Source organism: Humulus lupulus, chromosome 4 (assembly GCF_963169125.1).
Source record: "Humulus lupulus chromosome 4, drHumLupu1.1, whole genome shotgun sequence".
NCBI lineage: Eukaryota > Viridiplantae > Streptophyta > Magnoliopsida > Rosales > Cannabaceae > Humulus > Humulus lupulus.
Window position 1 is genome coordinate 3,584,739 of NC_084796.1, and position 72,089 is coordinate 3,656,827.

Consider the following 72,089-nt stretch of genomic DNA (forward strand, 5'->3'; position numbering starts at 1 on the left):
ATGCAAGACCATTTATAAAAAAAATTAGGCAGGTCATTTATGTCAAATATGAGAGATTTTTTTGACATTTATTTTTATATTGTAACATATTTAAAAAAATTAGTCTTTCTTTTATTAAAGAAAAAAGAAAAAAAAACAAAAAAACTTTACAGGGTCGGGTCTAACCTGCTCCATCACATCCAGGGCGGGTTTGACCCGACCCGCATCAAATGCCTTAACGGAGCAGGTCGAGTCGGGGCATAAACTTAGCGGGTCGGGGCGGATCTTCGCCCCATTTACATCCCTACTATATATAGGTGTTGTGATAGTCATTTCAATAGAGAGTGACAATTGTGTAAACTCTAGAGAGAGAGAGAGAGAGTAAGCTTTGTATTTGAGGTTTTATCCTTCAAGAAAAAGAGAAAACATGTTTAGTCATAAGTAAGAGAAAGCTTCAAGAAAGGAAGAAAGCTTGGTCAAGTTTAGTGTACAATGTATTTTGTACGGTCACTTATTATGTGTTCTTCTCAATAGTGAAAAAGGATAGTTCTACAAAACTATTAGAAAATATTGATCAATAGAGCTTGTGGCGGTGCTCAACTGGAGGTAGGACAAATTGTTCGAACCAGTATAAATCTTGATATTTTGTCTTCCATGTTATTATTTCTTTATTGTTTGTGTTTGAGATTTCTTTCAAATGCTCTGCTGGTATGTTGTGCTAATTGTTTGCTTTTCACAACTTAATAACTTTGATTTCTAGTAGTGTATTTTTCCGATGTGGTACTTTCTTGAATATTTCATGTGAATCTTATTGTTGCAATTTCAAGCCAACAAAAACTTTACTAAACTCAATCCACATACACTCGCATATAACCTAACGAACTAGTAGTTTACATTGTTCTAAAAAAAAATTATACAATAATGTTACTAGTGAAGCCCAATATTTATACTGGTTTGGCAAATTTGCCTATGTCCAGTCCAGTTGAAATTTTCCTTAATATATAATCAATTATTAATAAAAAGAATTAGTTGGTGAAAGTTACCATATACTAAATTAAAAAAATGATCCCCACAGTGATGTTAAATCATGTTGCTAAAATTGACACATCCATCTGTTTTTTACTGGAAGATTATTCATGAAAAAGTGTAGAATCAATAACTTGATTGATATAAAAGAATTACTCAAAGTAGAAGAGAATTAAAAAACAACAACAATGTAGATTATGATTGATTCTAATAATTGCAGCAGTCAGGTATTCTACAATGGAAGGAATAATTTTTTTTATTATTATTTTTTATATTAGCTAACTTCCTTGTTGAGCTGATGCTGAATATGTTAGTTTTCTGATTCATTTGAATAGGATTCCCAATTTTCTTACTAAAAAAAAGAAGAAAAAGGACCTAACTATAAGAACCATGACAAAAATAATTGTTTTGATTTATACAGGTATATCATGATCATAAGATAATCATATGCTGAAAAAAAACCCCAACCCAGTTATCCATATATTCATCAAACTAATTAATAACAAAATAACCGAGTATCATAATAGGAGTGTTGCTATTTGGCACCTTAAGGTGCCCAAAACCACACGAGGTAACATCTCATAATTGGTTAGCGATACTCTATAATACTTTTTAAATTCAAATATGTGAGACTCGAAATTAAATTACACCAATAGCGATACGCCACCTCTTGTAGTGTTGGACACTACTGATGCCCCTTAGCGATTCTCGTCATACCTGCTAGGAAAATTGGGTTCCTAAACCCAAATGATTCATGAGCAACCAAGTGAAAGTCAAAAGCTCTCCACCTCTACTAGGCTGCTGCGCATGAGTGGCTGGGCTGCAATTAATGGCTGCAAAACACATCAACTCTATCCACAGCTGGGACATCACCTTCCACTGCAGCTCCTTCAGATCTTGAAGCTCTTTGGCGAGAATGCAGCCATCGAACAACAGAGATTTGCTCTGCGATCCCTTCACAGCAGCCGGTCTCTGAGGTGTTCTTACAGAAAACAGCTTGTTACACGCCTGTCTATGATGTGAAATTGAGTGCTTTGTAAAAAAGTTCTTTGCCTCTGCTTGAGTATCTTGGAGGACTATGGATAAGTTCCCCATTTCTTGGGACAACATTGTTGGCTGCGCGACTAGCAGATAAAACATGTAGTTTGAGATGAACTTGCAAAACCGAACTTCGTTTTTGCAAGAGTCGTCGAAATCTAGATTTTGATAGCACAGCTCGGTAGCTATGTGCCAGAGAAGAAGGCTATCCAAGTATTCGAATTCTTCGATACTCCATCTAAGATTGGTTTCTGGCAAAAGCTGTGAAAGCGACCAAATGCCTCTTTGTGAACATGCTTCCTTGGCTGCTCTTAAATCATTTGCGTTCGAAGACTTCATCTTGAGCTCTTCGAAAATGGATTCTTTCACGTGATTGGGGATTTCCGTTAATGGTGAATACCAGATTTCTCTCAGAGTCTCAGTGAATCCCGTTGAGTTAAATAAGTAACCAGCCAACGTATAGAATTGTTGAGACCAACGTTGATCAAGGCAGTACCGGAAAATGTTATACTGGAAGAAAGCGTTAGACCATCGTTGTCTTTTCAAAATAGTTGCTTGAGTTAGAGGTCTCAGCCTCGGACTTCTAATGAAGCACCATTCAGAAAAGATGAGATGAATAAGAGATATGATATCAAAGAAAATGGTTTCCACGAGCAAGGCACCAGTGAGGCAGACATCGAATATAGTATATCTAGTAATATCAGAAAGGAAAAACAATATGGTTGCCGCTAAAACAGAAGAGAAACAAATAAATCTACGAATGTATCCAAGTGTGTTGAGCAACACAGCCGTTTTGGTGTGCATAAGATCGTGCAAGAGGCTGAGTTCGTACTCGACCAATTTAAAAGCGTCTGAATGACAACGTCGAAGAAAGTTGTCACGGCTTCGGTCTCGACTTTCTAAGCTTAAAAGAGAGCCTGTGAAGAGTACCTTAAAGTCTTCAAAGAAAGAATGAGCAGCACAGAGTAATCTAATGTCTTCATGATCATAAACTTCTCTCAGATCATCATGTTCGGAATGGACAATTGGCCTTTCCTCAACCTGGACACTCCTTGATCTTGGTCTGTCTGTCGACACAGCATCTTCATAGTCAGGTCCGGGATTTGGTTCTGGCAAGAGAGTTTCTCCTAAACGATCAAAGCTTGCTTTGATTAGAGTCTTTACCTTCTCATAAGACCTGATAAGTCCAACGGAGAACACTAGGATTGTAGGGATCCATAGCTTGTTCTTCTTGGCTAGTGCAAGTAGAACGAAGCTAAAGATGGTGGCAACAACTTGACAAAGGAATCGTATAAGTGTCGACAACCAGACTCCACTATCCCCAGGTGACAAAGAAGTAATGCTGTCAGGGCCTGCAAGATGCAGCAGAAGAAACTGTGCCCAAAATAGATTGAGTTCACTACTTTTGTTGGGATCATTTATGTCATCACCTGGTCTTATTTGGACGATTTGGCCGAGAGCATAAGCGGCAATCCAGTCTGCTAGCAAGTAGGCTGACCAGAACCACAGGTGAAACAAGTTGGACTTGCTTCGTTTCCTCTTCGAAGCATAAACAACCAGAACAAATTGTAGGAAAAGGCTCAACACAATACAAACCCGAAGATTCCATATGTACCATAGCTTGTTCACATCGTTGGCCAAGGTTAGCACTTGTGCGTGTTCCATCTTTCTCTTGCTCTTTAGATTTTTGATTGGTTTAATCTGCTCAAGAAAGCTTCAGTGTTAAAAAAAACATAGTTGATTTTAGTCCCACTAATGTGTAGAGAAAGAGAGAAAGAGATAGTTTACCAGAAACAGAGCTAGTGTTAGGGAATTTACCTTCCTTACACCAGCTTCATCTACAAACACAAAAGTAACAAACCAATAGACACAACATACACAAATTCAATAGAAAAAATCAGCAAGAAAAACAATAAAATGAACACCAAGAATTATAGAGGTTCAGCCCAAATAACTTGAGGCCACATCCTCTTTGAACTCCCCTTGGGATGTTCTTCTCTGCACTATGAAACAGCAATGAAGATTACAACTTGTCACCACTAGAGAACTTCTACACTTGATGGATTACAATGCCTTGAACCCAAACAAAACCCCAAGTACTCTTTACCATGTACAAAGAAATCTCTCACCCAAGACCCAAGTGTTTCTCTCTCAAGCTCTCTCTCTTTCTCTCTCTGAAAAAACTCCTATTTTTCAAAATGAAAACTGTTCTCGTATCACCTCTAAACAACTGAGATAACAAGACTTATTTATAGGGGGTTTTTTTACAACTGTCATCTAACTTAAAAATACCAGAAATAAACGCAGACTCATCTGGAGAAATGGTAGACAAGACTGGAAGAAAAACGTAACTTTGCTGATGTGTTCAGATGTTTAATGCAGACCAAAAATTCTAACAAATTTCCACCTTGGTCTTCATTAAACATAGATTGCAGAGATAAACATAACTTCCCAAGGATCCCAGTTCAGCCATCAACTATCATCCATGATCAATTCCGAGCAAGCTTAGGCAGTAGTTAAACTTGCTCAATGGCAATATCTTAGTTCCAGCATCAGCGGGATTCTCTTCTGTGGGGACTTTTTCAACATTGATTACACCTTCAGTGACCTTGTCACGAATAAAGTGATACTTGATCTCCACATGCTTAGTCCGGTCATGAAATACTGGATTCTTACACAAATGTATGGCACTTTGACTATCTGAAAAAATTGTAGCTTTTCCTTTGAACACTTGTAACTCTTTTAGAAGACCTTGAATCCAAATACCTTCTTTGATTGCTTCAGTAGCAGCCATGTACTCAGCTTCAGTAGTTGAAAGTGCAACCACAGATTGTAGTTGAGACTTCCAACTCACACAATTCCCACTTACTAGAAAGTAGTAGGCTGTAGTAGACTTTCTAGTGTCTCGGTCTCCAGCATAATCTGAGTCTACAAACCCACTGATTTCCACCTGATTAAGATGCCGCTTGAACACCAACCCATGTCTAGTAGTATTAATCAAATAACGTAGCAACCACTTCATAGCATCCCAATGAATTCTTCCGGGATTTGCCATGTATCTACTTAGAGCACTAATCGAGTGAGATAAATCAGGCCTAGTGCAAATCATTAGATACATTATAGCTCCAACAGCATTAGAATAAGGTACCTTGGCCATATCTTCCCTTTCAAACTCAGTTTTAGGACAATCAGCATTTGTAAGCTGATATTGACTTGTCAATGGTTGTTTGACAGCTTTAGCACCCTTCATAGAAAACCTTTTTAGAACCTTTTCAACATAAGACTTTTGACTGATGAAGATGGTATGTTGATCCCTATTTCTCTTGATCTCCATACCTAAAATCTTTGTAGCCATGCCCAAATCCTTCATTTCAAATTCTGTTTTGAGAAGAGCCTTCAATTTATTCAGCTTGTCCCTTTTGTCACTAATCAGCAACATATCATCCACATACAACAGTAGATACTCAATATCTTTGAATTGTTGTCCTTTGAAGTAGAGGCAAGGATCATAGTAGCTTCTTTGAAAACCATGCTTTATCATGAACCCATCAAAACGTTTATACCACTGCCGAGGTGATTGCTTGAGGCCATACAACGAACTCTTGAGCAAACAAACTTTATCTTGCCCTTTGAACATCTCAAACCCATTTGGTTGCTCCATGTAAATAGTCTCTTCTAAGTCACCATGTAAAAATGCAGTTTTTACATCCATCTGGTCAAGTTCCAGATTGAACTGGGCAACCAAAGATAACATGATTCTTATGGTTTTATATTTAATGACTGGTGAGAAAATCTCTGTAAAATCCACTCCTTCCTTTTGAGTGAAGCCCTTAGCAACCAACCTTGCTTTGTATCTCACTGGTTCCTGATCATTCATACCTTCTTTAACTTTGAACAACCATCTACATGCTACTACATTCTTGTCTTTGGGTCTATTAACCAGCGTCCAAGTATCATTCTTGTACAAAGACCTCATTTCCTCCTTCATAGCATCAATCAAATGCTTTGAATCTGAACCTTTTACCGCCTCTTCATATGAGTTGGGTTCTGAATTAGCTGACTCAAGTGCAGACATCAGTGCATAAGCTATCATGTCATCCCACGCTGTAAGTGTAAGCTTCTAGACTGGTTTTGGTTCTCTCCTGACTCTGTCTCTTGCAAGCTGATATGACGTAGTCGGATCTGCATGAATTTCAGATGCATCTACACTTTGTTCTGGTTGCATTTCAGCTGGAGTTTGAGTTGGGGTCTGAATCTTATTTTCTTCCACCTGATTTGTGTTGGGTGCTCTTGTTTCCATCTGAACTAAAGTCTCTACTGTACCTGCATTGTTAGTACTATTTTGTTCTTGACCTGCAGGAATGTTAGTTTGAGATAAACAAGGAAAACAATCTTCTTTAAATATAACATCACGACTGATTATAAGTTTGTAACCTTTGTTTTCTTTAACCCATAATTTGTAACCTTTAGTTCCCTGTGGGTAACCCAAAAATACACACTTAACTGCTCTAGGATCTAATTTACCCTCTCTTTGATGTGCATAAGCAGCACACCCAAATACTCTTAAGTAAGACAAGTTTGGTGGTTTATTGGACCATTTTTCTTCAGGTGTCTTAAACTCTATAGTTGTATTAGGACATCTATTTACTAGATATGCAGCTGTCATTATAGCTTCCCCCCAAAATCCCTTGGGTATACCTGAACTAATCATCATACATCTAGTTTTATCAAGTAGTGTTCGGTTCATTCTTTCAGCCACCCCATTTTGTTGAGGAGTTAATCTCACAGTCCTATGTCTTTGAATACCATTCTCTCTACAATATGAATAAAAAATCTCATTGCAAAATTCTAATCCATTATCGGTCCTCAATATTTTAATCTTCCTATTTGTTTGATTTTCCATAAGAATTTTCCAATTTTTAAAAGCCTCAAATGCATCATTTTTATGTTTCAATAAATGCACCCATACTTTTCTAGAAAAATCATCTACAATAGAAAGAAAGTAATTGTTACCTCCAATTGTTGGAGTCTTTTCTGGACCCCATAAGTCTGCATGTAGGTATTCAAGTATGCCCCTTGAATTGTGTTGCCCAACTTTGAAAGCCAATCTGTGATGTTTGCCCAAGACACAATTCTCACAAAAATCTACCTTGCTCACCTTATCCTTTCCAAGTAAGCTTTGTTGCTTTAACACTTGCAAGCCTTTATCACTTATGTGACCAAGCCTCCTATGCCATAGGATTGCCTTGTGATCTTCTGGTGCCTCAGCTAAAGTATTGCTGCCAGTTACTGTTTCACCAATTAGGTAGTATAGAGAGTCCTTCTTAATTCCCTTAAGAACTACCATTGAACCTCTACAAATCTTCATGGTTCCATGCTCTATTTTTACTGTATAATCTGCATCATCAAGCACGCTTAGTGAAACCAAATTTCTAGACAGATTAGGAACATACCTGACATTCTTCAATGTTCGAATGACACCATCAAACATTTTTATGTTGATTGAGCCTATTCCAGTTACTTGGCAAGATTGATTATTCCCCATAATAACCTTACCACCATTCAACTCTCTGAAATCTTGAAGCCATTCTTTATTGAAAGTCATATGGTATGAACACCCAGAGTCCAAGATCCAATCTTTTTCGTTTTCTCCTGTTGCTGCAATTAAAGTTTCAACATCATTGCAAGCTTTTCCAATATTTGCTGAATCCGTATGTTCAGATTTTCCCTCGTAGATGGATCTAGCACTTTCACAGACGGAACTCCTGCCCTTTTGTTTTCTCAGCCAGAGATAACAATCTCTCTTCATGTGACCAAGCTTGCCACAATGAAAACACGCCCTTGAATTGTTTGGACCTCTGGAACCAGATCTACCTCTGCTCTTGCTGTGTCTTTTACCATGATAGCCATTTGAGTTTTTGTGTGGTGATCGACCCCTTGCGTAGTTGCTTTCTCCAAGGTTTGATGAAGAAGATCTCTCTGATTTTAATTCTAAATCCTTTGATTTCAATGCTGAAATTACTTCTTCTAAAGTAATTGATGTACGACCATACTTGATAGCACTTTTGACCTCCTTAAACGATCCAGGCAGAGAATTTAAAATGATAATTGCTTGGTTTTCATCACTTAAAGCTTCTCCTTCTCCTGAGTTAGCCAACTCAATGTTCATCCTTAGAAACTCATCCAAATTCTGCTCCAAACTCTTGCTACTGCTCATCTTAAATCCAAAGATTCTTTCCTTAAGAAAGATTTTGTTGGTGAGAGTCTTTTGCTGAAATAACTCATCTAGTTTCTTCCAAATCTTGGATGGAGTGTCTTCTTTATCAACCATTCGAATGATGGAGTCCGACAAATGAAAAATCATAATCCCAATGGCTGATTCGAGCATTTCTTCTTTTTGATCTTTTGTAGTACCTTCAGGCCATGAAATGGGATCTTCAAGAACACGCAATAATTTTTGAGAAGCCAACATTCCTTTAATCTTCCTTCTCCAAATTCTAAAATCTCCATTACCATCAAACCTCTCTATTTCAAGCTTCATATTACTCATATTGTTGCAATAACTCCAATCCAAGAGACTTTGAACAGATTCTTGAACCTTCGAACTCGATTCTTGGACTTCTTTCTTGACTGAAACTTTTTCTGTGTCACTTTCTGATGAAGAACTTGATTCAGCCAGTTCTTCCCTTCTTTGTCACCTTTGATCTTGAAGCTAAACTTTGCCAATCAACCTGGCTCTGATACCACTGTTAGGGAATTTACCTTCCTTACACCAGCTTCATCTACAAACACAAAAGTAACAAACCAATAGACACAACATACACAAATTCAATAGAAAAAATCAGCAAGAAAAACAATAAAATGAACACCAAGAATTATAGAGGTTCAGCCCAAATAACTTGAGGCCACATCCTCTTTGAACTCCCCTTGGGATGTTCTTCTCTGCACTATGAAACAGCAATGAAGATTACAACTTGTCACCACTAGAGAACTTCTACACTTGATGGATTACAATGCCTTGAACCCAAACAAAACCCCAAGTACTCTTTACCATGTACAAAGAAATCTCTCACCCAAGACCCAAGTGTTTCTCTCTCAAGCTCTCTCTCTTTCTCTCTCTGAAAAAACTCCTATTTTTCAAAATGAAAACTGTTCTCGTATCACCTCTAAACAACTGAGATAACAAGACTTATTTATAGGGGGTTTTTTTACAACTGTCATCTAACTTAAAAATACCAGAAATAAACGCAGACTCATTTGGAGAAATGGTAGACAAGACTGGAAGAAAAACGTAATTTTGCTGATGTGTTCAGATGTTTAATGCAGACCAAAAATTCTAACAGCTAGCAACCAGTTGTCTTCAAGTGTTGAAGTCAACCACTAATCAACTTTGACATCCTGTCCAGGCCAGAGTTAGAGAAATTTAACAGAAACAGTGATCTAGTAAAACTCATCTCAATGGAGGCCGAGGTTTGGATGTTATTACATATATATTATATATATATATATGTATATATGTAAGGTAAACCCTTTGGTACAAATATTGGCGACCGAGAAATTAATAGACAACTGGCTGTAATTTATATTATTATAAGAAGACTTAAGCTGACTACAATATTTAAACTAATTCTCTAAAAACTTTGGTCTTATAAATGGCATTAGTACTATAATATTTCCCTTTCAAATTGGATCAAGAAGACTTTATTATTATTATTATTTTATTATTATTATGCATAGTTTTAAGTTGTGCTTCAACAACTCAAAATGACTTTTAAGTCCGAATAGTGTTACAATCAAATTCATATTAGATCTAATGCTTGCTAAAACGATTGAAATAATGTCAAGACTCGTGCATAGGACATTATTTGGGGAATATAGGGGGAAAATATTATTTTGGCTCTTGTATTTTTTTCGAATACGTGATTGGGTCCTGTTTTCTTAAATGATAATTCGGACCATGTGTTTTATAAAATTGATCAAAATAGTACCATAAACTTAATTTTTGTCAAAATATTTTCAATAGTAAGATCAATTCTCAGGTCGTTAGTGATGCAATAAGTTCAGAGAAGTAAAGAAAGTGGTCGAAGAGCTGAGAATGAAATATTATATTTGAATTTTTTTTTTACCTAAATTGGGTATAAGATAAGGTACTATTTTGACTCATTTTGTAAAACACATGGTCTGAATTGTTATTTAACAAAACACATAGACCGATCGCGTAATTAGAAAAAATACGGGGCCACACTGGTATTTGGTGAATTCTTCATTTAGCATTGGTGTTATATATTCCAGCAAAAGAAAATGGACTTTGCTTAGATTATTTCAATAATTCATTATAAGGATGTCATGCCATGGCATCTCAACCAAAATCCTTGAAATTGTAGGGGTTTTGGAATTGTAGGGGTTTTAGAGACTTAACAAACTCATTATCTAGTGCTAACAGAAATAACGGTTAACTCAGCAATACTTAAGCTCTATAAATAGATGAAGTTTGGAAGAGGCTAAGGCATGAGATGATTTGAAGAGTTTTAGTTTACTATTTTGTAAAAGGAGAGTTTAGAAGTCAGAAAATTTTTCTCTCTGTTTTGAGTTTTGGAGCAAGACTCCTCTGAATACTTTGTATTCACTTGGAAGTGTTGATGTACTAGTTCAGAATCAATAAAGAAGCTAAGCCTATTGGGCTGTTCTCTTCCGTGGAGTAGGTATCCTTGTTATACTGAACCACGTAAATTAGTGTCTCTTATTTTCTCACTGTTTGTATAATTCTTCATACATATATCTTGTGTTTATCTTGATTTTATTCTTTGTTACACATTATTGAATATATAAGCTGATATATATAAATATATATATATTACTAATTATTTCTTGTTTAGACTGTTTTACAACATTATTGTATTACAATTTGGTATAAATGTAATAGTCACCCTCAGACTAAATTTGAGCTGAGATCATTTTCATTTACCCTATTTTTTACAAAAGGAAATTTGACTTTTTATGCTTAATAGTGGGGTGTAATACAAAACAATGCTAGGCATTTTTAACATTACAAAATAATGCCAAAATTTTTGCTAGTACCCAAAATGCCCCTGTCACAATTCCCCCCAATCCCACTTTTGATTCTCCCTCTCTCTCTCAAACTCTCGGTGTAGAGTCCAAGAACTTTACTTAGCTAGTTAGATAGTAGTATTATAGTATTTATAGCATTATCTTTGTAACTGTGGATTTTTGGTTCAGACCGGGAATTATTTGGACACTCATAGTAGTACTTATAGATTTTCTAAGTTTAACCTATAGTTTAAGAATATTAATGTTAACCTAAGGTTTAATTATATGACTGATATTAAGGATAATATTTATTATACTATAAGGTTTAGATAAGGACCAATAGGATTTTAAGCACATGTTATGTATGGATGATTAAGGATTAAGTATTTTGAGGATTTAATTTAATAAGGGTAAAAGTTTGAATGCTATAAGGTCAGTCAGCAGCTTTGAATACGTTGAGGGCTTAGTCAAAGCTGTTTACTCCATTCAAACTTAGCTAAAAATGTAGCACCCACATTATTTTGATATAATATAGCCAATAATCACATGATTGCATTGCATTACATATCATACAATATGTATAATTTGAGCATATGCATATTCTTATAAGTGTTTTCATGTATAAGTATAAAAGTTGTGTATGTGATGTCTATATGTATGCTCAATATTATTAACCTTGTGGCATTTGAGTTGTCTTTTATGGGTGTTTGATGTGCTCAAGATATAAGAAAGTATGAAAAATATGGACAAGGCATGGAATTAAGTGATGAAAGTGAGATATAGAAGGCAAAATAGGTTAAGTATGAAAAATAGTACAATGTCGATTACTAGTATTTCGATGTAAAATTGAGTATTTATGGATTTACCAAATGTAATCGAGGTATGATTAAGGTCTCATTGATGATGTAAAAATGGTTTTAGAACCATTAGATAAATTCTTGATGGGAGGTATACATAATCAATGGTATTGATGCAAAGTCAAAACGAGCTTAGCATAAGTGCGCTACGCTCGATCGGGTAAGCATAACTATTGGGTATGAAGTCATGTGGACCTAAGGTTTGGTGTGAGTGTTTTAAACATAAGGATAATAGGCCTAGCAGATGATTAAGTCGAAATTATTGAAGTGATAAGGTTATCATAAGTCAAAAGGTGAAATGATGAGATGAAAGGTGTCAAATTTTGATACAATAAGGCTAAATCATTGAAAATAAGGAATTTTCATCAAACCTTATCACTTTGCACGACCATTATTCTGAAAAACAGAGAGAAAAGAAAACCAAAAACCATTTCTTGGCTGGTTTGAAGAAATTATAAGGAGATCCAAGTGAAAGCAAAGCCAAAGAAGTAGATTAAGCTTAGTTCTAGCCTTTTTATGGTAAGTTCTTGTACTTGGAAGTTAAACTATGTTTTTGAATTTTTCTGAGAGCTTATATATGGTGTTTTATCCTTTTTAAGATATTTCTTGGGGTTTCCAAGTGGTTTGAGGTTTAGAAAAGCTTGAAGAGATTGTCTTCGCCGAAAAGTTGCTCGGTAAGTGAAATTTTGTGTTTTATGAGGTTTTTGGGGTTCTTGGAGTACAAGATGATTTTTGGTTATTTGATTGAGTTTATAAGAGAGCATATATGTTTATAAATGTTTGAATATATTTGGAGACTCATTTAATTTGGGTGATGATCTAGGAGATAAGAATTTTATCAAAATCGGTATATGATAACATTATGATGAATCATGTTGGTATTTGGGATATATGGTTATGGCAGGTTATTTGATGTTGATTATTGGTTGATTTGGATATTTGAGGATAGCTAAAATTAAGGGGAAACTCTGTCAAAATTTCTCCAAATGTCTAAGATAAATCTAATGCTCGATCTAGGTAGTTTAAGGCATTTTAGGCATGTTTTGGGTTTGAAATTTGATATGATGTTTTATGGATATTTTTAAATGAGAGTTCAATGTCTTACTGCCCTCATTATGATGAGAAATCCATGCCATTGTCAGGATAAGCACATCAATACCTAAGACACCACTTGTTACACGGTGAACTATATTTTGGACAAAAGGTAAGTAAAGTACTCAACTGCAACACAAGAATTATGTGTTATGTGAAAGTATGCATTATATGAATATTTTGTGAGTAAGTGGTATTAACATACAGTGACACTTCATCATAAATTTGTATGCATGGCATAATAGTGATATGGTAAATTATTATATGATATAAGACCATGCATGATATTATGATGATTAATTATATGATGCCTTTGCAAGTTTTGTGCAACATAAAAGAAAGTTGTTATAAGAAGTTTAAGTTCAGTGCCACTGTTTTGAAAAGGCAAATGAAAGTGTTAATAAGTGTAAACGGAGGCCTATAGTAGGCTTATAGTGGCTGCCCAATAATTTGGGCTAGGTTTTAGTGAACCAATTATATTGTTTGCCATGTTTCCGTTTTTATTTCTCCTCCATATGAGTTATTGTTATATGTATTGACACCACAGTGTGTGGCCGCCTTAACTCTTGAGCCCGACGGGGCAACGATGGAATAAAGTTTTTAATGTGCCCTACTGTGGTGAAGGCTAGCCGGAGGAGAACCCATGGGATTTTGTATTATATGTGTAACAAGCCCTGCAGGCATTGACCAATTCAAACAGTGTGCACAATATTAAGGGGCCCAAAATTTAAAAAGAAGTTGTATATGTCCATTGATATTGGGTAATCATTAGCATTGCATGCATTACTTTGCTTACTGAGTTTTAGGCTCACAGTTGTCTTGTGTTGCAGGTAGAGAAAGAAATGTGTGAATGACATGAGGAGAACTGAAGCATGGTCCTGACCCTGATTTGTACATATGAACATATCGACCTTTTTGTGGGTTATTTCAGTTATCAGTGAGATGTTTGTAATAAAGTGTGAAGTTATGTTTTGAAAACAAATTGGGTTATCTAATACTTATGTATAATATGTTTGAGACCCACTTTATGTTTAATGTAAATAATGTGAAATAAGTTTTCAAGTTTAAAAAAAAAAATGTCCAGACTTTTGCAGTAATAAATTATGATATAGTTTTAAAATGTAACACCTCAAATATGGTTTTAACTAAAATAAGTGAGGGTGTTACAAGTTGGTATCAGAGCGCTATGGTTAAAATGTTCTTGTAGACCGTTCATATGTACACATTGAGGAAAGGATAATGCTCAGTTCATCTGTAAGTTTTATGTGTGCATTTATTATGTGCTGGTTGCATGCATCATGTGCTTTATTGGCTAAATGACATAAGTTATGGACATTTTGTCTTAAAAGATATATAATAACACAGATGGATCATGAACATGGAATGGGGGCTACTGAAGGCTCTTGCAACAATAAATATGAACAAGAAATGGCTCAACTTCGAGCGGTAGTGAATAGACAGGCTGAACAAATTGAGAAGTTGTTAGCAGAACAACGACAAAGGCAAGCACCAACACCACCTATTGAAACTCCAACACCTCCACAAGCTCCACCTGTAGTGCACCCCATGGAACCATTATATGAACGGTTCCGAAAACAACGCCCACCAGTATTTGAAGGTAGCACTGACCCACTTGACGCACAAGACTGGAAGAGTTCTTTAGAAGACATCTTTGAGTTCATGCAACTAAGTGACAGGGAAAAAGTTTCTTGTGCTGCACATACACTTAAAAAGGATGCTAAGATCTGGTGGGAAGTGGTTAAGCAGACTAGAGAAGTGAATCAGATGACTTGGGCAGAATTTGAACTGGTCTTCAACGAAAAGTTTTATAATGAAGCTATGTTGACTGCTAAAGTAAGTGAGTTCACTAGATTGCAACAGGGGAATCTTTCAGTGGCTGAGTACGCCAGGACATTTGACCGGTTAGCCAAGTTTGCACCAGACTTGGTTAACACTGAAACTAGTAGAGTGAATCGCTTCCTGGAGGGTCTACAACCAGAATTGGCTAGAGATGTAGATATGGGACGTACAGGGCCTCTTTCTTATGCTCAGGCTGTGGAGAAAGCTTTGAGAGCTGAACACAGAGAAGAAAAGATAACAAAAGCTAAAGCTGCTACTAGCATGCCTCGTAGAGACACTCCATTCAACAAAGAACAAAGCCGCTTTCACAATGACAACAAAAGAGGGGCCCAGAATTTCCAATTTAGACAAGGACAGAATAAGAAATTTAAAGGAGGTCAGCAAAACAGGCAATCTGGATTCCAACAAATGCCACGATGTCAAACTTGTGGAAAGAATCATTTCGGGGAGTGCAGGCTTTTAACTAAAAGCTGCTTCAAATGTGGCAAGGGGGATCATTTTATCAAAGATTGTCCATTGATGAAGAACCAACAAATGAAGGATGAACCTCAAAGGACAAATGCTAGGGTGTTCACGATTACTCAGGCTGATGCTGATACCAACAACTCTGTTGTGTCAGGTGATATTTTTGCATCTGGTATTCTCACTCATGCATTAATAGATTCAGGTGCCACACATTCATTTGCATCATTGACATATGCAAAAAGGTGGAGATCGAATAAAATTCTTAAAATAAGCTCATTATAAAATTAAAAATAGTATTTTTATTATTTATTTTTAGAAAATTAATGACTATGGTTTTCCAAAAAAAAAATTAAACAGATTAAAATTTTTAAAACCAAAGTCCTATAATTTCTTATTAATTCTAAAGTGTCACATTGAAACAAATTCAATTAATTTAGAATTAATTTATTGTTAATCAATATTTAGGTTTAACTAATATAATTAACATATACAATTAAGTCCAACTCAGGTAAATGGGCCTTAACAATTGGGCTTGTATGGAGGAGGGCTAGGTCCAGTATGTCGTTCCCACTACAAATGCCCCCTATCTTCCATACAAGGTCCAAAAGACAGGAATTTAAACCTTGGTTTTATTAATTGTTATTAATTGATTAGGCTCATTATAGTTATGCAAAGCAAATGGGCCTTCACAAGTGGAATCACCCACAAGAGAGGAATTTAAACTTTACATTTTCTAATGGGCCCAAATAAAACCTATCATTTTATGAATATTTTATTTGGCAAAATACCATATATCTAACAAACATATGGGTCACTATATGCATCTAAGCCTAATTGCAAAAATACCACATATAGTGCAAACAGACATGTTATAATTGGATTGGCCTAATCATGTTACTATATGAGCAATTCTATGAATTTATGCAAAAATACCACAATTTATTTCATTTGCAAAAATACCACAATTAATTATCTAGAATTTATCAAAAAAATTCAAATTAACTAAATTTTTACAAAAATAAGTCAATTTAAATGAAATTTATCAACAATTAACATTAGTTAATTTAAATTTCATTTATCAACAATCAACTTGGTTTTAGGTTAATTTTGAAAAAAAAATATTAATATAATTTAAATAGGATTTATCAAGAATTAACCAAAGTTAATTTAAATCCCATTTATAAAAAAATATTTTATTAATTGGCTGAAAAAAATGATATTTTTCAAAATTTAACCAATTTTAAATTTTAAAATCAATATCTAAACTATTTTCCAAAAATATCTTGTGTTGTTCCAACTATTATCTAATATTTTAACCATTTAAAAATAATAAAATACAAATAGCTATAACAAGCCTAAAATATCTCAAATAGTTAAACAAATTCAAATATCCATAAAAATATCTAACTAACAATATTAAATTTCAAATAATTTAAATATTAAAAACTATAGAATAAAAAGATATTTATATTTTCAAATAAAGATTTAATAAAAATATCAAGAATTTAAATGAAAATATCTTAAATATATGATATCATAATTCTAATATTTTAATATATTAAAAGATTTAAAATTAAGTTGTTAGTCTAATTTTAAATTTGAATTTGAATCTTTGTAGAAAATATCTAATTATTTAAATCTCTACTAACCAAAATATCTTATTTTAAAAAATTTAAATGATAAAACAAAAAAGATATTTTAGGTTTTGATTATACATAATAAATTTCTACAATTTTAATTTTATTTATTTATTTTTTAAATCTGGATGAACAGTACCCGTATCGGGTACTGTTCACCCGAGTGCTGTGGCTGTTGGTGGCGCGCGCGCAGGGCTGGGGTGCGCGCTGGTGTGCGCGGCTGCAGGGGCGTGCGCGCGGGTGGCGCGCGCGGTGCGTGGGTGGGGCGCGCGCGCGCATGGCAGCCAGAACAAAAAAATTCGAAAAAATTTTTTGTGCAATTTTTTCAACCAAAACCATTTTCTAATTAATTTTTAACATGTTTTACACAAAATAAAGCATATATAAAAATTAATAGCATAGAAAACACAACAAAATAACCTAAAAATTGCTAAAATTCACATAAAATCAATATGCTCATAAAACACATGAAAACCATCCAATTATTCAAACATATCAAATAATCCAATTTTAAACATGTTCATGCATGAAAATAAAGATTACCAAAGGCTTGAGGCCAGTTGTTGGATTAGCTTATACATGATCTTTATTTATTTTCATGTATATCTAATATTAAACAAATTAATACGAGATAGCCTAAAACATGTTTCTAAAATTGAATTCAAAGAGAAACAAAAATAGAATACTTACAGTATACGCAGCGGAATTAAGAGTCCTTCCTTCAGTTTCTCTAACTCTTGTATCCTCTCTGTCGCAGAGTATTATCAAGAAACTGAACCGATCTTCTATTTTCTTCACAATCTTCCAATGTATCCTTAGAACCACCTAGACTAGTGTGGGAAATTCTCAACACATGAGAAAGATATAGAGAGAAGAAGAGAAAATAACAAAGTGGCTTAGAAAAGGATTTGTGTTTAGAGAGAATATAAAACTATCAGAAAATCTGACTTGTGACTTATCTGTCGTCTCAGAAATCTTCTCTCTAAGCACTCCTTTTATAGACTCAATTAGGCCATTTAATTTAATTAAAAAATCAATAAAATAACAGCCATTTTGAAGCCCTAGGTCGAAATTATCATGGGCTATAGGCCCGTGAAATTTCCCATTTGATTATAAGCCCATTGGACTTAAAATCAAGGCCTGTATTATTTTCTATTGATTTAATTAAATAAATAATTATTTAAATCCTTTATCAAATTAATTATTTATAATTTGAACCTTGATTTAAATTTATTTATTAATTTAGATACCAATTTATCTTAATTAATAAATCTGCCATAATTTCTCTTTTCTTCTCAAAATTACACAACTCTGTGAAACTATCCAAAATTGACCTGATCAACTTTGATAATTCTAATTGATGATTAAATCAATTAATTGAGACTATCTAGATGATTTTATCCAAGGTACAATGGGGACCATGGGCCTATGAAATCAAGCTCCAATAAGTTATCATAAATTTAACAAATAAATTTACTAACTTATTAATTCCTCGTGACTCCACTATAGACTTGGAATTGCACTCTTGAATTCATAGAACGCTCTATAACAAATATAGATACGCTATTAATTATCCATTGTTACAACCATAATTGTCACTCAATCTTCTATAGACGGTCTACAATGAGATAGGACTAAAATACCGTTTTACCCCTCATTGTATTTTATCCTTAAAACACTTAGTTCCTTGTAAATGATATTTCAGTAAACTAATTTAATTACTGAAATGAGATCTCTATCATTTAATACCTTGAACCAAACTAAAAGGAAACCATCATTTCACTTCTTCATCAGAAGCTATAGATGTTCATATCTATGATTAACACTCCCACTCAATTATACTACCGAGTTCCCAAGATCTAAGTATGGGCTAGTCCGTAGGGTAAGCTGGTAATGAACAAGTCAAAGAACTCAAATAATACAATCAGTTAGAATACTAACCACTCAGAATTGAGATTGAATTGACCTATGGTCAACTATATGATATGACTAGAATAGATAATAACGGTATGTTTACTTATCTTATCAACTGTCAATATCGGTCCTGTCCGATGTAACAAATACATCCGATCTTATCTACTTTGCTAATGTTCTGGAAAGAACATAACACTGTAATGTGTAAGTAGATCATATCGTAGATTGGCAAGTCAGTGTAAATCCGGTGCACTGACTAATCTTAGGACTAACTTATTTTGAACATATAATCATATTTATATTCCACTGTGATTACGTCACTATAAATAATATTAGCTATATGCTCGGGATTTAATAGAAATTTATATTAAACAAATAATCATGAAAATAAAACATGTGAGCAAAGTGATTGACCAAGTCAAAAAATGATTTCTATTCTTTTATTGATAATAAAATGAGATTACAAAGAATTTGGGTTTTAATTAGGGCATAAAACCCCAACACGAACATCCATCGAGCATGAATGAAATAGTGATAATGCACATTACCATCGAGTAGGTATCGAGTACCCATCGAGTACCCATCGAGTACAACATGCAATGTAAAAAATGATGTGCCATCGAGCTTGCATCGAGCAAGCATCGAACATCCATCGAGCATGAATAAAATAGTGATAATGCACATTACCATCGAGTACCCATCGAGTACAACATGCAACGTAAAAAATGATGTGCCATCGAGCTTGCATCGAGCATCTATCGAGCATGCATGAAATAGTGAGAATGCACATTACCATCGAGTATCCATCGAGTAGGTATCGAGTACCCATCGAGCAGAACATGCAACCCTAAAATTGATGTGTCATCGAGCCTGCATCGAGCAGGCATCGAGCACAACACAATCCCAGAAAACGCAGATCGACAAAAAACCAGAAAAAACCCAAAAAAATGTACAAATATTGCTCAGATCTATTTGAAATACTCAAAAAGTTTAAAGGAAACATCACTAATCCAAGTATTTAAGAAAAAATTGCTTACCCATTAAAATGTTCTCCAAGATTTCTCAACCTTACTTTGGTCTTGATCCCCCTCTACAAATGGCTTTCTTAGTGGCGGTCCCAAGCTCGATGGGGTTCTACCGTGATGCTCTTAGTGGTGGTGTGAGGTGAGGTGAGGTGAGTGAGAGTGAGGAAGAAGGAAGAGAGGAGGAAGGAAGAGAGGGGGAGGGAAGAGAGGAGATAGTTGTTTTTAGGGATTTTGGGTACTAGCAAAACTTTTGGCATTATTTTGTAATGTTAAAAATGCCTAGCATTATTTTGTATTACACCATACTATTAAGCATAAAAAGTCAAATTTCCCTTTACAAATTCAATATATATATGCTTACATTACACATAATAATTTACGAGTTTACATTATATACGCTGTGTTACTTCAATCAACGTTCATACATCGTTTTTGTTAAACCATAAAAAACATGCATGCCGTGCAAGTTCACAATAATATATATATGTATATATGTGTGTGTGTGTGAGACATGCATATCTAATTCTCATTCAAATGATTGTAACCATTTTTGTTCCAGCTTGCTGTTCCTGCTCGGCGAATTGGGTGCCCAAGCCCAAATGGTTCATTAGCAACCATGTGAAAGTCAAGAGCTCTCCTCCCTTGCTTAGTTGCTGTGTATTAAGTAAAAGACTATCAAAGAAACTGAATTGTATTTTCTCATTAACAAATGAAAAGGAGTACAGAGTATTTATATTCAGTAAGGCTAACGAGAATTAGCCTTTGATAACAGAGAAGGTTGTTGAGTAACAACCTATAACAGCTATAACAAAATACAAGTAGAGAACTAACTGACTATTAACTAACTACTTAACAAACTCCTTAACAGGCCCCCTCAAACTGAGTGTGGTGAGAAACCACAGACAGTTTGTCTCTAAGATCAGCAAATATGGAGTTAGAAATTGGTTTTGTAAGACAATCAGCTAACTGGCCAGAAGCAGGAACATGTTGAACTTGTATCTGTTTTGAAAGCACCTTGTCTCTAACGAAATAGAGGTCTATTTCTATATGTTTTGTACGAGCATGAAGAATGGGATTTGCTGCAAGCTGAACCGAACTTAGATTGTCACACCAGATACAAGGAATATTAGTTGACTTGAAGTGCAACTCACTCAGCAAAGATTGAACCCAAGTGACTTCCGAAACAACATTTGCCAGACTACGAAACTCTGCTTCTGTAGAGGACCGGGAGATGGTGCTTTGCTTCTTGGATTTCCAGGCAATGAGATTTTCACCTAAGAAAATACAAAAACCAGTTGTAGACCTCCTGTCATCAGGATCCGAGGCCCAGTCTGCATCACAATAGGCTGTCAGATTGAAGGAGGAGACTGGTTTCAGGTGAAGGCCGTAGTCGAGAGTTCCTGCAAGATATCGAATGATGCGCTTAACTGCAACCCAGTGAGACTGTAAGGGATTATGCATGAACTGACAGACCTTATTAACACTAAAGGTGATGTCAGGGCGAGTGATTGTTGCATATTGTAAGGCTCCCACAAGTGATCTGTACATGGTGGAGTCTTCAACTGGATCACTACCAAAGCTGGTTAAGCGGAGTCCACCATTCATTGGTGTGCTTTGAGTCTTGGCCCCCTGAAGTTGTGCCTTGCAAACTAGATCTTGTAAATATTTCTTCTGAGAGAGAAGAACTCCATCTGGGGTATTGAGAACTTGAATGCCTAAGAAATAGGTGACAATGCCGAGATCCTTTAAGGAAAAAGTGGTACTTAACTGAGAAATAAGAGCTGAAACATCATCATCATGGCTGCCTATGACTAAAATGTCATCCACGTAGACCAATATGTAAATGCAGCTGTCGGGTTGAGCTCTAACAAATAGAGAATGATCTGTTTTGGCCGAGACAAAGCCAAAAGAAAATAAGGCATTGGACAGTTTTTCAAACCAAGCTCGTGGGGCTTGTTTGAGTCCATAGAGTGCTTTCTTGAGCTTGCACACCTTGTTAGGAAACTCACTGTCAATGAATCCGGGTGGTTGTACCATATATATCTCTTCATGCAAATCCCCATTTAAAAAGGCATTATCAACATCCAGTTGCCTTATTTTCCACCCTTTTGTAAGAGCAAGTGTGAGAATAACTCTGATAGTTAGTGGCTTAACCACTGGACTGAAGGTCTCATGAAAATCGAATCCAGCTTGTTGATGATATCCCTTGGCAACCAATCTTGCTTTGTATCTTGAAACTGAACCATCAGGATGTTCTTTGACACGAAATACCCATTTGCATCCTATAGGAGACCGACTGTCAGGGAGATCAACCAATGACCAAGTGTCATTCTTTTTCAAAGCATCATGCTCAGATTGCATAGCATCAAACCAGTGAGAGACCTTTAATGCTTCTTTAACAGAGGAAGGTGTAAGCGATGCAGTGAGGACCTTAGGCTTGCGAATTCCAGATTTTGCTCTTGTTTGCATAGCATGACTATTGGCAGGGACAGTGGGAGGCAAATTTGGTACCTATAACACATCAACACCAATGGAAAAAGTAGTCTGTATATTAGAAATACCAGTATATTGATTTTGAGAAGGAGGTACAATATTGTTTGCCATATCCGAGAGTTGAGGAGAAATGGGAGGAAGAGACGAAATTTCTGGAGGAGAAAAAGGAGGTGATAAGTCAGGTGGGACAGGATGAGAACATGAAGGAACTGATTGTGTGGAGACTAACCGAGAGGATGGAAATGGATCGAGTGGAGGAGCATGTGGAGCACCAGACTGTGATACTTGGTGAAGTATTGGAGGAGCAGCAGAAGGGAGAGAAGGTGGAGGAGAAATATGAAAAGATGATGGACTTGTCATATCTGAATAAGGAAAAATATGTTCATCAAATAAAACATCTCTGGAAATATAGAGCCTACCATCCTTTGCAAGACATTTGTAGCCTTTGTGTGAAAGGCTATAACCAAGAAACACACAAGGTTGAGACCTGTATTGAAGTTTGAATCTATTATAGGGTCTTAGGTTAGGATAACACAAGCAACCAAACACTCTAAGGGATTTGTAGTCGGGTTTGGTGTTGAATAACAGCTCAAGTGGGGACAAGAAGTTGAGTTGAGGAGTAGGCATCCTGTTTATAAGAAATACAGATGTTCGACAAGCTTCATCCCAATACTTAAGAGGAAGAGAGGCTTGAGCTAATAGGGTAAGGGCACTCTCAATGATGTGTCTGTGCTTGCGCTCAGCCACACCATTTTGTTCATGTGTGTGAGGACAGCTAATTTTATGAATGATCCCATTTTGGTTCAAAAGATTTGTAAATGAACGATATTCCCCACCCCAATTTGACTGAATAGCTTTTATTTTGAAACCAAGTTGCAGCTCTACTTGTGCTTTAAAGCTGGTGAAGGTAGGGAGAGCTTCATTTTTAGTCCTAAGCATGTAAATCCAGGTGTGTCTAGAGAAGGCATCTATAAAGCTGATATAATATTTATAACCACTAGATGAGGTATGAGGGGCAGGACCCCATAAGTCAGAGTGTAAAAGTTGTAGTGGTTCATTATATGCAATGTTAGATGTAGAAAAAGGAAGCTTATGAACTTTACCCAAACAGCAAGCAGAGCAGAGATCAGGAAAAATTGTATTATTTTTATTAATGGGAATATCAATATTACAAGATTGTAAAGTAAACTTGACTATTTTGGCAGTAGGGTGACCAAGCCTATTATGCCAGAGAATAAAGTCTTTTGATTGTTTGGACAAAACATGATTGTTACATTGTGGTATAGGCTGATCATTGACACTCGGTGAAAGAGTAGAGGCACGACTGTGTTGAAGAGATGAGATAGAGCTTAGTTGGAGTGGATCGAATTTGTAGAGGCCATGCTCAAGATTCCCAACAAGTAAAGTCTTCAAAGTTTCCTGATCTTTGACAAACATTGAAAAGGATGAAATTCAAAAAACACGTTATTATCCAGAGAGAATTGAGAAACGCTAAGAAGATTTTTTGTAATGTGAGGAACATGAAGAAGATTGTTTAATATGAGCTGTTTAGAATGAATGGGAGACTTGAAAAAAGAATGACCAATATGATGAATAGGCAAACCTGTACCGTTTCCCATATAAATTTTCTAGTCACCATTGTATTCCAGACTGTGATGGACATTAGAGACATCTGGTGTGAGGTGATTTGTGGCGCCTGAATCAGGGTACCAGCTGGGGTCTGCGACAGTATCAGGGGAAGCATAAAGAGCCTGCATTTCAGCTATGTTAGCACTACCCAAGAATTGCTGAAAACATTCAGGACCAGTAAATGATTTGTCAAATCGATAAAAACACTGCTTTACTGTATGACCCAATTTGTTGCACAGCTGACATTGAGGTTTTTGACCCCAAGGATTGAATTGTCCACGTCCTGTTGAAGCTGCTCCAGGTTTGGGACCACTATATTGACCACGTGAAGGGGCAGGTGGGGCAGATCGTGAGGGGTATGGGCCAAAGCCAGGAGGAGCAGCCACAAATGGGTTGTACGAGACGCGTGGAGATGTAGCTGAGGGACCACTGTACTGATTGCCACGATAGGTAGGGGTAGCCTGGCTAGATTAGCTTCATTCTTGATATCCAAATCTTGAGATCCTTTTTCCAACCTAACTTCTTGAGCCATTAAAAGAGCCTCAATTTCAGCCACTGTGTAAGCATCAGTCCTGGTATTAACAGAGGTAATGAAGACTTCGTAATCTCGTGAAAGACCATTGAAAATCGCCTCAATGTGATCTTGCTCAGTCAATGTATGTCCAATGGAGGCAAGAGTATCAACAAGACTCTTAATCTTGAGAAGGTAATCACCCAAGGAACCCTTCATACGAGTATTACGCAGCAAAGTTTTGTACTGGCCGATGTTGGCACGATTGAGAGCAGTGAAGTAGTCTTGAAGATTTCGCCAGATCTGAGCAGCCGTGTTGCATCCAACCATTCGAGTTAGGATTTTTTCAGTCATTGAAGATAGAAGCCAGGACACCAGAATGCTATCTTGTTGGTCCCAATCATCGTAGTCGGGATTGATGCGTTGTGCTAGACGATCTTCATTGGAGAGGTACATCGGCGGTGTGAGAATGGGATCGAGAAACCGTTGGAGTCGACTGCCTTTAATGGCAGCAAAAACTTGGTGTTTCCAAGGTAAGTAGTTGTGTTCATCAAGGCGTACAGAGAGCGTGTGAGAAAATGTGACGGGAGAAGTTTTGGGAAGAAGATTTGGGAAAGAGTTGGACGAATTTGGACGAAGAGAATCACCATGGACAGGATCTGAAGTGTGCTCCATAGCTCACAAAAGAAAGAGCTCTGGTACCATATTAAGTAAAAGACTATCAAAGAAACTGAATTGTATTTTCTCATTAACAAATGAAAAGGAGTACAGAGTATTTATATTCAGTAAGGCTAACGAGAATTAGCCTTTGATAACAGAGAAGGTTGTTGAGTAACAACCTATAACAGCTATAACAAAATACAAGTAGAGAACTAACTGACTGTTAACTAACTACTTAACAAACTCCTTAACACTGTGCATCAATGAATGGCCTACAATTGATGGCAGCATATGACAACATTTCAACCCAAACTCGGCTCATTATCTCCCACTGGGATTCCTCATTCTGAAGTTGTTGTGCCAGAATACATGCATCAAAGAACACAGATTTACTCCTGTCACCCTTCATAGTCGTCGATCTAACTTTGGGCTTCGCTGATAGAATCTTCTCACAGGCTTTAGCATGACCTAAAATCTTGTGCTTTTTGAAAAATCTTTTGGCTTCTGCACAAGTATCTCTAAACACTATGTTCCAATTGCCCAAAACTGGTGCCAACATGACTTGCTTGTTGACTAAAAGATAAAACACGTAATTTGAAATGAGCTTGCAAATGTTTCTATAGTTGATTTCCTCTTGGTTAGTGCCACTTGATTGGTCATCTCGGTAGCCTTGGCAAACACATGTGCGACAGCAGCGTTGAGCAAATAGTTGCCAGAATGATTCTCCTTCTGAAGTACTTAAACTGGTCTGATTGTAGCAGAGTTTAGTAGCTAAGTGCCAAAGAAGAAGGCTTTCGGCATATTGGAACTCTCCTATGCTCCATTTTAGTTTGATATAGCTATGAGAGTTCTGCAAGAGAGCCGCTTCTCCTCTTTCAGAACATGCCTTTATTGCATCTCTCAAATTACTTGCCTTTTGGGATTTTTTCTTCAGCTCATTGAAGATAAAATCCTTAAGATAATTATCGACTGTTTTCCAGTACGAAAAATTGCACAAGATCCTTTTCATCAGCTTTAACTCCCTATACTTGTGAAAATAACCAACCAAGTCTCGGAATCCCATCTTAGGTGCCAGACAATGACTAATTATGTCCTTTTGAGAAACTGATTCAGACCATCTTTTTCTTTTCAATATAGCTTATGGAACATGTCTAATGATCTGATTATCCTTAACTACCATGAGGGCCCAATCCGAAAAGATAAGCTTAAAAGCAGAAATGGCATCAAGGACAATGGCTCCAATGAACAAAGCATAAGTAATACTGTTATACCCAGGTTTCGAGCCATAGTAAATATGACCTCGAAAGCTGAGTTCGCATTAAATGGTCTCGTGAGGGTTAGGGTATGCTCTAGGATGGTAAATCGAGCCTGCAAAGTATGATATATGATCTCGAATGTGGTGAGCTCGAAATGATCTCGATCTCGAAAGGTAGCTCCGAGAACACCTTCATCTTCAGGAACTTCGGAGCATGGGTCTTGAGCTCGATGTACTATCTCGAGAGCAATGTTAGCTCGGGAAATGTCAGTGGCTCGCACAATGACATGAAACCTGAGATGCTAAAGCCTTGGAGATACGCTATAACCACCTTGAATATCTACAAGTATTGTAAACATGAGATGTAATCCTCATTTATTGATGTAAATCCCCAAGAATCGTGGGATATTATTTAGTCAGTTATGCGTTCCCTGGTCTTCAGGGACGTTTCCTTTTTTATCTGATTAAAGGCATTTATTTTTATTCACAAAAGAGTAACTACCCAAAATATGTGGGATATTATTCTGCATCCTTCTCTATAAATAGAGAAGCCATGCACCATTGTAAAGGATCGAAATTATGATCCTTGAGAGAAAACTCTGTAGAATTCATGCTAAAGAATTGTTCAGAGATAATCTTGAGATTAATAACAGAGACTCGTGGACTAGGCAGATTTAACTGCTAAACCACGTAAAAAACCGTGTGTTTGATTCGTTTGTTTCTTTTGGCCATTGTCTTTAATTGTTTACGTGCTCTCTTCTTTTATCTGTTGACGAAAAACGGCGTCAACAGTTTGGTGCTTTCATTGAGAGCCTCAAGCATCCATCCCTGAGAGATTCATGGCTGCAAACAATCAGAACACTCCTGAAGAAAATTACCCAAGGCGTCCTGGAAAACAGCCAATGGAGAACCCGGACGCTGATGAAAGGAGTGGGTCCTCTGATTCCCGGGGACCACCTCCACAACCAAGGGATGAGGACATGTACTATAACCCTGAACGTTATGTCCCTATTTTAGAATTAGAGAATCGGCAGCTGAAATAGTTGTTGGCAGAAGCCAACAAACGTAATGAGGAGTTGAATAGGATAGCTGCAGAGGCGCAAGTGGCTCAGCCCCCGCCTCTGCGCGAAGACCAAGTCCCTCCTCCAAGGGACGTGCACATTCCTCCCCGGAGGCCCCGTGGATGTCCACGAAAAAATGCTGCCACAAGGAGGCCGGCACAACCTCCAGCACCAACAGAGCCATCTGCTCCTTCTAGGCCTCAGAGGAGTACCCGAGCTCGGGTCCCGCCTAATCCACCCGTGGAAGTGCCTGCAGGAACTGAGAACAACCGAGCTCCTGCCGAGCCTCGGACTCAGGTTCCTGGCAGTGCACCGAACGCAACTGGCCCATCTCGGGAAAATTCTGGACCCTCTAGGCCGAGGCAAGGACGACAACCACCGTCACCTATACGGTTCCCTCCGTCTCCCATAAGATATCCTTCACCTCCCCGCAGAAACGCTCAACCTGGTTGAGATCAGGATCAAGGGCGTACAGGGGAAAGACAAGGAAACAGGGAGAGGTTCCAGGAGCGGAGAGGCGCGCCATCTGAGAGAAGTCAGACGTCCCGATCTCGCACTGCGGAGACAAGGCGACGTAGAAAGGATCCACCACGAAATGACCGATCAATGAGTTTCACCAGTGATGAGTCCGGAGAAACTAGGTCTGTCAGTAAACACGACCGGGGTCGTAAAAATACTGGAAATCACAAGAGTCATCCTGACCTGCGAAATCATCTGAATCAGAGCAGGGGGAAAGGAGATCAGACAAATCCGGATCTAAGGAATCATCTGAATGGGCATAGAGATCCCTCACGGAGACGCAAGCCTGGGATCGCGATTAATGACTATCAATTCCAGGCACCACCTAAGGACCCAGTCCAAGAAAGGATTGATCAGCTCGAAAAAGCCTTTAGGCTTTTGAAGAATGAACGAGGGAGTGGTCGATACGAGGACTCTGATGAGGAGCTCGAGCCGTTTGCTCCCAATATTTCTAACACTCAGTTTCCTCAAGGGTTCCGGATTCCTCACGTCCCAGCGTTTGAAGGAAAAACCGACCCATGTAGTCACCTAAGTACATTCAACACTATCATGAGAGCCAGTAACGTAGGTTACGAGATCAGGTGCATGTTGTTTCCGACATCATTGGCCGGACCTGCCAAGAGTTGGTTTGAGAAGTACAAGAGACACGCGATAACTTCGTGGGATCAATTGTCTAGAGACTTTAAGAAGCAGTTCCGAGCTATGATGGGAGTCAGACCAGAGGCGTCCACTTTGACTAACGTCCGGCAACAGCCGGGTGAAACACTTAAAAGCTACCTGACAAGATTTAATCTAGAGGTCGCCCGGGCACGAGATGTGGACGACAGTGGACACTTGATGGCTATCCGAGCTGGTGTGTTGCCTGGAAGTGCCCTTTGGGATGACATGCAAGGGAAACCGGTGAGGTCAATAACCGAGTTTAACAAGCGGGCGCAGAGATTTGTCAATGTAGAGGAGGCGAGGTCAACGCTAAAAGCAACCTCGCAAACCGAAACTACAACGATAAACATTAACTCCGCCTCAACCTCGGCTGATCCAGTAACTTCACAGCCTACCTCAGAGAATCCCTCTAAGAGGAAAAAGAGCGAGGGAAATAACCCCGAGGCTGAAGGGGGAAAGAAAAAGAAAGGAGAAAGGTATTACTCCGTATATAAAGTACACACCGAGCTCAACGAGTCTCGGGAAAATATCTACCTGGCTAATGAAAACCAGGTCCCCTTCAGGCGTCCGGACCCTATGAGGAATCAAAAGTCCAAGAGGGATTCCAGTAAGTATTGCCGGTTTCATAGGGACACTGGACACACAACTGATGAGTGCCGACAGCTGAAGGACGAGATCGAAGGGTTGATCTCGAGAGGTTATTTCCGGCAGTATGTCAAAAACCAGAGTACTGGACAGACTACTGCCAGCCAGAGAGTAGCCGCGCTTCCAGCAGCACAGAATAATAACTCCCGATCTCGGGAAGAGGACAGGCCTCCGCCGATAGATGGAGAGGACGTAATAACCATCTCGGGAGGTCCTCATCTCGCAGGAGGGGGTAGAAATGCTCAAAAGCGATATGTGAATGAGCTGAAGACAGGGGACGGGTCTCCTTATGAACCCGAACCAAGGGCACCAAAAAGCCAAAGGGTTGAAACTCAGCCTATAACCTTCACCGAGGAAGATGCCTCCCATGTCCAGTTCCCTCATCATGATCCACTTGTCATCACCCTGCAGCTTGCCAACAAAAGAGTGCGCCGAGTTCTCATAGACAATGGGAGCTCAGTTAACATTCTTTATAAAGCAACACTAGAGAAAATGGGACTCTCCCTTCGCGACCTGAAGGCTTGTGCAACCACTTTGTACGGCTTTTCTGGAGAAGGAACCGCCTGTATGGGGTCCATCGAACTCCCTGTGACCTTGGGAGATTATCCAGTCTCGGTGACCAAGATGATGGAGTTCGTGGTAGTAGAGTTACCATCTGACTACAATGTATTGCTCGGGAGACCCGCCCTGGTCGGGCTGGGGGCAGTTTCATCTGTAAGGCATCTAGCCCTTAAATTTCCAACTCCGAGCGGGGTCGGAACATTGAAAGGAGATCAATTGGCAGGAAGGGAGTGCTACAGCATTTCCTTGAGGGGAAAGAAACAAACGAGCGCTCAAGCACTCGTTGTCATACAAAATAAAGATGGGACAGTTTTAGAAATTGATGAGGAGATCGATCCGAGGATTGAGGAAAAGGTTGACCTCCAACCTTTGGAAGAGCTCGAAGAGGTTCAGCTCGAGGAAGCTGATCCCTCAAAGAAGGTGAAGGTCGGGAAACACCTCCAAGACGAATCAAAATAGCAATTAATTTGCTTTCTGAAGAAAAACCAGGATGTCTTCGCGTGGTCACACTCTGACATGGTGGGAATAAGCCCCAATGTAGCAAGTCACGCATTGAATATAGACAAAAGCTTTCCCCCGAAGCAGCAAAAGCGAAGGCAGCTGGATGAAGACAGAAAGAAAGCACTAAAGGAGGAAATGGACAGGCTGAAAGCAAATAATTTCATAAGGGACGCTTTTTACCCTGACTGGGTGGCCAATCCAGTGTTGGTCCCGAAGCCCAATGGGACGTGGAGAAAGTGCATTGACTACTCGGACCTCAACAAGGCCTGCCCAAAAGACTGTTTTCCCCTGCCGAGAATTGACCAGCTCGTAGACGCCACGGCGGGGCATGGTCTAATGTCGTTCATGGATGCCTATTCTGGATATAACCAGATTCCCATGCACGCCCCCGACCAAGAGCATACGAGCTTCATCACAGATAAAGGGCTCTAATGCTACAATGTCATGCCATTCGGACTCAAGAATGCCGGAGCCACGTACCAGCGGCTCGTAAACATGATGTTCTCAGAGCAAATAGGGAACAACATGGAAGTTTATGTTGATGACATGCTTGTAAAGTCTCAACTTAACAAGAACCATGTTGATGACCTCGAAGAGTGCTTTGGCGTGCTCAGAAAGTACAACATGAAGTTGAATCCTCAGAAGTGCACTTTTGGGGTGTCTTCAGGAAAGTTTCTGGGTTTCATTGTCAATTCTCGGGGGATCGAGGCTAATCCCGACAAAATAAAGGCCCTGATCGATATGCCTTCGCCTCGGAAGCATAAAGATGTTCAAAGCTTGACTGGCAGGATGGCAGCTCTGAGCAGGTTCATCTCGAAGTCAACGGACCGCGGTCTCCCATTCTTCAACTTATTAAAAGGAAGTAAGAAGTTCGAATGGACAGATGAGTGCGAGCTAGCCTTTCAGGAGCTCAAAAAGCACTTAGCCGAACCGCCCATCCTATCAAAGCCTGAGACGGGGGAAGTACTGTTCCTATACCTCTCAACTACCGAACACGCGATAAGCGCGGTGCTCGTGCGAGAGGAAGAGAGAGTACAGAAACCCGTCTACTATATCAGTAAAAGATTACTGGGGGCAGAGTCAAGATATCCACTGATGGAGAAGCTCGCCCTCAGTCTGATCCACTCATCTCGCAAGCTCCGCCCTTACTTTCAGGCACATCCTATCCATGTACTAACAGATCAACCACTAAGGCAAGTCTTGTCTAAACCAGAGGCGTCTGGTCGACTCCTAAAGTGCGCTGTTGAGCTCGGACAGTTCGAGATCACCTACCATCCGAGAACGACCATTAAGGCACAAGCGTTGGCGGATTTCATAGTGGAGTGCACCGGTATCGCCGACGACGAGGTAGCAACCACGGCCCACGAGCTGTGGAAACTTTACATCGACGGGTCGTCAAATGAAAATGGAGCGGGGGCAGGAGTTATTCTGATCACTCCTGCAGGGAGCAAATTTCACTCTGCGTTAAGGTTCGGCTTTAAAGCATCTAATAATGAAGCTGAGTACGAGGCTTTACTTGCGGGACTACGAATAGCAAAAGAGCTCAAGGCCAAAGCTATACATTGCTACAGCGACTCCCAGCTCGTGGTTAATCAAATCTTGGGAGAATACCAGGCTCGTGGCACAAAAATGGCAGCTTATCTGGAGAAGGCAAAGTCCGCATTAGAGTTTTTTGAGTTTTATGCAATCGAACAGGTTCCCCGAGAACAAAACTCAAATGCAGATGCCTTAGCTCGGCTCGCCACCTCCGCCGAAAATGAGGAGCTGAATGTTGTACCCGTAGAACACCTGTCAACACCCAGCATTACTGAGCCTGACGAGGAAGATGTGTGTATGATCGAGACAGAGCCGACCTGGATGAGCCCGATAGTTGAGTATCTCGAAAATGGAATTCTTCCAAAAGATCGAAATCAGGCTCGGAAACTAATGTATCAACTTCCTCGTTACACCATCCTGGACGGAAGGCTATACAGAAGAGGGTATTCCATGCCATTGCTCAGATGTGTAACTCCTCCCGAGGCAAAGAAGATTATTGAAGAAATTCATGAAGGATTCTGCGGAGACCATACCGGGGGGCATAGCCTATCCAAGAAGATTATACGCCAAGGATATTTCTGGCCAACCATTAAAACGGACTCTTTCGAGTACGTGAAAAAGTGCGACAAATGCCAGAGATTCACCACGATACCCCGAGCTCCACCTTCCGAACTGACCATGTTGACATCCCCATGGCCTTTTGCGATATGGGGAATCGACCTCATAGGCTCGCTCCCAACTGGCAAAGGAGGAGTAAAGTATGCTGTGGTCGCAGTTGATTACTTCACAAAATGGACGGAGGCTGAACCATTGGCGACCATAACTTCGAAGAAGATCCTAGATTTCGTGGTAAAGAACATCGTATGCCGATATGGAGTGCCAAGAAAGATTGTGTCTGACAACGGAACCCAGTTTGATTGCGACTTATTTACCAACTTTTGTAACAAGAACGACATAATAAAGAGCTTTTCGTCAGTGGCTCACCCTCAGGCGAATGGTCAGGTCGAAGCCGTTAATAAAACTCTCAAAAGTTCTTTGAAGAAAAAGTTGGAAGAAGCAAAGGGACAATGGCCTGAGGAGTTACCTCAAGTCCTTTGGGGATATAGAACTACAGCTCGGACATCAACTGGACATACCCCATTTTCTCTAGCATACGGCTGCGAGGCAATGTTGCCCATTGAGGTCGAAATTCCAACGATTCGAACTCAGATTTACGACCAAAGTTCCAATCATACTCAGCTCGAAGAAACCCTAGACTTGATCGAAGAAAAAAGGGAGGTGGCTCAGCTGAGAAATGCTGCTTACCAGCAACGAACCACAAGATATTTCAATAAAAGGGTTTGAAGTCGAAAGTTCGGAGTAGGAGATCTGGTATTGAGACGCGTATTCTTAGCAACCCGAGATCCAGCAGCAGGAGTACTCGGGCCAAACTGGGAAGGACCATACCAGATAGAATCAGTCATCCGCCCTGGCGTATACAAACTTGCGAGATTAGATGGGAGCCTCATACCACGAGCATGGAATGGCGAACACCTTAGACCTTATTATCAATAGTATAGGAAAAGTGTTGCCTGTAACCATGATTTTCTATCTATGTTAGTTTGTTTTTGAATTTCATCAAATAACATGTCTACTTTGTTTCGCATGTAATTTATTTTTATTTTTGCAATCTCTCTTAATTTAATAACCTATGGTCACACTCATAGGATATTAAGGGGGCATCATTGGTATACATACCACCAGCTTAAAAAATAAAAAAAATAATAAATAAAACATAAAGTATTTGGATATAACCAAATACGCAAGCTTAGATAGTTTGGACTTAACCGAGTTATCAAAAACATACGAAGTATTTGGATATAACCAAATACGCGAGCTTAAATAGTTCGGACTTAACCGAGCAAGCTTAGATAGTTTGGACATAACCGAATTATCAAAAACAAAGTATTTGGACATGACCAAATACGCGAGCTTAGATAGTTCGGATATAACCGAACCATCCAAAAACCTAAAACGTTTGGAGTTAACCAGATGTGCAAGCTTAACAGGTTTGGAACAAACCAGCCAAATCATCGATCGATGATAAATGGAAGCCTAAACCCATCACGAAATATGTCGAGATCGAGGCTGGAACATCTTAAAGAAAAATAGTTTCGAACTCATAACCTCGGAGCTAAAATACTGAGGATGAGGAAAAGTAACTAAAAAAGATTAACCAAATCATTCATATTACATGCCATATAAGTACTTTTCAGTTCATGGTTAAAGTAATGTCCGACCTTGATAAGGAACGAGGTCGAAAACGGATAATTCGAATAAACTATGCATGAATGCATCGAATTTCGAGCCTAAATCCAAACTATGTTTGTATGCATAAATAAACATAACCGGTTCATCAATTATAAAAATGTGCAAAATATTTCGAGCCAAGAAATGTAAAGCATGTAAAAGAATTAGTTAAAGAAATGTATCAGCCCCATGGGCATAAATTACAATAAATACATAAGGGGACGCAGCCCCGATAACTGATCTCCCCGAGGTCAGATTCAGTGAAGAGGAGTCTCCTTGGCCTTCTCAGCATCAGTGGCACCGGACCCCTCAGGACGAATAGCATGACTATCCTCCTGAGCTTCCTCCAAAACGGTACCCGGAGCAGCCTTTTCCTTCTTGAGCTGCTCAGCCTTCTCTTTCTCAAGCCGTTCAGCCTCTTCCTTCTCGAGCCGAGCATTCCATCGTTCAAGGAACGGCGCCTCGTGGGGACCCAAAAAGCTGGTGTCCAGCTCTTCGTTATAAGCCCACATCCGGTACATGGCTGAGTCGACTGCCGTTTCCTTCTTTTCTTTGTACTCGGCAGTAAGGCGAGCTTTGACATCCTCTATAAGGTCGAAGGTGGCGGTCTTGTCTTCCTCGAGCTTCTTATTGGTCTCCCGAAGCTGGATGTTATCTTTCTTTTGCTCATCGAGTTCAGTTTTCAGCTTTCCGAGCTCCTTGGCCATTTCCTCACGCTCCTTAACCACTGCCTCGAGCTTAGTATTCGCCGCCTTCAGATCATCATTCGCTATAAGGTGGAGGTCCCTCTCCTCTTGGGCGAGAGTCCTGCTCGAATGGATCTCGTTGTTCAGCTCGTAATTGAGCTGGGCAGTGAAAGCAAGAGCCTAAAAAAAGGAAGAAACCACCATTAGCCTCGAGACAGTATGAATGTAAGCAAAAGGAATATAGAAGGATACTTACCGCGGCAGTGTGCTCGATACTCTTCTCGTACAGGACAGTGCGGTCTCGGGTGCCAATTAGGCACTGCCACTGAGGAGCCTCGAAACTGTCGTAGCTCTGGCCGATCCGGGACATGACATCCGAAATCAGCGTAGATCCATGAGGTCCGGCAGTGTTATCCACCACATACGAGTCCATATGGGTGGAGATGGTTAGCTTCTGAGCTCGAGAAGCAGAAGGTCTCTTGGCGAGCTGAGCAGAAGACGTTTGACCCGCCACAGGAGGTTGGGATTCGACCACGGCAGGGATACCAGCCTGTGAGGCCGGTGCCACCGCAGAGACGACGGCCTGCGAGGATGGCATCGTCGTGGGGGCGTTAGTCTGGCCAGTCGACGCAGCAGCAGAGCTCGAAGCCGGCGGGGGAGGAGGAGGCGTTTTCCTAGATCTCTTGGAGCCTTTCCCAGGCTGGTTGGTTTTCAGTCCCCCTGCCCTGGGGCGTTTGCTCCTCTTGGCACCCGCATTGTCGATAAGGGCGTCGAGGTCGGAGTCCATATCGCCTGCACAAGTCAACACAGTGAGTCAGTAAAAGAGGTGTACAAGTTACTTCAGTATCACGTATAGAGTGGTGGTAGAAAAAACCTAACTGGAACTTTCCCCCGAGCTTGAGCTTGGGGACCATGAAATTCCCCCGTCTTCAGAAGAGGCGAGGGGAGTGCCTTCCCTATAAGTTGGTGATAACCTCGAAAGGTCCCTATAATCATTGGTCCCATACTGCACAGCTATCCCATTCCACACCTCGTCCGTGGTGTACATAGTGTCGTATTTCCCGAGCCCACTATCAAACCTATGGACACAGTCATCTACCCAACTCCATATGTAGAAGTGGTATCTATCCTGTGGGCACGAGACTAGTCTATTGGGCCTGTGTTTTAATAAAGTGGGGGACCACATTCGCGAAGTGGGAAGGGTTTTACCTCCACCGGAGTCCGAACTCGAGGCTTCGTCATTGGCCTCATTTCCCGACCGCGGACTTCTCGAGCGAATTGGGAGAGATGCTTTCTTTTCTCTCCTCGGAGGAAGGATGCCTGTGGGCAGTGGCACTTCCTCCCAGCGTCCATATTTTTTACTGGACCAGTCAGAGGTTGACTGGCCCTGTCCCAACAACCCACAAGCTCGTAGCTTGTCCTCATGTAATAGAAATGAGAGGGACCTCCTGCCGTAGGGGAGTCGGAGCAGGGCCTCTCTGTGCTCCTTCATTGTTTAGTCAGGGGTGGGACGCTGAAAGTTAGCTGAAAGACGAGGTACACTTCAACTAAATATGGATTTTAGGGCTAAAATTCCGAGCTTAAAAATAGAAAGTAACGAGAGCACTTACGAATCCGCCTGAACGAACGGTGTCGAGACAGGGACAGACCGTCTGTCCAGAAAAAAGCCTTCTTGAAGTCAGGAGGGTGGTTCGGAAGATCTTCAAAGATCTTTGTCTCTTTGGGGTAGCTCGAAAGATAGTAAAAACCATCTCCTCCCCGAGCTCGGGAGGGATTACTCTTCAAACAAAAGAGATATAAAATCCTTGAGGTGAGGGTCCTGTCCATCCCAGCTCGTGGAACAAGGACCTCAGGGCAGACAGCACCCCGTATGAATTGGTGTTGAGTTGGAATGGAGCCAACCCAACGAAATCAATGAAGTCTCTGAAAAAGGACTTCAAAGGCAGCAGAGCTCCTGCCCTTATATGTTCCTGGCTCCAGGCCGCGTATTTCACACTGGAATTGCGACCCCCAGGGGCGAAACAGCTCCGTTCATGCCTTGTCGGAGCTCGACACTTCAGTGTGTCCGACGAACTAAGGCCATGGAGGGCCAAGATATCAGTTATTTGGTCGGTGGTGGTAACCGAGCTCTGGTAGAACTCAGCTTCGAACATCTCCCTCCTATGCTGCGAAGACGAAGGCTCCGCCATTAAAGAAAATTGGAGTTCCCCCGGATGATATGCAACCGTGACTTTTAACGCAGGGTCGAGGGGGATTGGCCTAGGTCCTGGGTTGGGCTCCGGGTAGATGGCCTCCCAAAGAACTCTTCTCTTCTTTTCGATGACCTCGTCTATCTGACAGCGATAGTGGGCTCGAATGTCCTCTTGCTCGCGCGCAAGCTCGTATTCTTTTATCCGACGCTGATTCCGGGCGAACAGCGTTTCTGGGCTCGGAGATTTAGGCTCGTAAGGGATGGCTCGCAATGACCCCCACCGTCTTTCCAGATTCTGTGACATCTAACGAGAAAGAGAAAATGGTGAGGGTCATGCATGCAAGAATCACGAGCTCGATGGTATGAGCTCGGGGATTTAGGAACAAAAAAAAAAAAAAATACTAAGACCCTTTATTGAAGTGTCAGGGGCGTGTATTCCACGAAAAAGAAAAGGAGTGTGGATAATTTTTTGAAAATCCCGAAATTCAAGGGAAAGGAGAGTGGCGGTTAGCCAGGAAAAGCGTTTTTGGGTTTCGTGCATTTGTCAAAGCTCATGTTTTTATCCGAAAGCTTAATGTACAAGAAACGCTGCCTAAGAATTTCAAAACCCAGAAAATAGGAACCACATTCAAACGTCAAAACTGGGTATAAACCAGAGACGAACATCCAGAGTGAAAATCCAGAAAGCATAAAAACCTATCGGTTCAAAACCTCCTATCGTATCATGCTAAGAACGTAAACTAGCATACACAACAAATACAGTATAAAAAGAACAACAAAAATGGCGTACTTACACAGTGATGGTGATTGCAGCGAAATCGTCGATTGGAGAAGAGGTTGCAAGAAAGAACTCACTGACTCGAACAAACCAAGATTTCTTTGTTTCTTGGGTCGAGAAAACATGCGCAAGACAGAAGCTTCTTAAGAGAGTCTGGTTTTCTGGTTGTTTTTCTTTTCTTGTTTATGATGAACAAACGTGAAGAAGAAGACGAAGAGGGGGGGTCTTGTATATATAGGTGGAAAAATGGAATTAATCGGGAGCGTCGAGTGAAATGCTCACTAGATCGAACGGATGGGGATTAATGACAAGAAGGCGCCGAAAAGTTGTCAGACGAACGATCGTGGGCGTGTTCCCAAGGTACTCAAGTACCTAAAGTGAGCAATACCCGGCTGACGCGTGTCCATTTTCAAGAGTGTGACGGTACGGTTCCCAGAAAAAGTAGTTCAAAAGTTTCCTTCTCTTAGGATTCGAACAAATACTTTTGAGGGGGCAAGATGTTATACCCAGGTTTCGAGCCATAGTAAATATGACCTCGAAAGCTGAGTTCGCATTAAATGGTCTCGTGAGGGTTAGGGTATGCTCTAGGATGGTAAATTGAGCCTGCAAAGTATGATATATGATCTCGAATGTGGTGAGCTCGAAATGATCTCGATCTCGAAAGGTAGCTCCGAGAACACCTTCATCTTCAGGAACTTCGGAGCATGGGTCTTGAGCTCGATGTACTATCTCGAGAGCAATGTTAGCTCGGGAAATGTCAGTGGCTCGCACAATGACATGAAACCTGAGATGCTAAAGCCTTGGAGATACGCTATAACCACCTTGAATATCTACAAGTATTGTAAACATGAGATGTAATCCTCATTTATTGATGTAAATCCCCAAGAATCGTGGGATATTATTTAGTCAGTTATGCGTTCCCTGGTCTTCAGGGACGTTTCCTTTTTTATCTGATTAAAGGCATTTAAAGCCATTTATTTTTATTCACAAAAGAGTAACTACCCAAAATATGTGGGATAGTATTCTGCATCCTTCTCTATAAATAGAGAAGCCATGCACCATTGTAAATGACCGAAATTCTGATCCTTGAGAGAAAACTCTGTAGAATTCATGCTAAAGAATTGTTCAGAGATAATCTTGAGATTAATAACAGAGACTCGTGGACTAGGCAGATTTAACTGCTGAACCACGTAAAAAACCGTGTGTTTGATTCGTTTGTTTCTTTTGGCCATTGTCTTTAATTGTTTACGTGCTCTCTTCTTTTATCTGTTGACGAAAAACGGCGTCAACAAATACCAATATCGAACTTACCAAAACCATGTTTTCCAATGAATAGAAAAAGCAAGAAGGCTGAAACCGTGCAACAAATAGTGATGAAGCGGAGGGAGTAACCAAGAGGGAGGGTGTTTGGCTCATTAACTAAAAAACTGTTTTTTGTTTTTAAAAGCTAAAAATTGTTTTTTAAAAACAAGTTAGGTTGTTTGGCTATGTTTTCAGAAAACAATTTTTAAAAATAAAGTTACAAAAAAACAGAAAGTTTTGAGAACAACAAAAAGTTGTTTTCTGTTTTTCTAAAAAAAAATTTATATATTTTTTTTCTTTCTCATATCACTTTTTTAATTATTATTTGTAACATCATTTATTGTCACATTATTTTCTCTCTCATCACTTTCTATTACCTTATTTTCTCTCTCATCACTTTCTCTCTCCTTATATTTTATCTCTTCTCACTTATTATGTTATCATTTTCTCTTTCATCATTTACTATATCTTCAGTTTCTCTCGCATCACTTAATATATCTTCATTTTCTCTCTCATCATTTTTCTCTCTCGCAATTTCTTCTCTCATCATTTTTTATCAACTCACTTCTCTCTCTTCACTTTCTTTCTCACCACCTTCTCTCACATTTTTTCTTAGATCAATTTATCTCTTCTTAATTTCTATTTCTTCAAATTTTCTCTACTTACTTTCTCACTCCTTATTTTTCATCATTTTTTCTTTCAAATTATTTTATCTCATTATTTGTTACAAAATTTTAAAATATTTTTCTCTTTGTAAATATATTTGTTAATTTTTTATTTAAGATTTTAAAAAAATAAAACTAAAAAATTGTTTTTAGAAAACATTAACCAAATATCTCTTGTTTTTTGAAAACTACAAAAACTGTTTTCTGTTCTTATTTCTGAGAACAGTTTTGAAAACAAAAAACAGAAAAACAATACCAAACAGAACTAGACTCGTAACAAAGATCACAAAACTAATGAACACAATAAAGAACACAGCTCACTCACGTGGTTCGAACACAAAGACAAATTGTCTTTGGCCTACATCCACGGGTAAACAAACTCGGGAACCTTTTATTCCACTAAACTCAGAACAGATTACAATAGTACAATTATGAGAAAATGCATTAAAATCTATACAAGAGAAAACACAAAGTGATGATCTGACCTAGACTGAGTACATAAGCCTCTTATATAGCATAGATGCATAAAGTACCCCGTCCAACTAACTAAACTGTCACCAATAAACTTAGGCCACATAAGCAAGTCACTCAATTACATAACAATTATGATAATCTAAATTTTTGTAATCAACATACAATTTTAGAAGTATTTCTTATTGATGTGGAATAAATTAGATTATATTTATATAAATAATTATCAGAAAAATTGAATAATCAAGAAAAAGAATTATATAAAAGCATTGATCTTAAGAACATGATGCATGCCACCTTTCACTATGAAAGACACAAATACAACCAAATAAATGTCAAATTCATGTCTTTATTTTTTATGTTAAACACATTTTTATATTAAAAAAATATCAAATCAATATCATGCCTTCATTTACATGACCTCTCGCTCCGGTCCACTTTAAAACTACTAAAGAAAGAAAAAAAAATCTCAGTTTGAAAGGAGTGAAAAATGGAGTTGAATAACTATATTCTTATATATTCTTGTACCATAGAAATCAATAATCGCTATAAATTATAACTCCAAAAGATAATTTAGTTATTTAATTAGCTTTCTTCCAATACAAAATTAAGCCAATTCAAGATTAGCACGTTTCAAAATTTATAAAGAATAACAATTATAGGGATGAGGATTATATTACATATCTATTATTTTCAAATTGTACTGAAATTCGTTTCCTAAGGGAAGGAATTTGTCAAAATATCAATATAATAAACTGAAACTAGTCTGTAATCATTTAATTATGTAAAGGGTCTACACCTTTTTGGATCTTGTATTTTTTCTGATTACCTGTTTGGACACTGTGTTTTAAAAAAATTATTTTTAGACCTTATATTTTATAAAATTGTTCAAATAGACCCCTAAACGTAACTCAATTTTGATGAAGAAACAATTGAATATCACAACACAGTTTTTAAGCAGAATGATTTTATTTTTGTTCTGAATTTTAGTTTAGTGAATTATTTGTGATTTCAGTTGAGAAAATCTTGACCAAAATCGAGTTTAGAGTTCTATTTGAATAATTTTACAAAACATAGAGTCCAAAACATAATTTGTCAAAACATAGAATACAAGCAGGTAATAAGACAACACAGAGTCTAAAAAGTATAAACAATATGATAGTGGGCATAAAGATCATTTCACAAATAGTATTTTTAAAATTTACTTCATAAATAAAAAAATTTATTAAAGAGCTTGTAATGTCACATGAAATTAGATTATAATAAAGAAGCTTGGTGTTGTTACATTGAGATTGTCGTCCCCCAAGTGAGTAAAATTACAACGGTTGACATGCCACTCTAAGGTTACCTAACATGTTTCATGCATGAAATCCTAGATAATATAACATGTTAACACTCCACTCAAAAAAATGATACATAATATAAATTGCAAAGGTGGCAGAGAAGTAGCTGAGCGAGTGTCCACATAAGTACCCTCAGTCGAGCTTTACTTCCTCAGCTGTGCCCTGAGTTGCAGAGAAGATGATGAGTGGAGCAGGGAAGGTGGTGTGTGTGACTGGAGCTTCAGGCTACATAGCTTCATGGCTTGTCAAGTTCTTACTTCAACGTGGTTACACTGTCAGAGCCACTGTTCGAAATCCCAGTTTGTGTTCTATTCTTTATAAATGAAATTTGAAGGATTTTGGTTGAGATATATTTATTCAAAAAGTAATGTTTGGGTTGTGTTTATGAATGATGGCACAGATGATTCAAAGAAAATACAACACTTGCTTTCATTTGATGGAGCTAAGGAGAGGCTTCATTTGTTCAAAGCAAATTTATTGGAAGAAGGGTCCTTTGATTCTATTGTTGATGGATGTGAAGGTGTTTTTCACACTGCTTCACCAGTACTGGTTTCAGTGACTAATCCACAGGTTGGTCTATGCACACTGTTCTATTGCTGCTGTACCCTACTTATTTCATAGCATCTGCACAATCCAATTTCTTCTAGTTTATCTGGTTTGAGGCAAATATCTTCTAACACTGTGTTTGTTGTACTTTTTCAAGTTTGTTTCATCACCATTTGAGGTCATTTCACAGTTAAGGAATACCTAATTAAAGTAGTTGATGAGAAAACACTTGAGTTTCAAAATTTAGTCTTGACTGGTTGTACTAGGTAGGCAATGAGACAGTTTTGTATATTTATTTTGATTAACAGAGATTCATGTTTCAGGCTGAATTGATCGATCCTGCGGTGAAGGGAACGCTTAATGTGCTGAGGTCATGTGCAAAAGCTGCTTGTATAAAGAGAGTAGTTTTTACATCTTCCAGTAGGGCAGTTTTCGCCAATGGGAGACCTGTAACACCAGATGTTGTAGCTGATGAAACTTGGGTTTCAGATACTACTTTCTGTGAAAAATCAAAGGTGAGAGGTTTTATTTGTTTTGATTGTTACTATCTCCTTCTATGTACCAAACTGAAGAAATGACATAAAGTATATGAGTTCTGTCATTTTTCATTGAGAATACCAAGTTGTGAACTGACCTAACCTAACAAGTTAAAACTATATAAACGTACCATTTTCTTTATATGATGGCACTTAATAAGTACCATTGTCTTCCAGAGAAAAGTATAATACAAGTGAATTTTGTTGATCCAGGATTGGTATGCACTTGCAAAAACCTTAGCTGAAGAGAGTGCTTGGAGGTTTGCAGAAGAGAATGGTATTGACTTGGTCACGATAAATCCAGGATTTGTGATTGGTCCTGCATTACAGCAACCTTTTAACATCACTGTGGAGATTATCTTTAATCTAGTAAATGGTACTTTTTAACATCTAATTCTTTTTACCATAGGTGATTATATATTAAGGCAGCTCAATATACAAACAACAACATATAGTTTGCTTCTTTAGAAGATCAGATTTGACCTGTTTATTCTGCCAACCTTGAAATGGTTTTATGGTATGTAAAATATATATTTTTTTGGTTCATTTGGATGTAGGAGCTGATCCAACTTTTCCCAATAGAATCTATAGATTTGTTGATGTTAGAGATGTTGCATTGGCACATATTCAAGCATTCGAAGTTGTTTCGGCTAGAGGAAGATATTGTCTAATTGGACATGTTGTGCACAGTTCTGAGGTTATGAACATTTTACAACAACTCTACCCAACTTTGAGCATTCCTAATAAGTAAGTTATCATCTTCAAGATATCAAACAATTCACTCTAAGCTAGTTTTCCATGTTCTTGGATAGTTTTATTATTTTGAATTAGATAAGCGACAAAACCCTCTTAAGCAATCAAATTCATGATATTCATTGTGTGCAGATGTGCAGATGACAAACCTCCGGTACCAACGCACCAAGTATCAAAAGAAAAAGCGAAAAGTTTGGGTATTAAATTCTATCCTTTAGAAGTGAGTCTGAGGGACACTGTTGAAATCATCAAGGAGAGGGGTTTTGTCAACTTTTAAGTGATGCCCTTTCACATGTTTTATTACTGCTAAAGTAAATAAAAAGAATCAATTCTGTAACCATGTACATTCCTAGGACAGGTGTGATGTGTTTGTTGTAAGCCTGTTTCCCAATGTTAGCTTAAATTTAAATTACTATTTTGTTCTATTCCTCCTAGAGCTTATCAGGTGTCCCACATAGAATAAGAGTAAAAATATTCAACCATTAATAAGAACACGTGTAACTCTACTAATTACTTATTGATTTTTAGATGGAGCTTCATAATTTTTGTTATGGTATCATGAGTCAATTCCTTAGCGAACATTCTATCCACATTATCCGAAAAATAAGCCACCAATCCAAAAAAAGTGATTAAAGATTAGTGAACTAATGTAGCTGTGAAACTTAACAATATAACTTCATCAAATCAAAACACAATGAAAATTAGATGACTGAAATTCACCATGACGATAACTATTTTGGCATTTAGCACCAAGAATCTTTTAAGTGCAAGAGAAGAAAGAAATGTTATAATCATCCTATATAGCGTTTATTCACTCTACTAAATATAGCACAAAGAATTTACACTATTAAATATAATTAAATACTTCATTTTGATCACTTAGAACTTTATCCTTACTAAATTACGTACTAATTTTCTGCATTGATCATGTTTGTTTATTTTTCTGTATATCACGACCAATTATATAAGTTGGTATGGGAAATTAGTTTTGGGAATTTGACAGTTACATACTATAAAATGAAACTTCACAACAAGTATTCTAGTAATCTTGCCTCAATATAGGACCACAGCATTAGTAGATGCACTAAATTATGACAAGGCAGCAAAATAGTACATGTCAATTTCATGCCTTAATTTTGTTTTATATACCCCATTTTAAATTAAGAAAAAATCATGTCATATTCTTCCCTTTATTTACATGACTTAAATGTTTTTTAATATATATATATATATATTAAGAGTGTTCGTGTTGCGGTTGGTGCGGTTTTTCTCTAATTTTTTAGACCATATTGCATATGCAGTTTGAACAATTTTTCAAACTGCAACTCGCACCGCATAGACCTCAAACTGCATAAACTGTACCGCATAAATGCGGTGCAGTTTTGGCGGTTTATACCTATCCCCAAATAATTTAACAATTAAATATTATAATTAAGAAATATTCATAATAAATCTTATAACCATAGAATGTTTAACAAAATAATTAAATGTATAACAAGCTAATAATCTTTAAGCAAAACAATAAAAATATAACAAACTAATAACAAATAAAAAATATAATATAAAAGTAAATATTATTTTAATTAAGGAGAAATATCTTTATATTGAAGTAGAATATGCGTTAACATCAAACATTATATTTCTTTCTAGATATTGTATATATTATATTATACTATATAAATATTTGTGCATTAATTTTAAATGTAGTAAAATTGAAAAAAAATAATATAAAAAAATTAATATATATAATGATGCAGTGCGGTGTGGTTTGAACCGCATTTATAAAATTTAAAACAGCAAACCGCACTACATCGCGCGATTTGGAATAAATACAAACCGCAACACGAAGGGTTTTAAACCGCAAATTGTGGTGTGGTGCGGTGTGGGTTGTTTTATGAACACTTCGAATATATACATATATATATATAACAATTCTTCTATATGGTGGCTTCACTTTAAGCCCTACCAGTGTGGCTCTTCATTGTTCTCGACTCGTGAATAGTTTTCGGCGCGATTTTTTTTTATGACCGTGTATATTGTAGTTGTTTAGAGCATCCTGCAAATTTTCAGAAAATTCTGAATAATTTACCGTACCAAAAACTAGGTTCAAACATGTTGTTTTCTACTCGCATAAAAAAAATTAGTCACACATGCAATAACATGTTTGAACCTAGTTTTTGGTACCGTAAACTATTCAGAATTTTCTAAAAATTGCACTGATGCTCTAAATAGCTATAATATACACGGTCATAAAAAAAATCGCGCCGAAAACTGTTCAAAGATCGAGAACACTAAAAGACCTGTATGTTTGACTTAAAGTGAATCCAATGAAAGAGAATTATCGTGTGTATATATACATAGGGAAGTTCTTTGGTGCGGGCGTACGGAACGCCCGCACCTACGGTTTTTAATATATATTTAATATATATTAGTTTATTATTATTATTGTTATCATTACGGTTTTTAATATATATTTAATATATATTAATTTAAGTTTTGTTGTAGTCAGATTTTAGTCAGATTTTATTGTATCAATTAGTCAATGTTTTGTATCAATTAGTCAGATTGTATTAATTAGTCCATGCTTCTATCTCTGCTTTTTTTTCTTTGATATATATGCTACACGTAAGTGAACCAAGTGCAAGTGGGTGTGGTCCCCATCCCCTGTTATGCATTCTTCTTCATTGTACTTTGTTTTTTCAAAGTTCAAACAAAAACTATTTTCTAATTAATTTTTATCATATTTTACACAAAATAAAACATATATAAAAATTAATAGCATAGAAAACACAATAAAATAACTTAAAAATTGCTAAAATTCATATAAAATTAATATGTTCATAAAAACATAAAAAAAACCATCCAATTATTCAAATATATCACTTAATCCAATTTTAAATGTACGAAAATAAAGATTACCAAAAAGAGAGAGGGCGATTATATTGTGCGATCCTTACCGTTTTAATATATATATATATATATATATATTTTAAAGTCATTGACACAAGTAAAAAACCAATGATGCTATCTAGAAAAGTCAAAAAGTCAACAATTATGGTTTGTTAGTAAACAAAAAACCAATGCTTTCTAGAGAAAAGTCAAAAAGTCAACAATTATGGTTTGTTAGTAAAGAAAAAACCAATGCTTTCTAGAGAAAAGTAAAAAAGTTAACAATTATGGTTTGCTAGTAAACTCAACAATTATGGTTTGTTAGTAAAGAAAAAACCAATGCTATCTAGAAAAGTAAAAAATCAACAATTATGGTTTGCTAGTAAAGAAAAAACCAATGAACCAACGATGCTATACGGTTTTAATATGTATTTTATTTTTCTAGAAAATTCAAAAAGTCAGTTTGTTTTTATATATTTATTTAATTTTTTAAAAAAAAAATCCTGAAACAGGTAAATAAAAAAGCTATTGTTATCTACAAAATCCTATCTGTTCCTTCTATTTTTACATATATGTGAAATTTTGCTGGGTTTTATTGAAGGAGGCGAAGACAAAGAGAGTAGTGGAAACCAATCTCTACGGGGAGAACAACGGTGGCATATATCTGATATGATTGACTTTATACTTGATAGCAAACCAATAAAATATCCAGAAAGTTTCAGATATAGATGGGGCCATCTCTTCTCTTCAGAAGAAAGTTCAGCACTCAACTTTGTTATATTATAATAGATAGACACATATGTATTGCCTTTTAGCCTTGAGTAAAAAAAATAAAAGCCTTCAGTAGCCAAAATAAATAAATATAAAATCTTTAATTTTTCTTTCAAATTTTGTCAGTCGTGTGTCACTTTAAAAAAAAAAAAAATTTCTTTGCAGCTTTTTAAAAAAAATAAAATTATAAAAAAAAATATAAAAAACCATAACTTGTGTCAGTGACTAGAGCTGTAAATACGAGCCGGGATTTTGAGTACGACACGAAACCGGCACGAGCCCAGGAGGCACGAGCACGACACGACACGAAAAAATATGGGCTTGGGCCAGACACGACACGACACGGGCTTAGCACTGCACGGCACGACAAGCCCGAAGGCACGACACGAAAGCACGAACAAACTAGCCCAAAAGCACGACACGATAAAAAACTAGATATTTTGATATTAATAATCATAATAAATTTTTATTTGTCAATAATTAATAAATTAAAATGATAATATATATCTTATTTTTCTCAATGTTTATATTTTTATAATTATATTAATTTATTTTAAGATTTGTTAGTTAAATTTTTAGCATTTATTAGTAGGTATTAAAATTCTAATAATTATCTTTGATATAATTTTGTGTAAAATATTGTTAAAAAGTATATAAAAATATCTAAAATTATAATTTAAACAAAGAAATGTATTTGGTTTGGTGGTAAGTCCATTGATGGTTAAAGAGGATGCGGAGGGTTCAATTCTCCATCTTCACATTTTTTAGCAAAAAAAAAGTGGGCCCAAATTTGGGCCTGAATAAGGAAAGTGGGCCGACCCGACAGGACACGACATGGGCCGGGCCCATGGGCTGTGCTGGGCCTACTCTTTCAGAAATGGGCCGGCCGGGCCAACCCACATTTACAGCTCTGAAATTTCTCTTTTTGGATTGGTTGGTCTTGTTTAAATTTCAATTTGTTATATTTCAAATCAACATAATAATGTTGTAATAATAAATAAATAAACAAATAAAAAGATAAGACTGTGATAGCTTGGAATAATATAGTATATATGTGTGTGCACCATAATGTTTATTTATGATATTGATAAGAGACATTGATTGATTGTAGTTGAAGTTGACTTTGTAGTTAACAAATATATATATATATATAGAATATTGTTACTGTGCATTTCTTAAGAGGTATGCATCGATGCATATTTTTTGTGATTTTTTATGTTTTCTGGCTTGTGAATAGTTTTTGGCATAATTTTTTTTATGACCGTATTTATTATAATTATTTAGAACATCTTGTAAATTATGAGGAAATTTCAAATAATTTACAGTGACAAAATTTAGGTTCAAACAGGTTGTTGCATGCGTGATTAATTTTTTTTTTATATGCGTGAAAAATAATCTGTTTGAACATAATTTTTGATATTGTAAATTATTCAGAATTTTCTGAAAATTTTCAAGATGTTCTTAATAACAACAGTAAACACACAGTCAAAAATAAAAATCGCGCCCTTAGACACAAAAAAATCTCAAAAGATGAACCATACAATTACCCTCAATATATATATATATATATCAGTATTATATCACAGCCGCCGTTTATGACGTGCCAAAAAAAAGTCTCGACAAGTGCAGACTTTTAACAGCTCCACATGAGCAATACCCTAGATACATATGCTTAGAATCTTTTCTTTGGGACCTACTTTCTGCATTCTCTGCACTAATGTCAAGACCACAAATTACATGCTCCATTGTCTAATCCACACATTACAATCTGCCATGTTAGGACCAGAGAGAGACATGGAATTCGTATTCATTTATTTGGCCATTGAATTCTTCATCTCCCATTTTCCTACCTTTTCTTCATAAAATAAAAAATAAAAAAAGGAAAATATGGCGCTGAAGGGTGAAGGTTTGATCACTGTTGTGATTGAGAAGCTTAACGAAATATTGCTTTCTACAAAAATTAGCAACTTGAAAATATTTAAATTACTTAAAGAGTTGAGTTATAAGTTGACAGTTGCTAGTGTACTGCATAGTGATGCTGAATATAGACAACTTGAGGAAGAAGCTGTGAGGAAATGGCTGGATGATTTCAAAGATGTTATTTACAGAACACAAGACCTGGTGGACGACATCGACTATGATCTCCTATCCAAGAATAGCCGAAAGAATAAAATCATGTCAAAGATCGTCTCTCACTTTTCTAAATCTACCAAAACTCATGTAAAAGGTGAGCTTTATATTATTATTATTAATGTGTTGGAGGTCAAAACTATTCATTTTTCCTTAACTTAATATGATAAAACTGGTACAGAGCTCTTGAAGGACATAACTTCTCTTCTAGAGAGTGAACTCGGTCGTGATTTGAAAGTAGCACATAATATTGGCAATGGAGTTTCTTCGACCAAGATACGTGTTGCTCCTTGGCTAGAAAAAAGCCAAGTTCATGGAAGGGATGATGATAAAGATAGAATAATTGAGCTACTGCTGTCCAATGATATCTGGGGCAATCAGATTGGTGTGCTTCCCATAGTAGGCATGGGTGGCCTTGGCAAGACCACTATTGCTCAACTCATCTACGATGATATCAGATTGGAAGAACATGGTTTTCAACACAAAGTATGGGTTACTGTATCAACAGACTTTGATGTTTCCAGAATATTACAAATTATATTCCAGCAAATTAATCCTGGTGGTAAAAGTGAGTCTGGCGATCTAATACTTCACCTGCGTGAATTTTTCAAAGATAAAAGATTTCTCATTGTGCTTGACGATGTATGGGATGGGGATGATGATTATGATGAGAACGGCAAATGGCATATCATAAAGAGCATCTTTGAATGTGGAGACTGTGCGAGCAGGATTATTGTGACAACTCGTAGCAGAAAAGTTGCATCGAATTTAATAACAGGGCCAATTTATGAACTACAAGGCTTATCTAATGAACATAGTTGGAAAATATTTGTGGAGCAAGTCTTTGGTGGAGAGTTAAATGCAGATCAACGTTTGGAAGAAATAGGTAAAAAACTTGTTGAGAATTGTGGGGGTATCCCATTGGCGATTCAATCTCTTGGTGGTCTTTTGCGGTCTGAAAATGATCCAAAACAGAATTTGTGTTGAGTAGTACTGAGGTCACTGGCTCTGGCTCAAAGCAAAATGGCAAGCTCGACGAACTAAGTGATTTAAATTACTTGAGAGGCAAGCTCAAAATTAAAAATTTGACATCTTCGGAAGATGGTAAGACAGCAAAAGCAAAGTTGTACGAGAAGCACCATCTTCTATCCTTAATATTGATTTGGGATATTGACGCTTCAGTTCATCATGCTACTGATTGTGAGGAGACACTAGAAGATCTTCGACCGCATCCAAATCTTAGAGAACTATCTTTATCTGGTTATGGTGGCAGCAAGTTTTCGAGTTGGCTTCCATCGCTCGAAAATCTTGTCAAACTATCTTTATCGAGATGCAACAGATGTCATTGCCTACCACCACTACACCACTTGCCTAATCTTGAAATATTGGTAGTAGATGAGTTGATGAAGCTAGAATACATTTTGGAGAAAAGAGCCTCATTTCAATCCTTGAAAGAGCTCCGACTTACTAATTTGCTGGAACTAGAGAGATGGTGGAAAGATGGCTTGTTAGAAAATGTGGAAGAAGAAGAAGAAATGTCCACATTTCCTAGTCTTTCTAAACTGGTCGTTGAGGATTGCCCCAAGTTGACTTCCATGCCTCTGTTTCCATATCTTGAAGATCTACTAGTGCTGAAAAACACTAGTTGGGAGCCACTTCAAAGGACTGTGGCTGCAAAAGAAGTGAAAATGTTTCCAAAAACATCTGAATATGAAGCATCATCAACTTCTTTCACAGCTTCTCCTCTGTTTAAATTGAGGGCACTACAAATCATTGATATGTCCAATGGGGATCAGCAAATGTGGCAGTCCCTTCGCAGCCTCCGTTGTGTGACGTTGGATCATCTTGTTGACATAAACGATCATCTCCAAGGACTTCGACAAGTGACCACCCTGCAACAACTCCACATATGGCGATGTAATAATTTAAAGGAAATTCCGAGTTGGATCAGAGACTTCAAATCGCTTAAGACAATTTCGATCAAGCTATGTCCCCAGTTGACAATACAACCTTACAGAAACAGCCCCAAGCTGGACATTGAGGACTGTCCTCAAGTTTCTAACATGGAAAGCATGCTTAAAAATTGGTCTTACACCTAATATATATAGTCCAAAATCCTCTGCTGTTTCAGGTATTGTTGATCAGTTTTTGCCTATTAGTTACCTAAGTGGTGTTCTCTTGCTTATTATCATATTCTCATTTATGAAACTTGGAATATATTTATGAAATTCCATTGTGCAGCAAGTGAAAGTCACGATGGTAAGCATGCAGTTTTTTATGAAATTCCTCATTTTTCTAAAGATATAGTTAGACTGTTATTGACATTATAAATTTTAGTTTATTTGAGGATTGAGCTACCATTATCGATGACCAATGTGATGGATAGTAACCTCTTTGGGGCTCTCATATTTGAAGAACTTGTATTTTTTTTTTTCTCTTCTTTAATTTCAAGAAAAAATAATATCTCTATAACAGATTTCCTTTAAGCATGAAGAAATCTTTGAGCTGAAAAACTCTTTTGATAAGAAAAATTAAAATTACTAGCTTTGGCAACCATGGAAATCAACCATTCTTCTAATGTTCTTGAAAGATGAAACATGCCTCGCTTAATTATATCTTCATCTGATTCAATTATTGATTTGTTCATGTATTCAGGAGAAATTGTGCGGTTGATGTTCTTGTTTCTCAGGCTTGTTTTCTGGATTCTCCAAGTTGGCGGTTTAGTTCGTTTGAATTTACTTATCCTCATCTTAATAACGACTCTGTACTTTTGTCCAACTTTTATTTTTGGTTGTTTGAGCTTGCTTGCCATGTTGTTTAGTTTGTTAGCTATTGTGTTCTGTGGCCTTTTCAGTTTGGTTTCTCATGTTCTTCTTATTTCAGACATTGTATTGTTAATTATTTTGTCAGCATATGATTCTCTTATGATGCTTTTTCTCCTTGGTAAGTCCGACATTTTATTTAAAAAAAAAAAAAAATTTTGTTCATGGCATATTGAAGATACAATTCCAAGTTTCAGTGTAATAAAAATCATAATATCATGAAATAGTACAGTGGAGAATAGTTAGTTTAGTTAAAAGCAGTTGGTTAAGATCAGTTTAGTTGTGTTAAAGTCAGGAGACTCTTGATTACATATTGCACAGCTTGTTAATTACTTGGATATTAAGACTTATCCGATTCTGATTAGCTCTGGCATTGCTATATAATAAAATGGTTGAGTTTCATTTCACTGTGTAATTCTGTTCATTCCTAACTATTATTTTTGGCTAAGGTTCTCATAGTTAGATCCATTTGAAGTTTTCTTTTTAAGAAAAATGGGAATCTTATTCAATTGAATCAGCAAAGATATTTAACAATTTATCTGCACTATATATCTGGGATTTACTTGTTCACTATAAATCCAGGATTTGTGAATATGAGACAGCTCAAGATACAAACAACTTAGTTTGCTTCTTTAGGAGATCAGATTTGACCTGTTTATTTCTGCCAGAGCCTTGAAATGGTTTTAGGGTATGTAAAATTATAGATTTGTTGGTGTTAGAGATGTCGCATTGGCACATATTAATTCAAGCATTCGAAGTTGTTTCAGCTAGTCGAAGATATTGTCTAATTGGACATGTTGTGCACATTTATGAGGTTATGAACATTTTACAGCAACTTTACCCAACTATGAGCATTCCTAAAAAGTCAATAAAGGGTGGTTGACTTTCTACTCTGAAAGTAGCCCGGTCTCCCCTTTCTATTATAATTATTTTATTTTGTTCAAAATACTAAACTTATATTTAAACTTGAAATTAATTTTTTAAGACTTTTCCTCTCCATATGCCCTTTTGGTTTACTTTCTATAAATTATAATTAGGCCTGATAATCTTCCTCCTTATCTCATTTGTATATCTCAATTATTTTCCCATCTTTTTCTTCTTAAGACTGTTACAAAAATGAGTTGGCTTTAAGATAATGGAAAATGTTACAGCTGATTTGAATCCTTGACCAAAAGACTGATTGCACAGAAACTGAAAAACGAATCCGACAAACTCACCGGGGTAAATTTTCTCAACAATGCATTCTTTTTTCTCAATTACTTGTCTTGAAGTGTAATATGTTATGTTCTCTGCATTTTGCTTGTGATTTTTAAGATTACAAGGATAGAATCTATAGATGATACTAATGAACTGTTTGTTTGACTACATAAATTGCTAACATTTCACTCTACGCTAGATTTGATGCCACCCTTTACGCCGATTCCAAGTAAGGTGAAAAAGCTATGGGATACATGGGGCCTCAGGCTGTGCATCACCACAAGTCTCTTACTGCAGGCCTTCTTGCTATTATTAGCACCTTCTCGTCAACGGTCACGAAGCAACCTGCTCGCCAGGTCTGTCTGGGCCGCTTACCTGTTAGCCGACTGGATTGCTGCTGTGGCTATAGGACTAATCACCAAGAGCCTCGGCGACCCCGGCGACCCTGAAGGCAATGATGATCTTTACGCTCTGTGGGCATCGTTTCTTTTGATGCACCTCGGAGGCCCTGACGGAATTACTTCTCTGTCTTTGGAAGACAATGAGTTATGGATACGACACCTCTTTGGACTCTTTTTGCAAGTTATTTCAGCTGCTTATAGCCTGTACATGACACTCTCCAACAACAAGCTATGGTTTCCTAATGTCTTAGTTTTCATTGGAGGGAACATCAAGTTTGCAGAGAGAACTCTGGCTTTACGTCTCGCAAGCTTGGACCACTTTGGAGCTACCACGTTGCCAGATCCAGATCCTGGTCCAGATTACCAAGAAGCTGAACTAGTATACTCTACAATGAGGTCTGTCCAAGTTCAAAACTCGATAACAGAGATGATGATATCGACCATGCCTGGTGGGGTTAGCAATTTTGGTACCGCTGAACCTATTTCTTTCTTCGAAGGATCAATTCAGAAATTTTTTGATGAGATGAAACTGCTAGAAGTAGCATATTCCTTCTTTGGAACCTTTAAGGGACTTGTTGTTGGCTTCCTTCTCAGCTCCAAAGATCGAGAGTCCAGTCGAAGTTATTTTCTCCATGAAACTGCCACTCGTGCGTTTAGATTGGTGGAGTACGAGCTTAGCTTCATGTACCAAGTTCTCCACACCAAGGCAGTTGTCATACATGGAAAACTTGGTTACTCCCTTCGCTTCATCACTATTTGTTGTACGGTTTCAGCCTTCTTGCTTTTTCTATTCATTGGAAAACATGGTTTTGGTCAGTTCGATATTGGTATTACTTATGCTTTGTTCATTGGAGCCATTGTCCTTGATGCCATTTCTGCTTGTAAGCTTATCTTTTCGGATTGGGCCCTCATGGTAGTTAAGGATAATCGGATCATTAGACATGTTCCAGAAGCTATATTGAAAAGAAAAAGATGGTCCGAATCAGTTTCTCAAAAGGACATAATTAGTCATTGTCTGGCACCTAAGATGGGATTCCGAGACTTGGTTGGTTGTCTTCACAAGTATGGGGAGTTAAAGCTGATGAAAAGGATCTTGTGCAATTTTTCGTACTGGAAAACAGTCGATAGTTATCTTAAGGACTTTATCTTCAATGAGCTGAAGAAAAAATCCCAAAAGGCAAGTAATTTGAAAGATGCAATGGAGGCATGTTCCGAAAGAGGAGAAGCGGCTCTCTTGCAGAACTCTTATAGCTATATCAAACTAAAATGGAGCATAGGAGAGTTCCAATATGCTGAAAGCCTTCTTATTTGGCACTTAGCTACTGAACTCTGCTACGATCAGACCAGTTTAAGTACTTCAGAAGGAGAATCATTCTGGCAACTATTTGCTCAACGCTGTTGTCGCACATGTGTTTGCCAAGGCTACCGAGATGACCAATCAAGTGGCATTAACCAAGAGGAAATCAACTATAGAAACATTTGCAAGCTCATTTCGAATTACGTGTTTTATCTTTTAGTCAACAAGCAAGTCATGTTGGCACCAGTTTTGGGCAATTGGAACATAGTGTTTAGCGATACTTGTGCAGAAGCCAAAAGATTTTTCAAAAAGCACAAGATTTTAAGTCATGCTAAAGCCTGTGAGAAGATTCTATCAGCGAAGCCCAAAGTTAGATCGACAACTATGAAGGGTGACAGGAGTAAATCTGTGTTCTTTGATGCATGTATTCTGGCACAACAACTTCAGAATGAGGAATCCCAGTGGGAGATAATGAGCCGAGTTTGGGTTGAAATGTTGTCATATGCTGCCATTAATTGTAGGCCATTCATTCATGCACAGCAACTGAGCAAGGGAGGAGAGCTCTTGACTTTCACATGGTTGCTAATGAACCATTTGGGCTTGGGCACCCTATTCGCCGAGCAGGAACAGCAAGCTGGAACAAAAATGGTTACAATCATTTGAATGAGACTTAGATATGCATGTCACACACACACACACACACATATATATATATATATATATGTGGGGTAATCCTCACAACTCTCATAAAACGATAACAGCTCACACCTCAGCTACTTGAAAGGATAACGGCTGTCAAGGGCAGTTTTGTCTTTTTCATCTCTTGTAATTTTATTTCTTCTTTAAATAGGTTCTTTTATTTCTAGAAACAGAGAAGGGTGAGTTACTGGGTTGTATTTTGTGGGTGAGAAATTATGATTGTTTTGAGAGAAGCTTGTGTGTTAGAGGTTCTGGGTTTGCATCGTGTAGATGCCTTGATGAAGAGAACCTAAGTTGCAAGCTAGTGTGTTCTTGTCATTGCTGGAAAGTAATCTATTGTTGTACATTTATGAGTATTTAGTGGAAAGAGCTCAACTGGAAGTAGGTCAATTCTGTTGGGGCCGAACTAGGATAATTTCTTGTGTGTTTTTCCTTTTATCTGTATTATTTTTTTCTGTTATTTGAGCATTGCAGGTTGATTTGAGTCTTGGTGTTGGGGTTGAATCCCAACAATATATATATTTATTAATGTGGACTTGAGCGGCATGCATGTTTTTTATGGGTTAAAAAAAACGATGTATGAACGTTGATTGAAGTAACACAGCGTATATAATGTAAACTCGTAAATCATTATGTGTAATGTAAGCATATACATTGAATTTAGTAAGCTTATTTAATTTAAGTTTGTGGTTGCACCAAAGAGAGCTATGAATATAAGTGAAGACTACTGAAAGAGAGATTGAAATGAAAATGATAAAGCTCTTTGATAAACTTTCATGGAGGGAGCAAGCTCATATATTTATGCTAGTAGCAAGATATTTAACAAAATAACAACCATTCCAAATCTTGGAAGGCTGCACTAAACAGTTACACAGCTCGCTCTAACAACTCTAAGAAAATAGAGCAACCATCGAACAATCATCGAGCAACGTCAATTTTTTCATGAAAATATTGATTTTGAAGGCCCCATCGAGGTAGCATCGAACACCATCGAGCAACAATCGAGCAAAGACAATTTTCTAAATATTTCAAAGTTTTAGATTTGAAAAATAACTCAAAGATCATGCCCAACTCGATGGTTGCTCGATGCTACCTCGATAGGGCTTTCAAAATCAATATTTTCATAAAAAAAATCGACGTTACTCGATGATGCTTCGATGGTTGCTCGATGGTGGTTCGATGAAATTCTTGTAAGAGACAATTTTTCACTCGGGTGTCTGTTTGGAATGATTTTTTTTTTGTTTTGGGTATTTTTTTTTAGATTTACACGTTTTAGATGTTCACATGCACATTTTTAAAGTTTAGATTTTGAAAACATACCAAAACATATCTTGAACATGAGGTATGTTTTGCATTTGTCATTTTTTTCAAGATTTATATTTCCCAAATGTGTATATATACATCTAAAACGTGTAGATCTTGAAAAATATCCAAAATAAAAAAAATCACCCAAAACGGACACCCGAGTGAAAAATTACGTATCTTGCAAGAATCACATCGAACACCACCGAACCACCATCGAGCAACATCGATTTTTTCATGAAAATCTTGATTTTGAAGGCCTCATCGAGCTGGCATCGAGCACCATTGAACCACGTCGATTTTTTGCAGATTTCAAAGTTTTCAGATCTGAAAAAAAAATCGCAAAAAAAAACTCAAAAATCATGCCCAGATCTGTTCGAAATGCAATATTTTAGTGTCCTAAGTAAGGAATACTTGCTATTACATTGAATTCCCTTATATTTTAGCTTACTCATAAATTTTTTTTCTAGAGAGAGAGTTGAGAGGAATGAGTTGAGGAAGAGAGAGGAAAGAGAGGAGAGGAAGTGGATGGAAAAATTATGGAAAGAGTATTTTGGGTATTGGCAAAAATTTTGGCATTTTTTTGAAATGATTAGAAGGCCTAGCATTTTTTTTTATTTAGAACACCTCATTAAGCATAAAAGCTCAAATAACCCTTAGTAAAACCCCAATGAAGAATAGTAGTTTTAGTCTATCAAACCAAGCATATATAATACTAGACTTGACACTCTTTGTGTAATAACTAATACCGTTTGGGTTTTGTTTGTGTTAATTATTAGTTGAGGTCTTTTGTATAATTAGTTACCGATTTAGTTTGTTAGTCAGTTTTACTCTTCTTGTTTTGTAACGGAATTTTCTTGTACTGAATAAGACCTTTATAAATAAAGAACTTGATCTGAGAAATGGTCAAGCTTTCATTGCATAATTCATTGTAGTTTTTCTAAGACTCCTTGATAAACTATGAAATTCTTTATGGTATCAGCACCATTGACTTGCATCTATGGATTCCTCATCCTCTGATCCATCTCAAGTTTGTGATGACACTATACCCTTATCTACTCCGGCAGTGGCACCTGGTCCTCCGGCAACGAATGCGATCTCAACTCAACCATGGAACCCCTTCTCTAATTCTCTCACCTCTTCTCTTACCCTCAAACTCGATCGAGTCAATTTCCTGGCCTGGTAATTGCAGGTCGTCCCAACTATAATCGGGCATGACCTTGATAAGATTCTGTTCAGCAATGTTTCTCCTCCAACGAAGCTTGAAGCTGGTGCGATCAATCCCGAATTCACCCAGTGGAAACGACGAGATCAGCTACTTTTGTCATGGTTTCGATCCTCCATGACTGAAGGTGTAACACCCCAACTCCAAGGACCGCTACAGTGCACATTGCAAACAGTGCTAAACTCGCTAATCGAGTCGTTTGGCCATAAACGTGTAACTAAGTATGATTAGCGGTTTAGGGATTAAAAATTTTGGTTAAGATATAACGTTTCATTATAACGTTTATTATATACATTGGGATCCCAAAAATATAATTTAAAGGTCTATTACAAGAAAATATTTACAACATGCCGTTCTAAGTGGCAAAACAGGGTTTAACCCTAGTTCCTTTTTCAAACCTCGTCCAAGTATTGGTTGAGCAGCTGCATATGTACACGTCATCACCTAAGCCCTTCAACTCAAGGATGGTCCAGCTTCCTTTTGCCTTTACCTGCACCACAAAGCACCCATGAACCGAAGCCCAGCAAGAAAACTCATATGCTCATGAACAGTCATATCATGATATCAAATCATATCTGGCATGCCTAGCAAACATAGATTTATTCAAGCATGCAAATGAATTCAAGCAATGCTGGGGTATCCAGGATAAGAAATCCCGCCCTTCTGATTGGAGGACAATCAAGTCATTCCTAATCAGATGAGTGTTTTAACACTTGAGGTTCTGGTAAACCATACTGAGTGACCAGCAAGCAAGTCACTACGGGACTCAGCACCCAAAGCCATGCATATGATGATCAAAATGATCATATAGAGCTTATAGCTCTGATCAGATGAGTGAATATCAATTTGAGGTTCTGTTAAACCATAATGAGTGACTGACAAGCACGTCACTGTGGGGCCGGTGCCCATAGCCATGTAACAAAACTGTTACCTAGGCTTTCCTGCAATGGCTCTTATCAGGTGAGTGACTGATGGGTAAGTCACACGAGCTCGGCACCCATAGCCATGTGACATAACAGTCATGGGGCTCGTTGGCCCTGGCTCTAAATGACTAGCCTTTGGCTAGACAAGCGCTTTTTTAATATTCATCGAACTTGAGGTCGGTCTGGCATTAATGCTCATTTGAGTCATTCAATGCAGATGTCGATTAGATCTAATCTTTGTTGGCTTGCGTGAAACACGCTAAGGCCGTCCTGACTTATGAGTCAGCACTGTGTGACCAGTGCCCAGTACCACTGCCGAACCTGACTAATGAGTCACAGCTTCACAGTTAATACTAACACCTTTCCAATTCTGACTAATGAGTCAGTACCATGCACAAGTAAGCATTGCCACCAAACACATGTCATATGTTGAATATTATAACGTAGGGCATTCAGCATGCTTACTTAACAATTGCTAGCATAATTATGATCATGCATAAGCACAGAGACTCAAGCTCTGATCAATCTCACAGTCAATATTCATGGCATGCCCTAATCACATGTTTCTTGTGCATCTCATGCATCACACTTAATCATCCAGCATGCCTCAATAATAATCATATGCAAATGAGCAAGATTGCTAAGCATTCAATATGCTATCAATGTTTACATTTAAACATTCAACATGCATCATAAATAGCCATGCATGTGACAAATGGGGTGCAGTTTTCTTACCTTGGGTTCGAGCAAGAATTAGTAAAAGAACGACCCTTGAGAACGATAAATCCTTTGGTCCTTTAGCGGTGACCTAGTCATAACCAAATATGGAATCCCATCAATAAAATAAATCATAGAAAGGTTTATAATCTAAAACCACACTCCCGAGATCCATCCCGCACTCTCGGGTCTCTTAATCTACCCAAACGGGGTAAAGGAACCAACCCCCGAGCCTTAAAAGTCATCCCGAGCCCTAAAAATAGGTTGCTGGAAAACCCACTAGCGCTGGGGCGCTACCCCAAAGTCAGAGAGCTCCAGAATCAGCCCTGCCTAGCGCTGGGGCGCCAGGAATGGCGCTGGGGCGCCATCAGCAAACCAGAGAGAATTCTGGTCTTCTCCCCTGCGATTTCCCTCTGAAACCAAGTCTCCAAACCAATCCCAAACATCATCAAAACATAAAATTCAATCCCAAAACCTCATCTACATCACACCCTCATCAAAACCCAAGCAATCTTACGCAAGAACTTCCATGAATTCTCACAACTAACACTTCAAATTCCCAACTGAAAACTAACTTGTAAAACAGGGTAAAGCTTAAGTTCTTGGATAAAACCTTACCTCAAGTTGGATTTGAGTCATCTTCAATGATTGAACTAAGTTTCTAAGCTCCCATCGTTGATCTCCTAGCTTGTTACCTCAAGTTGGCTCTCAAAAATTGAAAGGAAGAAGGAAGAGAAATGGTGTACGAGAAGGAGAGAAGAAATGAAGATGAGGATGCTCTATTTTTTTTTACACTTCCACAGCCTTCTAAACTCAAAGGGCTCATATATATCTTATGGGTGAAAAGACCATTTTGCCCCTAGGTCAAATAAAGGCTTCTAAAGACTCCCAAGGGTAAAACCGTCATTTCTCGCCTATCTCGTTAATTATAATTAACGCCCTCCAACTCCCGTTATTCTCAATATTCTCAAATACCACTAATTCACATCCCGTTACCCTTTAATTCCCAGCAACGTTCTAATCACCAAATTATCCTGAGACTCACTCCGAGCCCCGAACTTAATCCCGTTATGACTAGACCGAAAACTTGCATTTCCATGATCGTCTCATGCGGAATGGCTCGAACCAATCCAAATATCATGTGGTATTATTTATAGTTCACCCTCATGCACGAAATACACAATCATGCCCTCAACGGGCCAAATTACCAAAATGCCCTTATAATTAAAAATGAACCCATATGCATGCATTTATCATCATATAATAACATAATTCACATAAACATGCATATAATCATTAAATATCATAATAAATCAATTATGGCCCTCCCGGCCTCCTAATCAAGGTCCTAACCCTTATTAGGAAATTTGGGGCATTACAGAAGGAATACTTGGATGTGTTGCTGCATATTCTACTTCTTACGACGTTTGGCGTGCTCTTGAAAAAAAATGTCAGGTCAATCTAAAGCTCACCTCTTGCAATTAAGGAGCCAGTTTTCTAACATTCATAAATGTAATTTGTCGATTTCTGATTATGTTGACAAAATCAAATCTCTTTGTGACAATCTTGCTGTAGCTGGGTGGATGATCAGTGACCAAGATTTAGAACTACAATTGCTCAATGGTCTTGGCCCAGAGTATGACTTTGTTGTTTCTAGAATTACCTCCAGTAATGAATCCAAAATTTTAGAAGAAATCCAAGCTCTCCTTATGGCTCATGAATGTCGACTTGAGTGTCATCATTCTCTGACTGACATCTCGAATAAAATGGCTGCAAATCTTACCTTTGGTGTAATGCCTCGAAATCCCTAATGCGGTTTAATGGCTGGATTAGTAGGCCGGGAGGGCCATACCTGTTTAATTATGCCATTAACTGATAATATGCATGTTTATGTAAATTATATTATTATATGATGTTATATGCATGCATGTGGGTCCACATTTGATTATTATGATATTTTGGTAATTTGGCCCGTTGAGGGCATATTGTGTATTTTGGGTTCATATTGTGATTTGTGAATGAGATCCCATTATTATGGAGATATATTCGAGCTATTCGGCATGAGACGGTCTTATATTATAAATGAGCGGTTTTTTCATAACGGGGTCTTTTATTGGGATATTGAGTAATGAGAATGTTCTTTGATGACAAATTGGGAGTTATTGAGATCAGGAGGAAATTATGGAGGTTTTGACTATAATGTTCCCATGGGTGTTTTTGGGACCCCGAACCTTAGGTTTTATTTTAGGTTACTTAAATTTGAAGTAGGTTGTTAGATAGAACCGTACGTTAGAAAATCATTTTCTCTCTTCCTCTTAGTTCATTTTACCGTTTGAAGCATTTTCGAAGAAATCTTGAGTTCTAGGAGTCAGAATCAAGCAAGGATCGAGGCATAGCGATCCTAGGAAAGATTAGAAGCTTCTTGACCGAATGATTTGATGAGAAACAACCCAATCAAAGGTAATCTATGTTTTAAGTTTTAAGATTTTAGAGTTTCTAAGCTTCGAATTGGATTTTGTGAATCGTTGAGTTTTTGGTTCATTTGAGCCTCGGGATTTGATGGTTTTGGATCATTGGGAAGTTTAGGAACTTTGATTTTTGGATTTGGAAGTGTTTAGGTATGTTTTTGGAGGGTTTGGGATGAAGGTGGTCGAGTTTTGGTTGGTTCTGGGTTGGGGGCCGCGACCCTAGCTCGAAGAAGCATGTGGAGCATTTTGGCCTTGCTGGGCGCCGTGGCCCTGGGTATGGGGTGCTGCGGCCCTTGCTCCTGGTGTGGCTGGGGGCCGCGGCTCAAGGTGCTAGGGCCGCAGCTCTTGGGTGGTTTTGAGCCCGGTTGAGTGTTTTGGCCTCAGGAACATAGTTTTAGGCCTTGGGATTGTTCCTACTACTCAAATTAGTGGGGATTGATGTCCCGGAGGCTAGATCTTGGTTTGGGAACCTTTGTTATTCATTTTATTGATGGTTTCCCATATTTGGTTATGACTAGGTGACCGCTAAAGGGCTAAAAGTCATATCGTTCTCAGGGGTCGTTCTTTTATTTATTCTCGCTCGAATCAGAGGTAAGAAAACTGCACCCTGTGTATATGACATGCATAATTGTTGTTGAGGCATGTTGGCTGATAAATGTGGACATTGATTGCATATTAAATGCTTAGTAGAGCTTGCTTACTTGTGTATGGTACCGATTAGTTAGGGACGGCACTGGTCGCATATTACTGACCTGTGAGTCAGAAACGACATAAGCGTCCTGAACGCAGGGCCGATTAAAGATTAGATCTAATCGATATCAACTTTGAATGACTCTAAAGCATTATTGTTGGACCGACCCTAAGGTCAATGAAACTTATAAGCGCTTGACTAGTCTAAGACTAGTTACTCAGAGTCAGGGCCTAAGGCCTAGGTGACAGCTTGTCACATGGCTGGGGAGCGGAATCCCATGGTTATGACTCTATGGTCATGAGGTAGGTTATGTTGGGGACTAGTCATCATGCACCTATCCTGTTTAAGCTAGTGAAATGATCACTTATTTCTAAAGCCCCGGTGACCCTATTGTCACATGGCTAGAGGGAACGGAACCTACCTTAGTGACTTTTGCGACTGTCACTCATCTATTTTGGACTGAAAGTCCTGAATGATTATTATGATCATTGTTGATATTATATTCATGCTATATTGTGTTTTCTTGCTGGGCTTTGGCTCATGGGTGCTATGTGGTGCAGGTAAATGGAAAGAAAATCTCACCCAACCTTGAGTGGAGAGTTTAGGTGGTGATGTGTACATATGCGACTGCTTGACCACCACAGCCAAGGAGTTCTTAGATGAACTAGGGGGTTTACCCTATTTTTGTCGCTTAGGTCGGCGGGTTTGTAAATTTGAAACAGTGATGACCATTTTGAGTTGAAAATAACTTATAAATGTTTTTTATGGGCCCATGAACAATTTTATGTATTTAATAAAATATATCCTTTCCTTTTGATTGGTTTCCACCTTATCCTGTTAATAACACTTAGAAGCAAGTTTTCAACCAAAGGACTCGGGTAGCGAGTTAAATTCCTGGTTCACCGTAATTGTTCTAGGGTAACCAGGGCGTTACATTTGGTGGTGCAAGAAATGTATCCTCCACTCACTTCTGGACTCCTTACAATCCCACTGAAAATTCCAGAAACACTGGTCGCTTTAATCCCAATGAAAATTCAAGAAACAATGCCCGAAACTACCCTATACCTCCATTCTCTACTTCTCGCCCAGTGTGTCAAGTCTGCCTCAAGATTGGGCATACTGCTGCAATTTTCCACTACAGATTTGACAAAGCCTTTGTGACACCCAAGAACAACCCTCCACCACCACGGGCTTACCTTACTGAGTATGAAGCACCTGATATGAATGAACCCTATGCCTATGTCTCAACCTCTGTTCCTGATTTTGGTGAAGACTTCATGTGGTATGTGGATACTGGAGCCACAAACCATGTGGCATTTGGCATGGAGCATCTTCATTTTGCTACTCCATATCATGGCTCTGAGACACTTGCAGTAGGTAATGGTAAGAAACTGTTTATTTCTCATATAGGCAAAGCTACTCTTTCATCTAATTCTAGTTCCCCTTTACACTTAAATTATGTTCTACATGTCCCTTCAATTAAAAAAAATCTTGTGAGTGTCTCTAATCTTACTAAAGATAACAATGTCTATCTTGAATTTCATAAACATTGTTGTTTTGTCAAGGACAAGGACACGAGGAATGTTCTACTCAAAGGGAAAGTTAAAAATGGATTGTATATGCTTGGGGATGATCTCCACAATTCACAACAGCCAGCTATTCAGTGTCATCTTGCCACAGTCTCTAAAATAGATCCTACTGAATCATCTTCTTGTATTTCTAGTTGTTCAAAATCTTCTCAATGTACTCATTCTTGTAATTCCAATTTGTTAAATAATGCTTGTACTATAAACTCAATCAATAAAGATGTTTCTCATTCTGTCTCTATTGAATCTTCACCACAAGCATTTAATTCTTCCATTAACACTCATGTTAATCTGTGGCATGCCAAATTAGGCCATCCTTCACCTAGAGTACTTAGTCAAATTTTGTCTAAAATGGCCATTTCTAGTTCATTAAAGAACCTCAGGTTTTGTGATGCTTGCCAAAAAGGCAAAAGCCATAAGCTGCCTTTTTCCCTATCTTCCAGTCATGCCACTAGAATTGATCCATACTGATGTATGGGTCCCTCACATACTCCTTCCATAGAAGGGTTTCGATACTATATTCATTTTATTGATGATTTTAGTAGATTCACCTGGATCTTCCCTTTAACACTCAAGTCTCAAGCTTATGATGTTTTTACTCAGTTTAAATTCCTAGTTGAGAAACAGTTTTCTTTACCTATTAAAGTTGTACAATCTGACTGGGGTGGCGAGTATAGAGTGTTTGTGAAATTTTTGCAGGAACAAGGCATTCATTTTCAACATCCATGCCCTCGTACTCATGAGCAAAACGAAAACATCGCCACATTACAGAAACTTTCCTTACTTAACTTGCGTATTCTGTCCTACTTGTGGCATGCCTTTCAGTGTGGAGTCTATTCCATTAATCGTCTTCCTACTCCTGTGTTACAAAATGTCAGCCCTTATGAGTGCTTGTTTGGGAAGGACCCTAATTATCAGTTTTTAAAGACATTTGAATGCATCTGCTACCCTCACTTGAGACCCTACAATACTCACTAACTGAGTTTTACATTAGAACCATGCATCTTTTTGGGGTACTCTCCCCAACATAAAGGTTACATTTGTCAAAATGCTGCTGGAAAAAGGTTTATTGCTTAGAATGTCATCTTCAATGAGACCTAGTTCATTTTTCCATCTGTATCAAATAGACCCCAGGTACCAGATTCCAATTCCCATTCCTTCCCATCTAGTCAATTTTTTTACTAATTCAGTAACTATTGATACTAATACAAGTACCTCTATTCATTTGCCTACCAATGTGCTTCCTACCACATCACCTGGTTCAAATCCACCTGAGCCACATGTTATGGAGTCGCCACCTACTTCACCTGGTCTAAATGACGCCAACTCAGATGGATCTATATCTCTTGCTGACAAAATTGGTTCTAGTAGTATTCCTCTGCCTGAAGTCGTTCATGAAGCTATTTCTGAAGTCGTTCCTCCTGCTACTTTCAATGAAAGTGTCTCAGCTCCTTCAACTCAGCCCGTAACTCGTATTCACCCTATGACAACAAGGTCTCAAAGAGGTATCTACAAGCCTAAGGCATATTTGGCAAAAAAATATCCTTTACCTGAATTCTTGTTACCTAATGAACCCTCTTCGACCAAGGCAACACTCAATGATCCTAAGTGGTTTGCCTCCATGAAAGATGAATTTGATGCTCTCCAAAAGCAAGCTACTTGGACCTTAGAACCTTACTCTTTTGATATGCACGTTATTACCAACAAGTGGGTGTTTAGAGTGAAATTGAATGCTAATGGGTCCTTTGACAGATTAAAGTCTCGTCTTGTAGCTAAGGGGTACTTACAAACGCCTGGAATTGACTATGAAGAAACATTTAGTCCTGTTGTCAAGCCAGCGACAGTTCGGAAAGTTCTCACTCTAGCTATCTCATATGCTTGGGATGTTAAACAACTAGATGTGAGTAATGCATTTTTAAATGGTACTCTTAGTGAGCTGGTTTATATGCAGCAACCTATAGGTTTTGTTGATCCCTCAAAACCAACACATGTGTGTCGATTGAATAAGGCTCTCTATGGATTAAAGCAGGCTCCTCATGTATGGAATGAAACATTTAAAATCACTCTACTTCAGTGGGGCTTTAAACATTCTCAGTCAGAAACATCTTTCTTTATTTTTGGTTCTGGCTCTACTCTTTCTTTTCTAATGGTATATGTAGATGATTTTCTCTAATTACAGGTCCTAATAACTCCCCTATTCAGCAACTTGTATCTGATCTCAACTCTTATTTCTCACTTAAAGACATGGGAGCAGTCCACTATTTTCTTAGAGTGGAAATTGTTAGGAATTCTGTGGGAATGTACTTATCTCAAACTAAGTATATCACTAACTTATTACTTAAGCTACATTTGGAAGGTGCCAAACCTAGCTCTAGTCCTACAAGCTCTGCTCACAAGCTCACTTTAATCGAAGGAGAACCCTTTGAGGACGTTCATCTTTATAGAAGTACCCTTGGAGCCCTACAATACTTAACACTTACTCGGCCTGATGTTGCTTTCATCATCAACAAGTTGAGCCAGTTTATTCATGCTCCTACGACTGTGCATTGGGAAGCCACTAAGCGTCTCTTACAGTATCTTAAAGGTGCTATTTTTGAAGGTCTATTACTGAAACCAGCCTTGATCATGACCTTATATGACTACTCGAATGCGGACTGGGCTAGTTGTCCCAATGACAGGCAGTCTATTGGTAGCTATGTCATGTTCCTAGGGGATAATTTGGTTTCATGGTCAGCTAAGAAACAATAGGTTGTAGCACGGTCTAGTACTGAGAGTGAGTTTTGGGCACTCGCCAATGCTGCTTCAGAAATTAAGTGGCTTCTTTCATTACTTTCTAAACTTCAAATTTCACTCAGTGATACTCCAATTCTGTGGGTTGACAATCAGGGTGCTGCTGCTCTTGCAGCCAACCCTGTTTTCCATGCTAGATGCAAACATATCGAAATTGATATGAATTTTGTTCGTGATCAAATACTTGCTAAGCAGCTTCATGTTCGATATGTTCCCTCAATCGATCAAGTGGCTGATGTGCTCACCAAGGCTTTACCCACAGACATATTTCAGTATTTCAAGTCCAAACTCAAAGCGTTTCCACTCCCTTTCGTTTGAGGGGGGATAATAACTAATACCATTTGAGTTTTGTTTGTGTTAGTTATTAGTTGAGGTCTTTTGTATAATTAGCTAGCTGTTTAGTTTGTTAGTCAATTTTACTCTTCTTGTTTTGGAACAAATTTTTCTTGTACTGAATAAGACCTTTATAAATAAAGAACTTGATCTAAGAAATGGTTAGCGCTGGGGCGCTAGGGGGGCAGCTCTACCCTGTTTTTCCTGATGCATATTTTGGGCATTTTTTAGGGTTTTTGGCTCGAGGTTTCAATTCCTAAGGCTCGGGATCGAATCTACTCACTGTTTGAGTACAATTCGGGGTCCCGGGAGTGAGATTTAGGTCAAGAACCTTTTATTGTTCATTTCGTTAATTGGAATTCCATATTTGGTTATGACTAGGTGACTGCTAAGGGATTAAAGGATAGATCATTCTCAAGGGTCGTTCAATTGTTATTTCTCGCTCGAACCAGAGGTAAGAAAACTGCACCCAGTATGTGATGCATGAGAAACATGTGATCAGGGCATGACATTAATATTGAATATGAGATTGATCAGATCTTGAGTCTCTGTGTTTGTGCATGATCATCATTATGCTGGTGATTGTTAAGTAAGCATGTTGAATGCCCTACATTTGGATTTTTGACATATGATATATGTCTGGTTGCATTGCTTACTTGTGTATGGCACTGACCCATGAGTCAGAAATCGGCAATGATGTCGGTATTAACTGTGAAGTTGTGACTCACTAGTCAAGTTCAGCATTAGTACTGAGCATTGGTCGTATGGTATTGGCTTAAGAGTCAAGAACAGTCTTAGTGTGTTTAACGCAAGCTGAAAAGATTAGATCTAATTGACATAAGCATTGAATGACTCATCAGGAGCATTAATGCTTGACCGAACTTAAGTTCGATGAAGAAAACTAAAAGCGTTTGTCTTGCCTATGACTAGTCACTTAGAGTCAAGGCCAGAAGGCCCAGGTGATTGCATCGTCACATGGCTATGGGTGATGAGCCCACGTTAGTGACTTACTCATCAGTCACTCATCTAATTAGGGCTATACGCCCCAGCATGGTTATCAGAACCTCAAAGTGTTAAATCACTCATTTGATTAGGGCTATACGCCCCAGCACAGTTATCAGAATCTCAAAGTGTCATTACTACAAAATACCCCTTACGTGTCACCTTTTTAGGACACGCATCTAAATGTAAGTCCTTAAAAATGTCTCTGGTGTTTTTAGGACACTTTTTGAGAGTCCTTAAAAAATACATTTTAGGACTCGCAATGAGTCTCCTAATAAAATATGTGAGTCCTAAAAAATCATAAGGAAATAAAATTGGTCAATGGCTTTTAAGGACTCGCTTTACAAGTCCTAAAAGAGCATTAAGGGCTTCCAATGCAAGCCCTAAAACATTTAATTAAAAAAGGGACAAGGGACGCAATTTTTTTCGAATTGGGACTATTTTTCATTGAAAAACTGAATTGAGGCTTTTTAGTATTAGGGTTCATTAACTTTGTCAACTACAAGGAAAAGAGGTTGGGTTCTTCTCATTCGGCAAGGCAGGGACTAGCCTGAATCTCCTTGACGGCAGACGACTATGGCCCAAGGCTTCAGGTTGGGTGGTTCTCGGCGACGCAGGGGCTCAACACACTTGGTTCTTCTCGGCGATGGCTTCAGGCGACGCAAAAGCTCATCGACACAAGACTTCTAGCTCATCGACGGGTGGTTCTTGGCTGGCAGTGATTGGTGGTTCTTTTCTGGTGGTAACTGGTGGTTCTCATAGCCACGAGCATATTCTTTGCCACCTTCTAATGCGCTTCTGATCAAGTGGATTCACCAGTGGGTTCTCTTCATCTAAGGTTCTCTCTTTCTCTCTCATTTTATTCCCTTTAGTTGTGTGTCTCTCACTGGTTTGATTTTGTTTGAATGTTTAGTTAGAACTTGCTCTTTCATCTGAATATTATATTAATCTAGGGTCTGGTGTTTGGGGATTTTGGACTCCTTTGTTCTGATCTATGATATTTGTTATGTTCCTTTGGGTTTTGCTTCTTTTTTAGGGGAGTGTCAGTGATGCATTGTGGCTTTGCTGATATGTGTGATCTTCTCAGTTACAAGTTTGATTTTGTTTGAGGATTAGGCTCTGTTTTTTTTGTTTTTTTTGGTTCCACAAGACTTCTCTATTCTTACTCCTCCTACAACTCTTGCTTTTTCTTGTTCTTGACTCATTTTGTTTACCTAAATATTTTTTATTTGAGACTAGACTAGTTAGGGAATTATATATACACATATATAAATATATATTTGTTATTCTTGTTTGATATTAGGGATTAAATATATTTTTGAACCTTGACGATGAGTTGATGTTGAAGTTTTATGTTTGAGTCTGAGCATAGCTCTCAAATTTACTATTTGTCTTTAATTATAGGCTCTTTTATTCTCTTCATTATCATTTCAGTTAAGTTTTATTAGATTTTGGGCATGAAATATGTTTTTCTCTAATAGTGATTTTGTCTTTTTTTTTTTTATCCTTTTGGTTTTGACATTCCATTTTCGATCCTTTATTATTTTAGTTTCTTGATTTGGTTTTCAGGAGTGTAATTGAACATAATCAGAGTTTTTTCTTCAGAAACTTCTCAGACTTCTCAAGTAAAATATTCATGGAATTTTCAATTAGATAATTAATTTGATCGAAAGAGAATTGATAGAAATTTATGCTGATGAAGCTATTTTTGTTGACTAGAGTTTCTTATCTGGGCATATTTCTAGAATCTTATTTCGAACCTTTGAAGATTTACATATTTTATTATTAAAATTAGGCTTATGATGATAACATTAATTATCTTAGCGGATTTCATTGAGATGATCTTAATATTACACACTAAAACCCTTTTTTATTAATAGAATTTTAACAGAAAAACAATGTCTAATAAAAAATAATGTTTCTTTTGAAAAGTTGCATTTTCATGCAAAAAAATATATTCTTAGTATATATGAGTTTTTATACAGGGTACTCTTTAATAAAAAAAAAAAGAAAAGAGATTAGATGAGTGATTTTCGTTGTAGTATACCAATTATGGTAAGTTGCAATAACTTATGTCATTATATTTAATATCCCATTTTAGTATCCCGGGATCGACGTACGTTGTGGGGGCTTTGGGAACAGCTGGGTTTGATCTCTCTCTCCCTCTTACACTCACGGTAACTCACCTCTCTCCCATGGTATCTCTCTCTGTATACAATTTTCAATTTATACGTACATATAAATACATATATATATATAGTACGCTTTATAAATCTAAAACAAACCATATAAATAATTTAAATAAATGTATGTCATGAGAAAGATACTCTTTGTGTGTGTGTATATATATTTTGTCTGGATCTATTAATTAATATTATATTTTTAAGTTATGGGGGCTGATAAGCGTACAAAATATACGCTTATTTATAACATTTTCAGATTGATTCAGTTGTTTTTCTCAAGAGAAAGTTTCTATTTAATCTGTTTGGTGAACTTGTGCAGTTTGTCGTTACAATTCTGATTTGTTCGAGAATTTGGATAAATGATTGTTTTAGTAGCCGAAAATTGGGTAATATTTTGGAGATATGGTACAGGCGATATATCGCCTGTCTTGGGCGATATATCGCCGCTTGTGGAATTCCAAAATTCGGCTTAGCAGAACGACATCAGAAACTCGCGTTTTTATCGAGAACATTCAACAGGCGATATATCGCAGTGTCTTAGGCGATATATCGGCACAAGGGCATTTTTGGAAATTTTCATGGAAATTCGTAGGTTTTTGGATTTTTGTAAAAAGAATAAAAAGAAGATTGAAAGGGACAGAACGGGAGAAGCATTCTGACGGCAGAGGAAAAGAAACAGAGAAGAATCCACGTTTATTTTGTTTGTGTTTATTTATGCTTTTGAATTTTAGATTGTGTGATGAAGTTTAATATTATGAACTAAATTTTTATTTAGAGTATTTTAATGTAGTCACTGGATATTCTATTCGTCTTTAATGCAATTTCTATGAATCTTTGAATTTATGGTTATCTATTGTTCTTATGTTTAATGCTTGTAATTGATTGGCCATCTGTTGCATGATTATTGGTTTTAATTCAATATCTGAAAAGTGAGAATTGGAATAGCTTTAGACAATAGACATAGATTTCAATTTAGAACGAAAGTATCAAATTGGTTTGTGTAGCAATTAGGTTTTTGTTCTTAATGCGGTTTATGTGTCGAATTTATCACAGACATGTAGAGAATTCACAGGTAAACTGAATATTTTATATCTTGAGAAATAATAGAATTGTCAATAGTAAACTTGCTAT

General features: G+C 37.8%; 4 protein-coding genes across 6 annotated transcripts; 3 read left to right on the forward strand and 1 right to left on the reverse strand.

The window, feature by feature from the left end:
* Positions 1–1,725: 1,725 nt before the first annotated feature.
* On the reverse strand, positions 1,726–4,153 carry LOC133830653 (uncharacterized). Its single transcript, XM_062260672.1, has 3 exons — positions 4,144–4,153; positions 3,862–3,881; positions 1,726–3,744 (listed from the first exon to the last, which is right to left on the reverse strand). Exons 1-3 carry the CDS (start codon positions 4,151–4,153, stop codon positions 1,726–1,728), a joined length of 2,049 nt encoding a protein of 682 aa, XP_062116656.1.
* An 8,156-nt stretch (positions 4,154–12,309) lies between these two features.
* On the forward strand, positions 12,310–20,552 carry LOC133830660 (uncharacterized). The gene is made up of 5 exons (XM_062260678.1): positions 12,310–12,467; positions 12,548–12,622; positions 13,091–13,152; positions 14,390–15,607; positions 20,501–20,552. The coding sequence occupies exons 4-5, from the start codon at positions 14,406–14,408 to the stop codon at positions 20,550–20,552; spliced, it is 1,254 nt and encodes a 417-aa protein (XP_062116662.1). The 5' UTR covers positions 12,310–12,467; positions 12,548–12,622; positions 13,091–13,152; positions 14,390–14,405.
* Positions 20,553–41,875: 21,323 nt separating this feature from the next.
* Positions 41,876–43,809, forward strand: LOC133829694 (phenylacetaldehyde reductase-like). The gene is made up of 6 exons (XM_062259460.1): positions 41,876–41,996; positions 42,098–42,267; positions 42,567–42,758; positions 42,993–43,155; positions 43,337–43,526; positions 43,665–43,809. Exons 1-6 carry the CDS (start codon positions 41,876–41,878, stop codon positions 43,807–43,809), a joined length of 981 nt encoding a protein of 326 aa, XP_062115444.1.
* A 5,128-nt stretch (positions 43,810–48,937) lies between these two features.
* LOC133829695 (uncharacterized) lies at positions 48,938–56,222 on the forward strand. 3 transcript variants are annotated; one of them, XM_062259462.1, is made up of 4 exons: positions 50,322–51,453; positions 51,978–52,832; positions 53,296–53,365; positions 53,541–56,222. In XM_062259462.1, exon 4 carries the CDS (start codon positions 53,546–53,548, stop codon positions 55,700–55,702), a length of 2,157 nt encoding a protein of 718 aa, XP_062115446.1. In that variant the 5' UTR covers positions 50,322–51,453; positions 51,978–52,832; positions 53,296–53,365; positions 53,541–53,545; the 3' UTR covers positions 55,703–56,222. The 3 variants fall into 3 exon arrangements, 2 of the variants coding, with proteins under 2 accessions (XP_062115446.1, XP_062115445.1); XR_009891852.1 differs by lacking the exons at positions 53,296–53,365; positions 53,541–56,222 and adding an exon at positions 48,938–49,419 and having other exon boundaries at positions 49,504–51,453; positions 51,978–52,551; XM_062259461.1 differs by having other exon boundaries at positions 51,978–53,365.
* Positions 56,223–72,089: the final 15,867 nt, after the last annotated feature.

What these genes read in the sequence shown, in the direction of transcription:
- LOC133829694 (XM_062259460.1), top strand. Translation starts at nt 41,876, where the DNA reads ATGATGAGTGGAGCAGGGAAGGTGGTGTGTGTGACTGGAGCTTCAGGC. An exon ending in TATCTTTAATCTAGTAAATG is followed by an intron (nt 43,156 to 43,336) that starts GTACTTTTTAAC and finishes ATTTGGATGTAG; the next exon opens with GAGCTGATCCAACTTTTCCC. An exon ending in ACTTTGAGCATTCCTAATAA is followed by an intron (nt 43,527 to 43,664) that starts GTAAGTTATCAT and finishes CATTGTGTGCAG; the next exon opens with ATGTGCAGATGACAAACCTC.
- LOC133829695 (XM_062259461.1), top strand. Translation starts at nt 53,546, where the DNA reads ATGCCACCCTTTACGCCGATTCCAAGTAAGGTGAAAAAGCTATGGGAT.
- LOC133830660 (XM_062260678.1), top strand. Translation starts at nt 14,406, where the DNA reads ATGGATCATGAACATGGAATGGGGGCTACTGAAGGCTCTTGCAACAAT. An exon ending in TCATTGACATATGCAAAAAG is followed by an intron (nt 15,608 to 20,500) that starts GTGGAGATCGAA and finishes TTTTTGTTCCAG; the next exon opens with CTTGCTGTTCCTGCTCGGCG.
- LOC133830653 (XM_062260672.1), bottom strand. An exon ending in ATGAAGCTGGTGTAAGGAAG is followed by an intron (nt 3,745 to 3,861) that starts GTAAATTCCCTA and finishes TTTCTTGAGCAG; the next exon opens with ATTAAACCAATCAAAAATCT.